The 72,089-nt window shown below is 38.6% G+C and overlaps 4 pseudogenes; 1 reads left to right on the forward strand and 3 right to left on the reverse strand.

The window, feature by feature from the left end:
* Positions 1-8,155: 8,155 nt before the first annotated feature.
* LOC120854114 lies at positions 8,156-9,022 on the reverse strand (annotated as a pseudogene).
* A 4,752-nt stretch (positions 9,023-13,774) lies between these two features.
* LOC120854694 lies at positions 13,775-14,424 on the forward strand (annotated as a pseudogene).
* A 25,651-nt stretch (positions 14,425-40,075) lies between these two features.
* On the reverse strand, positions 40,076-40,754 carry LOC120854695 (annotated as a pseudogene).
* A 4,471-nt stretch (positions 40,755-45,225) lies between these two features.
* Positions 45,226-49,643, reverse strand: LOC120854115 (annotated as a pseudogene).
* Between the last annotated feature and the right edge of the window lie 22,446 nt (positions 49,644-72,089).

Raw genomic sequence — 72,089 nt, forward strand, 5'->3', positions numbered from 1 at the left:
GGTGGAGGTCCTAAATCCATGTGTATTGATGACCCCTGGCAGGGGCCAAGGGAAGCTGTCAGCAAAGAAAAGAACTGGGATGTAGATGTGTATAGATCCGAGAAGACCATGCTTGGCATCCTAAGCATCACCTGCAGAGCACAGACCTCCAGTGATGGAGCAGGATGAGCCAGAGACACACCTGACTTGTCCTCACTCCCAGCAGAGACACAGGAAGACTTTTGACCTCTCTCTCTCTAAGCCTCCAGCAGAGGGACAGGAAGAATAAGCAAAAATGCCAACCATCCTTTCACCCCATTCTATGTATCTGGATCGCAATGCTTAGTTCAACAGAAGGGAAAATTTATCATTTGATATAAGAAGAAAAGTTTAAGGTGTGTTAACTTACAATAACCAAAAGTAACTGAGACCTCCAAGATTTGTACACAATTTCATCAAAGGACAAGAAGAGGGTTTGACAGGACCTGGTTGAAAGCAGGGATTAGAAAAAATAAATAAAATATTTACATGTTGGGCTTCACTGGCTACATGTCACCTAATACACTGGTTACACAGGGTTGAACAAGGCTCATGTCAATTTGAAGGACTTATTTGAGTGTCTTGTCCTGAGTTCCAGACTCAGACAAAGATGGTCTGGGAGTGAGAAGAGCCAGAAACAACCATGAGAGGCGTAGGACACATCTCTCCCACAGGGCGATGATGATGCAAAGGCCCCTAGGCAGCTGAGTTCACAGCTCCGGCCAGAGGCGGGGTAGCTGGCCTCATTTACCTGGGGGTTTTAAAGGCTTGGGCGATAATTTAAGAAGACATGGAAAAGCCACAGAGAGCTGGTGAAGCTGGCACCAAGGGGGTGGCAGGGGCAGGTCCACTTGCTCTGTCCACCTCGTGGTCTGAACAGATAGTGACAGGTACCTCCATAGGTGTATGTCCTTCCAAATGTAGGCCAGCCTTCTCATCTCCGCAGTGACCGTGGAGCCACACAGATCAGCTTCCTCTTACTCTCAATTACTGTAAATGAATTTCTGCAGAATCACTGATATGGGGGAAGATTTACAACAGATTAGCTTTCATTTATTTTAAAGGGATTGTCTAAATGCATAAATCCAAGCCTGCCTCAAGCTCATGAATTTTTATAACTTCTGCTTGGATAATAATCTTTGTCTCCCTTTCTTTGCTTCCTCTAACCCTCTCATCCCCACCTCCTCTGCTCTGCCATTGAATCTGCCAGGGTTTTGCACCTCTGTCAGGTACTTTGAGAGCCAGGAGATGAAAGCTTTGAGAGAGGTGTGTAAAATATATTTACAGTGTGTCTCCGCGAATACTCTTGTTTAGTTAAAAATGAGTATAAATGATGCATGACAAGCAATTTGCTGCATGGAAGCTGACATTAATGACTTGACATATTCATGCCTATTTGTAAATCAGATTCTTTTTTTGCCAGTGACATATTCTGGTCCAAAGTGTCTTATATTAAGAATACCCATTTCTTCACACTAAGAGGAAATCATTTTCTCAGGTTTTTTTATTGTTTCCATGGGTACCAAAGAGCTTATTTCATTAGTTAATGGGAACCTTACTGTGGGAAGTAGTGTCCCAGAGAGGAAGGTTTTCCATTAATTGAATCAATAGAATTTCCTAGCCTGATTGCTTCTGTTAGATGTTGGGGTGTGTGAGAGGACAGAACTGAAATGGCCCCACTGTTCAACCTCACTGTCTACTGGGGTGCCATGGACAGCCAAGTCCAGGGCTGAGTTGGTTTTTGAAACTATTCAGTTTTCTGTCTAGTGCTACCTTCCTGCAAGATTGTTATGGAAAGTTCCCGTTGCATACTTCTGGGATTGTTGGTGAATGTAATGACCAGACACTGGGATGAGGCAGAACCATCTTTTGGGGGAAATTAGGACTATGGTTTTTCCTGTGGTCATGTATGGATGTGAGAGTTGGACTGTGAAGAAGGCTGAGTGCCAAAGAATTGATGCTTTTGAACTATGGTGTTGGAGAAGACTCTTGAAAGTCCCTTGGACTGCAAGGAGATCCAACCAGTCCATTCTGAAGGAGATTAGCCCTGGGATTTCTTTGGAAGGACCGATGGTAAAGCTGAAACTCCAGTACTTTGGCCACCTCATGCAAAGAGTTGACTCATTGGAAAAGACTCTGATGCTGGGAGGGATTGGGGGCAGGAGGAGAAGGGGACAACAGAGGATGAGATGGCTGGATGGCATCACTGACTCAATGGACATGAGTCTGAGTGAACTCTGGGAGTTGGTGATGGACAGGGAGGCCTGGCGTGCTGCGATTCATGGGGTCGCAAAGAGTCGGACATGACTGAGTGACTGAACTGAACTGAACTGAACTGAGGACTTCTATCAATCTGTCTTCCATGGCTACCCTCTTTGAAGCCATTTTACCCAGGAGGGAATTATCCAAAGCAAACCATCCCATAAAGAAACAACAGTTCTCAGGTTTAAAAAACAAAGGTCAAGATAATAAGACATGAGATAGGATTTGAAAGACAACTTATGCCTGTGTCCACCTCCACTGAGACCAAGGAAATTCTGACCTGGGAAGACAGTGGTGAGGAAAGAGAAGGACAGGAGTGAGGTGGGGCCTGCCCTGGCTTGTCTCCACCAGTTAATCTGGTGGGTTGAGGGCATGGAGAGAAGTTGTATTAAACCTGCAAGCTGAGAGGCATTCTTCTCATCAGGACCAGACTTGAGGATAGTGCCAGCTTTGCAGCTCTGTTCTGCACCACACCCGGTGGAGATGAAGGGTAATGAGGGTTAAGATAGGGAAGCAATACAGGTCAGTTTCTCCCAGGACTTTTCCCTTTTCCATCCTCAAGACTGTTTTAAGCATTAGAAGGGGAATCATGCAGCAGTCAGACCCAGCAATGACTGATGATGGAGAGGCCCAGTGAGGAAATATTGGTACAATCCGTTGATGAAGTGCTATGGGCGGGGATGGTGCATGGTGGTGGGGATGATTATGACTCAACAAGGCAGCATAGGTCTGTGTGTGAGAGATGATAAAGGGAAGAAAGTCAGATAATGTGAGGATTGCGCCCAAGTGTCTCATTGAGGTAAACTTCTACCGGGTTCCAAATCATTCCTGATTCCTATCAATCTCAGGGTATATAGTTCCTCTTCCACAATTCATTAGCTTTTGGTCTGAAGCCCAGATGCCATAGAGATGAAAAGTTAGTGAAAATATTTGGACCTGCCTTTTTATAACTCCATGACCTGTATCTTGCAGAACAAAACTCAATTGTTAGCTTTGCCCCTGAGGCCCTGAGGATTTCATAGGAATATGAATGAAAGGAATCCTATGAATTATTTCCTCCTCAGAAGACACTCTTCCCCTCCAAGCTATTTTATAATGCCTTATGAGATGGAAAGGGATTAAAAAACAAAACAAAACAAAACAACAACTTCTCTTAAGGTGGTCAAAATAAAATTAATTCCTATCCTCTGGATGAGGTTGAGAAAGCACAATGGAAAATTTTCTCACTGAGCCCAGAGGCTGCTTGGCCTCTCTGGCAGTTTGTGGGGGCTGTTACCTCTGCACGTATTTATCTGTGCCCTCCTGCAGAAGGGGCTGTGTCTGGCACTGGTGCTCTGATTCTGACAGCTATGAATCTCAGTGGGGAGAGAAATCTTCCCCAGTGCAGCAGGGCACAGGCAGCCCAGGTGCTTGGGGGAAGTTTCTGTATACAGTTGTTTTGAATAATATGGCTCTACCAGGGCAGAAAAGAGGTTATAGGGCTTTTAGGAAGAACACAGGAAAGGGAGGAGGCAGAGCTTCTGCTTTTAGATCTGGTTACATTTGTGACAACTCCACCTCTGACAAAAGAACTAGACACATTCTGTCTACCAACAAGACATTTTGGTGGCTTCAATAGCCCATGGGCTACCATCTTCAGCCTTGGTGATCACAGGGCTATGCTTTCGCCCTGTAAAACTGTCTATGGTACACAGACTATGCTCTCACTTGCCGTCTTTTATGAATGTGGAGTAATGTGAACTTCACAGATTTGGGCTCTTTTCTTTTTCTTTCTGTTTTATTATTATTATTATCTAGTCAAGGCTATGGTTTTTCCTGTGGTCATGTATGGATGAGAGAGTTGGACTGTGAAGAAGGCTGAGCGCCGAAGAATTGATGCTTTTGAACTGTGGTGTTGGAGAAGACTCTTGAGAGTGCCTTGGAATGCAAGGAGATCCAACCAGTCCATTCTGAAGGAGATCAACCCTGGGATTTCTTTGGAAGGAATGATGCTAAAGCTGAAGCTCCAGTACTTTGGCTACCTCCTGTGAAGAGTTGACTCATTGGAAAAGACTCTGATGCTAGGAGGGATTGGGGGCAGGAGGAGAAGGGGACAACAGAGGATGAGATGGCTGGATGGTATCATGGACTCGATGGACGTGAGTCTGAGTGAACTCCGGGAGATGGTGATGGACAGGGAGGCCTGGCGTGCTGCGATTCATGGGGTCGCAAAGAGTCAGACATGACTGAGTGACTGAACTGAACTGAACTGAACTGAACTGATTATTATCCAGACTTATGTGTTTTCTATGTTAAAAAGATATATAATCCTGCCTTGCAATTATTTGTGCTGATGCTTTGTTTGTATCTTAGTTTCTAAAGTACTAGAGGGCAAGGGCCATGGCTACGCATCCTTGCTTCCCCCATAGCATCTGAAAGCATTATGTAGATCATTACACCTGATGGCCTTGGTCAGAATACCAGCACTGAAGCAGACCTGTGTCTGCTCTGATTCCATCATCTTCTTGCAGTGTGACCTTCTGTACCTTACATAACCTTTATTTATTTATTTATTTTTGGCTGTGCTGGGTCTTTGTTGCTGCCCAAGCAGTTTCTCAGATGGCAGTGAACAGGGGCTACTCTCTAGCTGCAGTGCTTCTCACTGCAGTGTTCTCTTGGTTCTGAAGCACAGGCTCTAGAGCACATGAGCTTTGGCAGTTGTGGCACGAGGCTTAGCTGCCCTGCGGAATTTGGGATCTTATTTCTTGGACCAAAAATCAAACCTGTGTCACTTGTGGTGGTTGGGAGATTCCTAGCCACTGGACCACTAGGGAAGTCCCTGATCTAACCCTTTTGAACTTCAATTTCCTTATCCAAAAAGTGAGGATACCAAATTCAGCTACTACAGGGCATTGTTGATAGGATGAAATGGCATAAATGATAAGAAATAGCTAAGTTAATATTTAGAGATTAAAAGTTGATCAAAGTCTTAGGCTTAGGCTATGTTAAACCTAAAACCATAATTTCCAAGTAGTAGATCATTATTTATCACTAGGAATGAGAAGAAATAGTGGTGTAGCCCAGCAGACACTCAAACTGGTGACCTGTTTTGAATCTTTCACTTTTTACTTGGTAATCAAAATCACAGTTTCTATACTAACCTCCTAAAATACGATGTACCCAATAAGGTAACTAAAGAAGGTTCCTGTAAAAGAAGAGATTGCTAGGTAATTGTGCTGGCTGTGGTTCCATCCTCTTTTTCTGATTCCACTTCCATACAATTTGTCTGCAGAGATCTAGCCTAATTTGGAATCCTACTAGTATTACTCAAATATATATGATTATTGTGACACCATATATTGTATCAGGATGTAAGCTCCTGAAGATAAAACTTTTTGCCTGATTGCCTTATTTCTCTGTCCCCCGGAGAAGGGAAAGGCTATCCACTCCAGTATTCTGGCCTGAAGAATTCCATGAACTACAGTTCATGGGGTCGCAAACTGAGTGACTTTCACTTTCACTTTCACTTTCATCACTTACAAAGGTTTCTGACTTATGTTCTCAATGAATGTTGAATGAATGGATGTATTCCAGCTTTCAGCCAGTAAGAGGGATTCTTTTGGATGTGAAGGCAGCTTGGATTCAGCATTGTCAGGGTCTGGTAAAATGAATGAAACCTAACTGTCCAATGTGACTGCTGAGTTAATTCAATACCTGAGGCGTCTCCTGGAGATTATGTCAAAACAGCTACATTCCTAGGCAGACAGGCAAGGCTCATAAATCTGCTCCATGCTTTCTCACTCTCTTTAACAGCAACAAAAATTCACTTTGAGGTAAAATGTCCTGAAGGCGCCTTCAGTAATATGCATCATGAAAACAGAGAGGGTCAAACACATCGCCTCAATCCTGGGAATCATATTTCATTGCTAGTTAGTGTCAAACATTATCTCATTTGTCAACAAAGCACTGTGGGGAATAAATACTACCACTAGGCAGGCACTGGAACAAGCTCTCTTTTTAATCAGGAGAGTATGTGTTTGTAGAAGGAAGACTAAGTTTAGCATGAGTGAGTTTATCACTTTGTATCAATGAAATTCCATAGGACATATGTTCAGACCTTGCCTGAAATACCATGAAGCTAACACTTAATTAGTGTATGCTTTCTAGTGATAAAAATCAGTTACACTTCAATTAATCTTGAAACACCAGAGCAAGCACAGAAAAAGTGGACTTGCAAAGGGGTTATATTTTTGTCTCACATTAAAAAAAAAAAAAACCTGCAAATTATGCTAGGAAATTTGTTGCTCACTTTATTCAAAAAGTTCAATGAAGATCAGAGAGGATCTAGAATTTACTCTTGGGATGAGCATTTATTTGTAAAGAGGAAACTTGGGTACAGGACACAGATTGTACTTTTTGAGAAGAGCTGACTCCTTTGAAAAGACCCTAATGCAGGGAAAGATTGAAGGCAGGAGGAGAAGAGAACAACAGAGGATGAGATGGTTGGATGGCATCACTTACTCAATGGACATGAGATTGAGTAAACTCTAGGAGCTGGTGATGGACAGGGAGGCTTGGTGTGGTGCAGTCCATGGGGTCACAGAGTTGGACATGACTGAGCGACTGAACTGAACTGAGAGCAAGATGATCTATCTTTTTTCATTTAAGGGTTTCATACCTTAAGCATATTCTATTTTGTGAGGATATTACATGTCAACTTCCGTGAACAATCTTGTTGAGTTTTGAATTAGTCTTAATTTATAGATCAATTTGTATGATCTTATTTTTAAAAATTATCTCATATTTATCTAGTATTTTATGATTTTTACAATTTGATTCAGATTCATATAAAAAGATTTTGATACAAAAAGTAAAGTAAGGGATCCATTTACCATTACTTTCCAGAAGGTTATCCATTTGTCTAAACACCAGTTATCAAACAATCCATCTTTTCCTAACTGGTTTGCTGTTCTGGTTTCTTTTCTTTTTTTGCTGTTCAGTCACTCTGTAGGGTGTGACTCTTTGTGACACCATGGACTGCAGCACACCAGCCTTCCATGTCCTTAACTATCTCCAAGAGTTTGCTCAAACTCATGCCCACTGAGTCTATGATGGCATCCAGCCATCTCATCCTTTGTCATTCCCCTCTCTTTCTGCCCTTAGCCTTTCCCAGGATCAGGGTCTTTTCAAATGAGTCAGCTCTTTGCATCAGGTGGCCTTTAAAGTATTGGAGCTTCAGGTTCAGTCGTTCCAATGAATATTCAGAGTTGATTTCCTTTAAGATTGACTGGTTTGGTCTTCTTGCAGTCCAAGGGACTCTCAAGAGTCTTCTCCAACACCACACTTTGAAAGTATCAATTTTTGGGCACTCAGCCTTCTTTATAGTCCAACTGTCACATTTGTACATGAATACTGGAAAAACCATAGCTTTGATTAGATGCCTTTGTTAGCAAAGTGATGTCTCTGCTTTTTAATATACTGTCTAGGTTTGTCATAGTTTTTCTTCCAAGGAAAAAGCGTCTTTTAATTTCATGGGTGCAGTCACCATCTGCAGTGATTTTGGAGCCCAAGAAAACAGTCTGTCACTGTTTCCATTGTTTCCCCATTTATCTGCCATGAATTGATAGGACCGGATGCCATGATCTTCTGTTTTTGAATGTCGAGTTTTAAGGCAACTTTTTCACTCTCCTCTTTCACATTCATCAAGATGCTCCTTTGTTCCTCTTTGCTTTCTGCCATTAGGGTGATGTCATCTACATATCTGAGATTATTGTTATTTCTTCAGGCAATCCTGATTCCAGCCTGTGATTCATCCAGCTGGATATTTCTCATGATGTATTCTGCATATAAGTTAAATAAGCAGGGTGACAATATACAGCCTTGATGTACTCCTTTCCTAATTGATTCTAACTATTGTTCCTTGATCTGCATACAAGTTTCTTGGGAGGCATATAAGGTGGTCTGGTATTTCCATCTCTTTAACGCTTTTCCTCAGTTCCTTGTGATCCACACCGTCAAAGGCTTTAGCATAGTCAATGAAGCAAAGTTGATATTTTTTTCTGGAATTCCCTTCCTTTTTTAAGATCCAAAAGATGTTGGCAATTTGATCTCTGGTTCCTCTGCTTTTTCTTTTTTTTTTTTTTTTAAATTTATTTATTTATTTTTAATTTTTACTTTACAATTCTGTATTGGTTTTGGCATAGATTGTACAGCTGGAAGCTCTTGCTTCATGTACTGTTGAGGTCCAGCTTGAAGGGTTTTTAGGATCACCTTGTGAGCATATGAAATAAATGTGATTGCGAGTTAGTTTGATCATTCTTTGGCCTTGTCCTCCTTTGGGATTGGAGTAAAAATTGACCTTTTCCAGTCCTGTGGCTCCTGCTGAGTTCTCCAATTTGTCGGCATATTGAGTGCAGCACTTTATTATTATTATTTTTTTGAGTGCAGCACTTTAACAGTATTATCTCTTAGGATTTTAAACATGTCAGCTGGAATTCCATCACCTCCACTAGCTTTGTTTGTAGTAATACTTCCTAAGGCCCACTTGACTTCACACTCCAGGATGTCTGGCTTTAGGTAAGTGACTACACTATCATGGTTATCTGGGTCATTAAGACCTTTCTTGTATAGTTCTTCTGTGTTTTCTTGCAACCTATTCTTCTGTTAGGTCCATTATGTTCCTGTCCTTTATTGAGCCCATCTTTGCATGAAATATTCCCTAGGTATCTTTAATTTTCTTGAAGAGATCTCTAGTCTTCCCCATTTTATTGTCTCCCTGATTTCTTTGCTTTGTTCACTTAAGAAGGCTTTCTTACCTCTCCTTGCTTTTCTTTGGAACTCTGCATTAAAATGGGTATATGTTTCCTTGTTTCCTTTGGCTTTTGCTTCTCTTCTCAACTGGTTTGACCTATTATTATCTCATTTATTAAATTTTATCTTATTTTTTAATTCTTTTCCATTTCATTACTATTGGTCTTCTATTTATATGTTAATCTTAAGCTTTTAATTACTATACTTAATACTTATTGTGTTCTTTAGATTATCTGGGATATACTTTTATGTTTACTTTTTCATTTAAGTTGTTGAATTAGCTTGTGTGGTTTTACTAACTCTCCTTCCCTTTTAAAATGTCAAAATTATATTAATGTACATGTACAGATAAAGTGTTACAGCTTTAAAGATTTATGTAGATTTATTTATGAATTTATAGACAGTCTTAATAGCTTTATAATATTGACTTTTTCTTCTCAAAAAAGATTATGTCTTTCCATTCAATAAAAGAGATTTAAAAAAAATTAAAAAATTTCACTAGCATTTACAATCTTTCTTCACAGAGCACTTGCATATTTCTAGTTAATGGTTACATTTTTATTATTTGTTGCTATTATAACTATAGTCTTTTTCTCATATTTCTTCTAAGTGGTTGATCTTTTTACAGTATGTCACTATTGAATTTTATATGTTAACTTTGTAATCAGCCACATTACTGGGTTCTTTTTTAGTCCTTAATTGTGTTGAGCTAACTCTTGGGATTTCTAGATATGCTGTGTTATATTTGGCAAATGAAAACAATTACAAATCTTTTCCAATTTTATGCCTCATATGTCTTTCTTTTCCCTTCTTGTACTTGCTAGGACCTCTAAAATAATTATAAAAATAGTGAGGAGAATGGCCAATATTGTTTTAGTCCTGATTTTAGGAGGGATGCTTTCATTGTTTCACCGTTAAGCATTATGCTGCCTTTGGTTTAATCTACTGACACTTTATTAGGAGCTTTATTTTTACTTCAAAATCAAGAATAGGTTTTGAATTTTGTTGGCTATTGTTTGTCCAGCAGGTACAGAAATATCTATGCCTTTTCAGCTACCAAGATAAATATAAGGCATTTGGTAGCTGTATATTCCTGTATTAATATTCTGTAGGATTGCTTGTTAATACATTGTTTAGGACATGTTTTATATAATTTATTTATAATAGTGCAATTAGTGAATTTTGTCTATGTCTTACATCAATTTGTGTCATTGCGCTATTTTTTGGTCATGTTTTCATATCCAGAGTATGATGGTTTTGTAAATATAATTTAAGATATTTGATCTTTATATTCTTTTTATTCTGCAAAAATTTTGAAAGCTTTTGGGTGTTCTGTTAGCTGAAGCATAGAACATATCTAGAATCTTTGATGTCTGGTATCATTTATCAGATTCCTTTGCATCCTGAACTGTTGTATGTGCCTGTGAGCGTGCCATCATTATAGTCGTATCCAACTCCTCACGACCCTATGGGCTATAGCCTGCCAGGCTCCTCTGTCCACAGGATTCTCCAGGCAAGAATACTGAAGTGGGTTGCCACGCCCTATGCCCGTAGATCTTCCTGGCAAGGGATCAAACCTGTGTCTCATGTCTCCTGGGTCTCTTGCATCTCCTGCATTGGCACGTGGTTTCTTTGCCATTAGTGCCCCTTGAGAAGTCTGTATTTCTGTACGTTTATGCTTAAATATGGAAACTTCCTTAAGTTTATATTTAATTTTGTCTTTACAAGACTACTTCATGAGTTGCAGGGTACTTCCATTACGATGGTCAGATTTTTCTCCCTTTTTATGATATTAGTAGTCATTGATAATCATTGTCTATATCCATTAATTAACTGGAGATTTATTGACATACTTATTTTATCATTCTGTGTTTAGTTCATGGAATATTTTCATAAAGGGAAAGCTTCTGTTATCCATACTTGATTATTGTGAGTTACAGTTCATACAGTGAAGGCAGCAGAATTCCTTTTGCTTATTTGTTTTAGCCAGGTTTAAAAATATTGGATTGTTTCCTTAGCAATGGCAAGTGTTTTATTTGTTTTCTTGTTGTTGCTTTTGTATCTTTATGAACTCCTGGATTTAGACTTGCTTGATTGCTTTAATCCATTGCAGCTATTAACCTAACTAATACATTTCTCACCCCTGAACAATAAAAGTTCGTTAAATTTGGTCTGTGAATCCTTTTCACAGATACTTTCTAGTATTTGGCATTTTCCTTGGTCTTTGATAAGAGAAACTGTTATATAGCTTCATTTTGCACATTCTATTTTGCTTTAGAACTGGAATCTAGAGTAATTTTTTTACAGTCTTTATGATTTTCAATGTATAGAGTAACAAAATTTTTAACATGTTATTTTCTAGTTTCATACTTGTAGCTCTAATTATCTGTCATAATTATCAGTTTTATTTATTCTAAACCATGCACACAACAATTTCATAATGACAATTAACACCACTAGGAAAGATGCTTACCTGCGTGTGGCAATTTGGAGCCTCCAGAAATGTGAGAAAATAAATTTGTTTTTTAAGTCACCAAGACTATGGCAATTGGATACAGCAGCCACAAGAAATTAGTACATTGTTTTTCTACTTTTCAGATGTTATGAATAATGCTCCTGTGAACATTTGTGTACACATTTTTTGTGTTGACAGGTTTTCATTTCTCTCACATACATGTTTGTGTCAACATGTGTTTTTATTCTTCTTTCCACATATTGGGGTGGGGGGATTGCTGAGTAATATAGTATCTCTATACTGAACATTTTGAAGAATTGCCAAACTTTCTTCAATGTAGCTTTACAATTTTACCTTCCAACCAGCAATGTAAGAGAACTCCAATTTCTCCACATTCACATCAATACTTTTTTTTTTCCTAGCCACGCTAGTAGGTGTGAAATAGTATCTAACTGTGGTTTTCATTTGAATTACCCTAATGACTAACGATGTCATGCTTACTTTCACATGCTTGTAGGCTGTTTGTATCATCATCTTGGGGCTCCCTAGGTGGCTCAGTAGTGAAGAATCCACTTGCCAGTGTAAGAGATGCAGGTTCAATCCCTGGGTCAAGAAGATTCCCCTGGGGAAGGAAATGGCAGGTGACTTCAGTATTTTTGACTAGGAAATCCCACGGACAGAGGAGCCTTGTGGACTTGGCAGGCAATAGTCCATAGGGTCATAAATAGGTGGACATGACTGAGAGACTGAGCCCACACGAATTATCATTTTTGGAGACATATCAGTTGAAATGATTTGCCAATATTAAATTGGATTATCTGTAATTTGTTATTAAGTTGTAAGGATTTTTTAAAAGATATAACTCTCTTTGTATACATATATGCGTATGATTTATAAATATCTTTTATTTTGTGTAGCATTTATTTATTGGCTTGGCCACAAAGCTTTTCCCTCATATACTGAAAAAACTTTCTAGCTAATCTAATAATTTCTTGGTGGCTGTCCTTTGAATTACAAAAAATTTTTTAGTTTTGATGAGATAAAATTTATCTATATTTTTCTTTTGATGCTTATACTCTTGGTGTCATATCTAAGAAGTCATTGCCTAAGGGGATTAAAAAGTCTTAGCTCTTATATTTAAGTCTATGATCTATTTTAAATAAATTCTTTCTTTCTTTTTTTACATGTGGTTGTCCAGTTGTCCTCCTACATACGAACTGTTGAAAAGATTACAATTTCCGAATTGAATTGTCTTGTGTGTAAAAAAAATCAATTGACCATAAAGGTGTAATTTTGGACTCTCCATTCCACTACATTGATCTATATGTATTTTTTAAAGCAAGGACCACACATTTGTGGCTATTGTAGCTTTGAAACCAGATAATGAAGTAATCCAAATTTGTTACTCTTTTTGATACTGTTTTAGACATTCTAGTTAACTTAAATAACCATATAAACTTTAGAATTATTTTGTCAGTTTCTGCAAAACAGCTAACTGGGATTTTGATAGGAATTGCCTTGAATTTGTAGATAAATATGGGGAATATAGCCATCCTAACAATATTATTACCTTCTGATCCACAAACATGAGATGTATTTATTTTTATTTAAATCTTTTAAATTTCTTTAAACAATGTTTTCTGATATGTCTTGCATTTATTTAAAAAATTTATTCCTAAGTATTTTATTCGATTGATTGCTATTGCAAGTGTTAGTGTGAGAAAGAGAGAGACTACACATGAACATCATCAGATGAACAACACCAAAATCAGATTGATTATGTTCTTTGTAGCCAAACATGGAGACCCTCTATACAGTCAGCAAAATTAAAAAAAAAAAAGACCTGGAGCTGACTGTGATTCAGATCATGAGTTCCTTTGTGCAAAATTCAAGCTTAACTGAATGAAAATAGGGAGAACCACTGGGTCATTCAAGATGACTTAATCAAATCCCTTATGATTATGCAGTGGAGATGATGAATACATTCGGGGGATCAGAACTGGTAGATAGAGTGCCTGAAGAACTATGGACAGTGGTTCATAATATTGTACAGGAGACAATGACCAAAACCATCTGAAAGAATAAGAAATGCAAGAAGGCAAAGTGGTTGTCTAAGGAGGCTTTACAAACAGCTGAGGAAAAAAGAGAAGTGAAGGCACTGGAAAAAGGGAAAGATTAGCCTAAATGAATGCAGAATTCCAGAGAACAGCAAGGAGAGTCAATAAGTCCTTAAATTATCAACTAAAAGAAATAGAGGAAAACAATAGAATGAGAAAAACTAGAGATCTCTTCAAGAAAATTGGAGATATTAAGGGAATATTTCATGCGATGATGGGTATGATAAAGGTCAGAAACAGTAAGGATGTAAAAGAAGCAGAAGAAATTAAGAAGAGGTGGAAAGAACACAAATACCTATACAAAAAAGGTCTTAATGATCTGGACAACCACAACAGTGTGGTCAATAACCTAGAGCTGGACATGCTGGAGTGTGAAGTCAACAGGGCCTTAGTAAGTGTTACTAAGAGCAAAGCTAGTGGAGGTGATGGCATTCCAGATGAGTTACATCAAATTCTAAAAGATGATGCTATTAAATTGCTGCAATCAATGTACCGGGAAGCTTGGAAAACTCAGTAGGGGCTACAGGACTGGAAAAGGTCAGTTTTCATTCCAATCTCAAAGAAGGACAATGCCAAAGAATGTTAAAACTACCCCACAATCACGTTTATTTCACAGCTAGCAAGGTGATGCTCAAAATCTTTCAAGCTAGACTCCAGAAGTATGTGAAACCAGAACTTCCAGATGTACAATTTAGGTTTTAGAAAGGCAGAGGAACCAGAGATCAAGTTGCCAAACTTCACTGAATCATGGAGAAAGCAAAAGAATTCCAGAAAAAAAAAATCTACTTTGCTTTATTGACTGTGCTAAAGCCTTTGTGTGGATCACAAAAAACTGTGGAAAATTCTTAAAGAGCTGGGAATATCAGAACACCTTACCTGTCTCCTAAGAAATCTGTATGCCAGTCAAGAAGCAACAGTTAGAACCAGATATGGAACAACTGACTGGTTCAAAATTGGGAAAGGAGTACGTCAAGGCTGTATATTGTCACCTTGTTTATTTAACTTCTATGCAGAGTATATTAGGCCAAATGCCCAGTTGTATGAATCACAAGCTTGAATCAAGATTGCCAGGAGAAATATCAACAACCTCAGATATGTAGATGACACCACTGTTATGGCAGAAAGTGAAGAGGAACTAAGATTCTTGATGAGGGTGAAAAAAAAAAAAAGAATGAGAAAGCTGATTTGAAACTCAATATTTAAAAAACTAAGATCATGGCATCTGGTCCTGTAACTTAATGGCAAATAAAAGAGGAAACATTGAAAGCAGTGACAGACTTTATTTTCTTGGGCTCCAGAATCACCTAGGACAGTGACTGCAGACATGAAATTAAAAGATGCTTGCTCCTTGGATGGAAAGTTATGACAAACCTAGTGTATTAAAAAGCAGAGACATCATCACTTTACTGAAAAAAGTCTGTATAGTCAAAGCTACGGTTTTCCCAGTAGTCATGTACAGATGTGAGAGTTAGACCATAAAGAAGGCTGAGTTTGAAGAATTGATGCCTATAAATTGTGGTGCTGGGGAAGATTATTTTGACCTCCTTTGTCTGCAAGAAGATCAAACCAGTCAATCCTAAAGGAGAATATTCTTTGGAAGAATCGCTGGTGAAGGTGAAGCTCCAATACTTTGGAAACTTGAGGTGAAAAACCAACTCACTGGAAAAGATCCTGATCCTGGGAAAGACTGAAGGCAAAAGAAGTGGGCCACAGAGCATGAGATGGTTAGATAGTATCACTCACTCAATGGACATAAATTAGCAAGCTCCAGGAGATAGCGGAGGACAGAGAAACCTGGTGTGGTAGAGTCCATGAGGTTGCAGAGTGTGGGACACAACTTAGGGACCGAATAGCAACAACATCAACAACAGATATATAGAAGTACAGCTTATTTTTATACATTGATCTTAATCCTTCAACCTTGTTGTGTTTATTTATTCATTTTGGTAGTGTTCTTGTGGCTTTGTAAAGGCCTTGTATATATGGGAGCATGGCTTCAGTAAAGACAGATAGTTTTACTTGTTCTTTTCCAGCTTTGATTCTTTAAAAATTTCTTTTTCTTGCCTAATAGGAGGGCAAAAGTGAATATCTTTCTTGTTCCTGACTTTAATGAGAAAGTATTCAGTTTTTTTCTTTTGAGTATGATGTTGTGGACTTTACTAAATCCTCTTTATTGGACTGAGAAAGATTCCTTCTACTCTTGGCTCCTTGCATATTTTCAGTCACTGAAAATGCTAGATTTGGTCAAATGTCCTTTTTCTATCTATTGAGATGATCATCATGTTTTTGTCCTTTATTCTATCATTATTATATCTATCATATTGATTCATTTTTAAAATTAATTTTTTATTGAAGGATAATTGCTTTACAAAATTTTGTTGTTTTCTGTCAAACCTCAACATGAATCAGCCATAGGTATACATATATCCCCTCCCTTTGAACTTCCCTCCCATCACCCTCTCCATCCCACCCCTCTAGGTTGATACAGAGCCCCTGTTTGAGTTTCCTGAGCCATACAACAAATTCCCATTGTCTATCTATTTTACATATGGTAATGTAAGTTTCCATGTTACTCTTTCCACACATCTCACCCTCTCCTCCCCTCTCCCCACGTTCATATGTCTATTCGCTATGTCTGTTTTTCATTGCTGCCCTGTAAAGAAATTCTTCAGTACCATTTTTCTAGATTCTCTCTCTCTATATATATATATACATTAGAATACAATATTTGTCTTTCTCTCTCTGGCTAACTTCACTCTGTATTATAAGTTCTAGGTTCATCCACCTCATCAGAACTGACTCAAAGGCATTCCTTTTTATGGCCAAGTTATATTCCATTGTGTATATGTACCACAACTTTTTTATTCATTCATCTGTCAATGGATATCTAAGTTGCTTCCATTTCTAGCTATTGTAAATAGTGCTGCAAAGAACAATGGGATACATGTGTCTTTTTCAATTTTGGTTTTCTTAGGGTATATGTCTAGGAGTGGGATTGCTGGGTCATATGGTTGTTTTATTCCTAAATTTTTAAAAGAATCTCCATACTGTCTTCCATAGTGGCTGTATCAATTAACATTCTCACCAACAGTGCAAAAGCATTCCCTTTTCCCTTTTCTCCACACCCGCTCCAGGCGCTGAATTCTGTTTGCTAAAATTTTGTTAAGGATTTTTGCATCTATGTATGCTCATCAGTGATATTGGCCTGTAGTTTTCTTTTTTTGTGTTCTCTTTGTCTGGTTTTGGTATCAGGGTTCTGGTGGCCTCATAAAAAGAGCTTGGAAGTGTTCCTTCCTCCACAATTTTTTGAAAGAGTTTCAGAAGGATAAGCATTAGCTCTTTTCTAAATGTTTGATGTAATTCTCCTGTGAAGGCATCTGGTCCTGGACTTTTGTCTTTGGGGAGATTTTTGACCACAGATTCAATTTCAGTGGTTGGAATTAGGTTGTTCATAATTTCTATTCCTTCCTGGTTCAGTCCTGGAAGATTGAACTTTTCTAAGAATCTGTCCATTTCTTCCAGGTTATCCATTTTATTGCCATATAGTTGTCCATAGTAATCTCTAATAATCCTTAGTATTTCTACATTGTCTATTGTAACCTCTCTTTTTTCATTTCTAATTTTGTTGATTTGATTTTTCTCTTTTTTTTCTTGATGAATCTGGCTAAAGGTTTGTCAATTTTGTTTATCTTCTCCAAGAACCAGCTTTTAGTTTTATTAATCTTTACTATTATTTCTTTCATTTCTTTTTCATTTATTTCTGCTTAGACCTTTATGATTTCTTTTCTTCTACTATTTTTTTTCTTTTTTGTTCTTCTTTTTCCAGTTGTTTTAGGTGTAAAGTTAGGTTGTCTTTTCAGGTAGGATTGTATGGCTATCAAATTCCCTATTACAATTGCTTTTGCTGCATCCCATAACTTTTGAGTTGTCATGTTTTAATTGTCATTTGTTTCTAGAATTTTTAAAATTTCCCTTTTATTATTTAGAAGTGTATTGTTTAATCTCCAAGTGTTTGTGTTACTTACAGTTTGTTCCTTGTAATTGATATCTAGTCCCATAGTGTTGTGGTTGAAGAAGATGCTTGATATGATTTCAATTTTCTTAAATGTACTGAGATGTGATTCGTGACCCAAGATGTGGTCTATCCTGGAGAATGTTCCATGTGCACTTGAGAAGAAAGTGTATTCTCCTGCCTTTGGATGGAATGTCCTGAAGATATCAATGAGATCCATCTCATCTAAAGTATCATTTAAGACTTGTGTTTCCTTATTAATTTTCTGTTTTTATAATCTGTCCATTGGTGTGAATGGATTGTTAAAGTTTGCTACTATTATTATGTTATTGTCAATTTCTCCTTTTATGTCTGTTAGTGTTTGTCTTATGTATTGAGGTGCTCCTATGTTGGGTGCATAGATATTTACAATTGTTATGTCTTCCTCTTGGATTGATACCTTGATCCTTATGCAGTGTCCTTCCTTACCTCTTGTAATATTCTTTATTTTAAGGTCTGTTTTATCTGATATGAGGATTGCTACTCCAACTTTCTTTTGCTTCCCATTTGCATGGAATATATTTTTCCATCCTCTCTCAGTTTATATGTGTCTTTAGGTCTGAAGTAGGTTTCTTGTAGACAGCATATATATGGGTCTTGTTTTTGTATCCACTTAGTCTGTGTCTTTTGGTTGGAGCATTTAATCCATTTACATTTTAAGTAATTATTGATAATTCCTATTGCAATTTTCTTAATTGTTTAAGGTTTATTTTGTAGATCTTTTTTCTTTTGTATTTCTTGACTGTATATGTCCCTTTAACATTTGTTATAAAGATGGTGTGGTGGTACTGAATTCCCTCAACTTTTGCTTGTCTGAAAAGCTTTTTATTTCTCCATCAATTTTTAATGAGGTCTTTGCTGTGTACAGTAATCTTGGTTGTAAAATTTTTCCTTTCAGTACTTTAATATATCTTGCCATTCCCTTCTGGCCTGCAGAGTTTTTACTGAGAGATCAGCTTTTAAATGTATGGGTTACCTTGTGTGTCACTTGTTGCTTTTCCCTTGCTGCTTTTAATATTCTTTCTTTGTGTTTAGCCTTTGATAGTTTGATTAGTATATGTCTTGGCATGTTTCTCCTTGGGTTTATCCTGTATGGGACTTTTTGACCTCTTGGACTTGATTAACCATTTCCCTTTCCATGTTGGGGAAATTTTCAATTATAATCTCTTAAAAAATTTTCTCATACTCTTTCTTTTTCTCTTCTTCTTCTGGGAACCCTATAATTCGAATGTTGGTGTGTTTGATATTGTTCCAGAGGTCTCTGAGACTATCCTCAGTTCTTTTCATTCTTTTTACTTTATTCTGCTCTTCAGAAGTTATTTCCACCATTTTATCTTCCAGCTTATTGATTCATTCTTGTGCTTCAGGTATTCTGCTATTGATTCTTTCTAGAGTATTTTTTGTTATTTATTTATTTAAAAATAAATTTATTTATTTTAATTGGAGGTTAATTACTTTACAGTTGTATTGGTTTTGCCATAGAGTATTTTTTAATTTCAATAATTGTGTTGTTTGTCTCTTTAGGTTTATTCTTTAATTTTTCTAGGGCTTTGTTAATTGAGTCTTGCCTTTTCTCCAAATTTTTTCAAGGTTTTTCGTCATCTTTACTATTGTTTTTCTTAATTATTTTTCAGGTAGTTTGCCTATTTCCTCTTCATTTATTTGGAGTTTCTAATTTGTCTTCTGTTTTTCTAATTTGTTCCTTCTTTTGTGTAGTATTTCTCTGTCATTTAATTATTTCTTTAATTTATTGTCTTTGAGGTCTCTTCTTCCCAGGCTTCAAGGTTGAATTCTGTTTTCCTTTTGGTTTCTGCCCTCCTAAGTTTGGTCCAGTGGTTTTTTTAACCTTAGTATAGATTTGATGCTTTTTGTTTGTTTGTTTTTCCTTTGATGGGCAAGGCTGAGTGAGATGGTAATCCTGTCTGCTGATGACTGGGTTTGTAGCTTTGTTTTGTTTGTAGTTTAGATGAGGTGTCCTGCACAGGGTGCTTCCAGTAGTTGTATTCAAGTGGTTTCCTTTGTATGAGTTCTCACTATTTGGTACTCTCTAGGGTTAATTCTTTGGTAGTCTAGGGCCATGGAATCAATGCTCCCACTCCAAAGGCTCAGAGCTTGATCTCTGATCAGGAATGAAGATTCTACAAGTGGTTTGTTATGGCATTAAGTGAGATTAAAACAAATACCCTAAACAAGAAACCAAAGATAAATTCCAGACCAATGACAGTTACAATATAAGGCAAACAATAATGAAAATAATGGAATATACACATATACATATACACCCATGAGGAAAGTCAAAACAGTCCAACCAAAATAAAGTAGAGTAGATTGACCTGGTGATCACAGGAAATAAAAAACTGTATTTAACAGTTAAGAACAAAATTAACTAAAGCACAAACTGGAAAACAAAACTAAATCAAGGTGCAAGTGGGGAATAAAGCAATGAAAACAAAACTAACAAATATGTCGAGAGGAAAGTAAAGAAAGTAAAGAAAGAAGGAAAGTAAAGAAAGAAATAATAGATATGCAGAGTTCAGTTCAGTTGCTCAGTCGTGTCCGACTCTTTGCGACCCCATGAAATAGATGTAAATGAGGAAGATATATGTACATTGATGATTAACTGCAAAGGAAAAGACCAGTAGGAAAGGCAATCAAAGGAATAAATGCAGAAAGAATATAATAGGTTTAAAAATTAATAAAATTATAAGAAAGAAAAGAAAAAAAGAAAAAAAAAAGGAAGAAGAAAGAAAGGAAAAAAAAAAAAAAGAAAACTCCACAGAACTGCAGAAGTCCAATGTAGAGGTATAGGTTTATAACAACAATAAAAAGTGTGACTGAATATACACATACATACATACACCATAAACAAAATCAAAACTGTCCAACAAAAATAAAGTACAACAGATTGACCTGGTGAACAAAGGAAACAAAAAATTATATCTTGTTTTGTTAAGAACAAAACTAACTGGAACAAAAACTGGAAAACAAAACTAAAGGAAAGTGCCAAGTGGGGAATGAAAGTAAATGAAAGCAATGAAAACAAAACTAACAAATATGTTGAGAGGAAAAGAAAGAAAGAAAAGAAGGAAAGAATAGATATGCAAAGTTAAATAGAGGTAGATGAAGATTTATATACGTTAAAGATTAGCTGTGAGGGGAAAAGAACAGTAGAAAAGGCAAACAAAGGAATAAATCTAGAAAAAATAATAATAGATTTAAAATAGTAAAAGTTAAAATTGAAAAAAAGAGAAAAGAGAGAGAGAGAGAAATAAAGGAAAACACCACAGAATTGCAAAAGCCCAATGTAGAGGCAGAGGTTTATAACAACAATAAAAAATATGACTGAGGGACAAAAAAAAAGCTCAACAGCTTAATTAGAATTCATAGTGCCAATAAGAGCTACAACTACAACAGAGTGGGGGGAAAAAAGGAAAAAAGAGATAAAGAAACCCAAAAGAATCTACAGAGCAAGTCAAAACATAAGAATGATAAATATTTTTCTTGAGTCACTGCTGTCAGAGTTCTTTCCCTCGCTGGGAGTTACAGTCCACCTCACCTCCCTAGGATGCCCTCCAACACTGTGCTGATCTCTGGACCTGCTGTCGGGGCAGCTCAGATTCTAATCTGGCCCTATTTCTGTGTGTTCTTGCCTCCAATGTCCACAACTATCAGAACTAGTGCTTTTTTGTTTGTTGGAGCTCTCAATGTCCTTTTATATACTCCATAGACTGAGTCTGCCTAGTTGATCATGTGGATTTAATCAGTAGCCTGTACAGCTGGTGGGAAGGTTTTGGGTCCTGTTCCTTAGCCACACTGCCCCTAGGTTTCAGTCGTGGTTTTATTTCCACCTCTGTGCGTGGGTCGTCCACTGGGGTTTGCTCCTGAGAGTACCTTGGAGGACTTGAGTTTGCCCCTTGTGAGGGCCAGGTGTGGAGGTGGTGCAGCTGCTTTGGTTACAGGGGTTCTGGCAGCACCAGGTACTTAGCAAGGTTGGTGGCTAGGGCAGCAGGAAATATAGTGCTCTAGAAGGGTATGGCAACCAGTATTGGCCAATATGCTTCAGCATTCTTGCCTGGAGAACCCTCCCTGACAGAGAAGCCTGGCAGGCCACAGTCTACCAGGCTGCAGAGAGTTGTACATGACCAAATCAACCCTGCACGCATGGACAAAAGCCTTTTTTTGTCTGTGGTAGCTCTGGCCCAGTAAGAGTTGAACGTGAAGGTGGCACAGCTGCTTGGTTTGCAGGGGCTCTGGTGGAGCCAAGCGTGCAGAGACACGGACTGCCTCACTGCAGGAGTTATGGCACTATCAGAGTCTTTTTTTGAGCCTCTTGTAGCTGGCGATCAGAAGACCTCTTCAGCCAGTCTTTCTCCACAGCTCCGCCTGTTGATGCACATAGAGGGCTCCCCTGGCTGGGGTCCTACTCTGTAGATCAGTGTGTTAGGCTCGTAAAGCGGCACCCTGGGTGGGGTCCTACTCTGTAGTTCAGTTCAGTCCATCAGGCTTTTGATGGGCCAGTCTCTCTCTTGTTCAGCTGCCTATGCTGGCATGTGGGGTGAGAGAGGCTATGGTGATGGGTCAGCAGTATCCCCTTGCTTCCATGGCTGCACTCCACAGGCACTTCCCATCACAATCTCCTCCCTCACATCCCCTTGATCCATCTCTCTGCAGTCAACAGCAGCCCTTGCCCTGGGATTGCTCCACAATCCCTAAACTCCAGCTCCCAGCAGCTGTGCCTTCCAGGGGACCTGCCTTTCTGTCCAGGGTATGTATGGCTGTGGCAAGGACTATGTGATTCTCATTCCATTTAGGCTGCCACAGATGAGCTGTTCACTCTCAGCCTTAAATGTTTCTCCTCTGACTCAGACAATCGCCTGGCTGTGGGGATCAGACCCCTGCCTCAGTTCCCCCACCAGCCCAGGGCAGGTCCAGTGCTACGAACACTCCTGTTTTTCCCCCTTGTTCCTACACCCTACCAAGCTTTACATGGTTCTATATATTCTTTTCCTTTGGTCAGGTGCTCCTGTCAGCTCTGAACTGGTGTTCTGCTTGCACTTCTGTCTGAAGGTGTATTCCACGTGTATCCATGGAGAGAGATGTACCCCACATTCACCTACTCCTCCGCCATCTTGTTCTCCTCATTGATTCATTTTTGGATGTTAATTCAACTGTGAATTCTTGAGATAATTCCCACGTGGCCATTATTTGAAATTCTCCTCTTTCCCCCAAACTTTAAACTTTTTGTTTTGTATTGGGATATAACTGAATAACGATATTCTGGTAGTTTCTGGTGAATGCTCCTGGATTCAGTTCACAAGTGTTTTTTGTTTATTTTTATACATATATTCACAGAGGGTATTAGCTAGTACTTTTCTCTTCTTATGATGTATTTGTCTGGGTTTTGTATTAGAATAATCGTTTCCTCATAGGTTAATTTTGAAAGTGTTCCCCTTCTTTTATTTTACGGAAGAGCTAGTGAAGTATTAAGATGATTTTTTAAATATTGGGTGGAATTCATTAGTTCAGCTATCTAGACCTATGCTTTTCCTGTAGGATTTTTAAGAGTTACTGATTCAGTCTCTTTTCTTGTAATAGGTGTATTCAGGTTTTTAATTTATTTTTGTGTCCGTTTCATTAGCTTGTTTCTTCTAGGAATGTGTCTATGTTATTTAACTAATTTGTTGGCATATACTTGTTATAGCATTCTCTTAGAATTCTTTTTATTTCTGTAGAGTTGGTAGTGATGTCCACTCTTTCATTCGTTATTTTGTGTCTTCACTTTTTTTTTTTTTGGTCTATATAAGCCTAAAATTTGTCAGTTTGTTCACCTTCCCAAAGAAGCATCTTTTGGTTTTATGGAAATTCTTGTGCTTTTCTATTCTGTGTTTCCTTTATTTTCACTCTAATCCTTATTGTTTTATTATTTCTGCTTATTAATCATTAGTTTGTGAGTTTTAAAAATATTTAAAAAATATATACTGTATATTATAACTATGTTTTCCTCTGAGTATTGCATTATTTGCAATTCATAAGTTTTAGTAGATTGTTTATTTTGTTCATTTGAAAGTATTTTCTAATTAATTTTTACTTTGAACCTCAAATTGTTCATATGTTGTTTAATTTCCATGTATTTGTGAATCTCTGAAATTTTGTACTGTTGTGGATTTCCAGTCTGACTTGAATTTGGACAGATAATATCTATTCTTTGACTATAAATGTTTGCATTCATTGAGGCTTGTGTTATAGTTTAGCATTTGGTCCCTCTCAGAAAATGTTCCTTGTGTGTTTGAGAAGTATGTGATCTGCTGTCATTGAGAGGAATATCATGTAAACCTGTCACCTCTAGTTGGTTTATAGTGTTTCACAAATCTTCTATTTATTTGTTGGTCTCATGCTTAGGTGTCTGATACACTGTTGAAACAGGATTATCCAACTACTATTTGAATTGTTTAATTCTCCCTTCAGTTCTGTCAGGTTTTGCTTCATCTATTTTAAGACTCTGTTATTAGACTCGTAAATGTTTATTATATCTCTCTAATGAAAAATGTCTTTCTTTGGCTCTGGTAACAATTTTTCCCATAAAATATGTTTAGTTTATATAAATATATCCACTGCTGCTGCTGCTGCTAAGTTGCTTCAGTCATGTCCGACTCTGTGCGACTCCATAGATGGCAGCCCACAAGGCTCCTCCATCCCTGGGATTCTCCAGGCAAAAACACTGGAGTGGGTTGCCATTTTAGAGCCCTCCTTTGTTTGCTACTTGAATGTACATATTTTTCCATCTTTTTACTTTCAAACTTATTTGTGTATTTGAATCTGAAGTGTGTGTCTTTTAAACAGAATAGAGGTGAATCCTAAAAAAAAATCCATTCTGACTGTTGCTGTTTTATGGTAGGAATGTTTAATCTATTCATATTTGTTGTAATTACTGATTAAGTAGGATCTTTCAAATTTGACATTTTATTTTATATATGTCAATTTGTTTTGTTTTTTCTGGTTCTCAATTTCTGTCTTTTACATTAGAGTTTTTTTCTTTTGTAGTATAACATTTTAATTCCCTTGCTCTTTCTTTTGCTAATTTTTGAATTATTTTCTTACTGATATTCCTAGAAATTATAATTAACATATTAAAACAATACTAAAACAATAGTATACACAAACTTTTCTATACTATATTTTCTTTTTAACCTCTCTCCTATACATAGTTATTGTCATACAAATGACTTTTAACATTTTAAGCAACATTTAAGGAACACTTTTATACTTATTGCATTTTGTTGTTGTCTTTTGAATCATCTATAAGAAGAAAAGTTACAGACAAAAACACATTTATACTATCTTTCAAAATATTTATCTAGCTATTTTTAGCAGTGCTCTTTCTTTATTTATTTCTTTGTGTATTTAATTTACCATCTACTGTCTTTTCATTTCAGCCTAATAAGCTTTTCATATTAATGTAGGACAGATTTTCTAGTGACACATTCTCTCAGTTTTTGTTTATCTGGGGATATCTTAATTTTATCTTTATTTTTGAAGGTTAGTTTTGCTGGACAGAGAATTCTTAGTGAGCAGTCTTACTTTCAACATGATAAGGATAGACATTTCAGCATCTTTTAATCCCCAAAGTTTCCAACAAGAAGTAAGCTGTTCGTAAAGATATATTCAAATAAGGATTATTTGTATATAATGCCATTTTTCTTTTTGCTTTCAATTTTTTCCTTTTGTTGGTTTAACTATTATTTTTGTAGATGTGGATTTCTTTTTCATTTTATTCTGCTTAGAGTTTGTTGAGATTCTTCAATGTCTTTAATTCAAATTTGGGAAGTTTTCGTTCACTGTTTCTTCAAATATTTTTTCTCTACTCCTTTTTCTTGTCTTCTTCTCTGGCACTACTACTATGTGTGTGTTTGTATGCTGAACAAGTCTCTGAGGTTCTGTTTATTTTTGCTTCTTCATCTTTCTCCTCAAAATGGGTAATCTCTCTTGACATACATTCATATTCACTTGTTTTTTTCTTTATTCAAACTCATTATTGATCTCCTACTTTTTGTACTTTTCAACTCCAGAATTTCTGTTTCATGCTCTTTTACAATTTCCATATTATTGTCAATATTGGTATGTTCTTTTCAATATCATTATTGATATTTTCTATTTGACAAGGCATAGTTCTCATACTTTCCATTAATTCTTCTTTTATCATTGCTTTTAGTTTGTGAATATATTTATAATAACTGTTTTGAGGTCTTTTTCTACTAAGTCTCAACTAGGCTCCTCCCAGGAACATTTTCTGTTGGATACTTTCTTTCCCTATGTATGTGATGTGCTTTCCTATTTCTTTGCATTTCTCATTTTTTTTTGTTATTATTGAAAACTAAATATTTCAGATAATATCTTGTAGTAACTTTGGTTAGGTCCCTTCCCCATCCAGTTTTTGGTGCTCTTACTGATGTTTTTTTCCTGTTATTTATTTTCCTATTGTTGCTTTTCTATTTAAGGCACTACCAGGGCCAATTCTGTAGATTCTGTATTCTCTGCAGTTGAAAACACTGAGTTGTCTGCTATTTTTTTTAAAGCTTTTATTTTTATTTTTATGCTTAGCTTCCTAGGATTTATCCCTAAAGCAGTATAATGTAGTAGTTAGGCATTTTGAAGTTAGCAGATTTACTTAAATGCCTTGCATATTTGTCTTCCTTTATTTGTCAAGGGGAGCTATGTAAGAGGGTGAATCTTCAAACTTCAAATAGTCTACAGGATAGACCTAGCTCTCACATCCAACATGTGCAGGTCTTCCAGTTTATCCAGAGGAAATTTCTCTTATTTTTAATTAATAATTTTTTTTTTCTGGGCCATAGGTACAGTCACGCATGACGAACTTTGAGATCTGCAGGAATCTCAGAGCTTTTCAAGTTCCTTATGGTCATATTGTTCTCCATCATTCCTTTTTATATTCCTGACTAGACTGTTGTTTGGGCTTCCCAGGTGGCACAATGGTAAAATATCTGCCTGCCAAGGCAGGAGACTCAAGAGACATGGGTTCAACCCCTGAGTCGGGGAGATCCCCTGAAGTAAGAAATAGCAACCTGCTTCAGTATTCTTGCCTGGAAAATTCCATGGACAGAGGAGTCTGGCGAGCTACAGTCCACGGGGACCTCAAAGAGTGGGACATGACTGAGCACTGAGCACAGACTGTTGTTTGCTACAAACAAATCAAATCATAGCCTTAGGCAGCTACAATGTTGTCAAGAGATTGACATTGCCTTGGCAATCCCCTATCAGTACGGCTTTTTCCTTAAGGAGCTGAGCATTGAGTTGAATAGCCACAGTACCTGAGCTTAGATATTTTTCTCGTAGTTGGAAGCTCAGATAATGTATTTACCGTGCTCTGAAGATGGTGCTTTTAATGCAATTTCAGAAGAATTCAGTTATTTTGTTTGGCTGACTTTCCATAGCGACTACGCTATTGAACAGAGGATGACAGGATATGGAATAGCCACAAGTGAAAAGGAGATTGTTTCATGAAGCTTCTTTTCAGTAGCTTCTCTTAATTTTGTTAAAAACAAAACTATTAACTATTTCATAACTGTGGAAATTAAGCAAAGTGACAGCAAACTGAAAAACATTTGTCTAAGAGAAGAGAAGCTACTGAACTTTCATAACAACCTCCTTTTAACTTGGGGCTATTTCATATCCTGTTATCCTCTGCTTAGTACTGTGGTCACCATGGAAAGCCAGTACTCTTGTAGCCAAACAGGATGACTGAATTCTGAAATTCCATTAAAAAGCACCATCTGTAGAGCACAGTAAATAAGTTATCTGTTATCTGAACTTCCAACATGGCTTCCCTGATGGTTCAGATGGTAAAGAATCCACCTGTAAGGCAGGAGATCCTGATTCAATCCTTGGGTCAGGAAGATCCCCTGGAGAAGGGAACGCCTACCCACTCTAGTATTCTTGCCTGAAGAATTCCATGGATAGAGGAGCCTGGCTGACTATAGTCCACTGGGGTCACGAAGAGTCGAACATGACTGATTAACATTTTCTCTTTGTTAGCATAGGCAGATAGCTAGATATGAGAAGCAAAAGGAGAACACAGGTCAGGTGGCAGGAAACCACACATCTTGTAAATGTTAGGAGTCTTTGGACAGACAGAAAATCAGGAACCTCCAGATATTGGGGGGATAAATGTCCTACATGTGTGAGTACTCAGTCTCCTCAGCAGTGTCTGACTCTTTGTGACCCTGTGGACTGTTGCCCATCAGTTTTCACAGGTATGTGGCATTCTATTTTTTTAAGGAGTTCTCTTGAATTGTTTTTGTTTCACTCATTGCTTTTATTTTTTTCTTTAAAAATTGCAAATCTAAGTATATTAGATTTCATTTGCTCTTTTCTATAACTTTTACATTCTCCTGAATCTTTTTTGGTGCCACTTAATTTTTTTTTAAAGATTTTAAATAATTTCCTCTTTCAGTTACAGATTGTGATTTCTTATGCTTGTTTATCTTATATTCTTTTTGTTAATTATTTATTTCTGAGATAATTTTTTCCTTTTAAAAAACTTTCCTGCATTCTATCATCTCTTTTTTTCAAGTCATCTTTTAATCACCAAACTTTTGAGTATTTTCTAATAGTAATTTTTCTTCCAATTTTAGTGAGATATAATTGACATTATATTATAACATTGTATAAGTTTAAGGTGTACAGAATAATGATCTAACTTAAATATATCATGAAATAATTGTCACTAGAAATTTAGTGAACATCATCTCATAGACATACAAAACTAAGGAAATAGAAACAAAAATTTTCCTTGTGATGAGAACTCAGAATTTACTTTGTAAACTTTCATCTATAACATACTTATCACATTGTACATTATATATCTAGTATTTATTTATCTCAATAAATGGAAATTTGTACCTTTTTGATGGCTTTCATTCAATTCCTCCTCCCCCCAACCTTTTGTAACCACAAATCTCTTTTTTCTATGAGTTTGTTTGTTTTCTTGTTTGGTTTTGAAGTATAAATGAACTATAACACAATATTAGTTTCTATTTTGCAATATAATGATTTGATATTTCTTACATTTCAAAATGATCATCACAATAAGTCTAGTTACCATCTGCTATAACACAAGGATATTGCATCATTTTTGACTATATTCCCCACACAGTGCTTTTCATACCTGTGACTCATTTATTCTGCAACTAAAAGTTTGTATATTAATCTCCCTTACCTGTTTCTCTCCTCCCCCACTCCCACCTCTTTCCCTTCTGGCAACCATCTAATTTGTCTCTCTATCTATGACTCTGTTTCCGTGTTGTTATGCAGGCTTATTGCTTAGTTTTTTAGATTTGACATAGAAATGAGACTATACAGCATTTGCCTTTATCTTTAGCATTTTACTTAGCATAATACTCTCTACGTCCATCTATGTAGGTTATTGCAAATGGCAATGTTTCATTCTTTTGATGATTGAATAGTATTCCTTATCTATATGCCACATATTTTTTATCCATTCATCTGTTGGTGGGCACTTAGGTTGTTTCCATATATGCACTGTTTTAAATAGTGCTGCTATGAACATTGGAGAGCATTGTTGTTGTTTTTCAGTTGCTTAGTCGTGTCCAACTTCCTGTGACCCCATGGACTGTAAACCTGCCAGGCCCCTCTGTCCAAAGGATTCTCTAGGCTCCAGGCTCATGCTGGAGTGAGTTGCCATTTCCTTCTCCCGTTGGAGTGCATATATCTTTTCTAATTACTTTTATTTTTTGTCTTTGGGTAAACACAGGCGTGGATTTGCTGGATCTTACGTAGTTCTATTTTTAATGTCTAATTGTAATTTATGTTGCCTTTCTTTACTTAGTGTCTATCTTAATTTTATTATTATTATTGGCCATGTTCTATATCATGCAAGATCTTAGTCCTTCGACCAGAGGTAGGCCACATACACCCTGCATTGGGAGCCTGCAGTCTTAACTACTGGACTGCTAGGGAAGTCCCCTCTTAATTTTTCATGATTCTTTCTGTGGGCACATATTTATGGGATATTTTCACTGGATGAATTATTTTTTATACCTTTGAAGAGAGAAGTGAAGCAGGAAAACTTTCACAGCTTTATCTGGAAATTCCATTCCTCTTGTTTCACAAATAGATAAAAAACATGGCCTCATGCTTTCCAAGATATGCCTTCTGCTTCTATTTGGATTTCTTTTTCATTTGGTTCTATTGTTTAATTTGACTTCTATCCCCAGCATTCTCCTTACAGGAGGGAATTATCCTAGAATGGAGATTTGCTTTGTAAATTTGGTGATTTCATAAAACATATTATTCCAGCATCAAGGTTTTCTGTTAGTAATCTGAATTGGGCATGTCAAGGTTCCTTTCAAGTTTTGATTGCTCTTCTGAGTTGATTTCTCACACTTTGCAGTGAATATTTGTTGTCAGTCTTGGAGGTTGTCTGTTCTCAGAGTCATGATAAGCCCTGTCTTTATCTTGATGTGGATTTTGTAGGTGTTTCTAGTCTTTCTTTTTTTTTCCTATTTTGGGATCTGTAAGATACCTGAGCTCTAAATTTTGGCATACATATTGTCTGCATGTTTTTCTTTACCTTATTCTGATTGCTCTCTGTGTGTGTATGTATGTTCATTTTAGAGGAATCAGGGAAACTAAAAAAAAAATATATTGTCATATTTTCACAACGTAGTGCGTTTCATTTTGTTCTATAAATTTTTATCAAAGATCTTGTATCTTTTCTTTGAATTCTTGCTTTATAAAGATCACATGTTATTTTTTTAATTTCAGAGAAATATTAATTACAATTTCATCATGTAGATTGTGTAGTATGTCTGATGTATATTAATCAATTGCTTAGGTGGTTTTTTCCCTTTCCTCCTCTTAAAATTTCAATATTTATATTTGATATGTGAATATTTCCTTTCCAATTTTCACCTATATCTTAAAGAAGATAGAGGAAAGAGTTGGTGGAAATTAACTCTTAATAGGCTTTTTTGAAAAAATACAGTATTAAGAATATGCTAGGTGTATTTACTGCATAAATTCAGCTATTTGAGGTATTCATTGCTCAAAAGAAGTTCCTTTAGTATGGCTTTCCTAGGAAATAATTATAATTATAGAGCGCTGAGTAAAGTGACTGTGTGTATGTATATTACCTGTATTTCTCTGGGCTTGGCAAAGATCAAATAACTGCATAGATTTTTATCATCCACAATTTTTCCTCCATCATTCCACGTCAACAGGGCTTCCCCCCCCCCCCAAATATCTGGTAACTTTTTGTCTAGCAGCACATTAATTGCCACTCCATGAATGTCAAGGCTCAAGACACTTTGTAGATTGTCAGACAACTTAATTTTCTTGTTTCAATTAAAAGAGGAATGATTGGGTCTTTTCCCCTTAAGGTATAAAACATATTTTGGACTTTTACTTCTTTCATAGACCTGAAGAGACCAGTATTTTCACTAGACATGTTGTATCATCCTGAACCAATTTTTACCATATTGGCATTGCTTTCTTCATAAGTTGTATTTTGTGATTTTAGGCATTTCCTAGTTTGTTATTATTGTAATTATTGTTTTTCTTTATTCCAAGGTTATTCATAAAATTTTTATTCTGCTATCTTTAACCAGGGTTATCAGAATATATGCCATAGAATATATTATTGTACTATTAACACTAAGGTTAGAATATTGAACATAGGAGAACTTTATGAACTTTGTATGAAAATTTTCTTTTCTATTCTTTTAAATAAATTTGATACTTTTTTTTTTTTTTTTTTGCTGCACAGCATGGCATGCAACATTTTATTTCCTAGACCAGGGATTGAACCCATGGCCCTTGCAGTAGAAGTGCAGAGCCCTAATCACTGGAGCCAGGGAATTCCACATCTTTTCATTCTTAATGTTGGGGGTAAATTAGTTGTATAGCCTTCGTTCATCCTTTATTTTATTAATAATTAATGCTTATTGTTGGGGTTACCCTGGTGGCTCAGATGGTAAAGCGTCTGCCTGTAATGCGGGAGACTTGGGTTCGATCTTTGGGATGCGAAGATCCCCTGGAGAAGGAAATGGCAACCCACTCCAGTACTCTTGCCTGGAAAATTCCATGGACGGAGGAGCCTGTTAGGCTACAGTCCACGGGGTCACAAAGAGTCAGACACGACTGAGTGACTTCACTTCACTTCAGTGCTTATTGTATCAGTATGCACAAAACACTAGTCTAAATAGTGGATAAGAAAGCCCTTATTTTCAGGGACTTTCGTTTTAGTATTTCCGGACTTCCCTGGTGGCTCAGACGGTAAAGCGTCTGTCTACAAGGCGGGAGACCTGGGTTCGAGCCCTGGTTTGGGAAGACCCCCTGGAGAAGGAAATGGCAATTCACTCCAGTACTATTGCCTGGAAAATCCCATGGACAGAGGAGCCTGGCAGGCTGCAGTCTATGGGGTCGCAAAGAGTCGGACACGACTGAGAGACTTCACTTCTTCACTTCCTTTTAGTGAAGGATGAATACTAAACAAATCAGCCTGCATGACTTCCACAAGTCTCCAAGATAAATGTTTCTTAAACTGCTCACTATAACTATTTTCAAATTCTATTATTTTCTTAGCAGGGTTTTATTTACTAAGATACTACTTTTCATAATTAATTATAAACACTGTTAAGCATTTTATAATGTAGCTTTCAGAAACAGATTGAATTTATCAGGATTCCAAGGTGATATAATTTAATGTTGTATCAGAATACAGATACAAGTGTGTGTACCAAATATAACACTTTTAAAAAGAGAAACAATGAAACAAAATGAAGTAAGTTGTGTAATATAGTGGCCTATATTTACAATCTGGTTAAACATAAATTCTATACCTACAGAAATACTGACTGCTTCTCATATCAACCATTCATCACTATGTCCAGAGGTTTCCAGCAGAGTTTGCAATGAATTTAACTTTCCTTCTGTTCAAATTGCTAGCACAGAATCAGTGGAAACCAATTGCTATTTGTCAGAAGTATAGATAATGAAATAACTGAAAGGTATAGCTATCTTCAGTGAGCCAGTTAATTATTAGAGTTTCAGTTACTTTTTAATTTTAAATTTCTCTGGAGTGAAATCTTGCTCTGTGTTTTTCTCCAGTGAGATCCTCTACCTTAGTGATTTCCAGAAGGTAAGAGTAAATCAAGCCAATTATAATTAGTGCTCTTTTGAGCCCAGAAATCATTAGAGATAGCAAAATGGAAACTTTCACCAGTCTATTCTGAACTCTTATCTGCTCAGTCCGAAAATTCCTGCATGCCTGTTTTTATAATAGGCTCATTATCAAATCTAGTAAATAGACATTTAGCTTGAATTAATCCCTGTTGTTCACTCAACTGTGTTTATCTAGTAAACTAAAGAGCTGAGCTGATTAAAAATTTGCTTAGGTAAGTATGTCATAATTTCCTTACTAACATTTTTTTTCCCTACTTTGATCCAATTGCCCTTAAGCAGGATGGCCACATCTAGGCAGTTGAATGTCATCTGCTTAGAGTTGAAGATAACATTACAGGAAGAGATATCAAGCTCGTGTGGGGACCAGGCAGTACAGTGGTCACAGACGGCAACAAACATTAGGTCACTGCCTTAGAGTAGGTTCCCTGAAAATAGAATCTGAGATGTGAGTGAGCTTTTATGTGGTGTAATCACAGATGATAGACCTCTGGGAACTGAGAAGTCAGAATTAGGAAGAGGGAAATGTTGACCTGCAATGTGTTCTCAACTATGGCTCCAGCCAAGCCAAGGAAGTTCTTGAGCTAGGAAAAATCTTCCCTTGGACCAGGCCTTTGGTTTCCTTTATCAGCTTCCTCGGTGATGGCATAACCTTGGGCATGCAGTTTCTTATAGTTAAGAGTAATGACCAGGAGTAGACACAGTTGTGAACTTTCAGCATCCAGTAGTCCCTGCAACTCATTTGTATGTATTTGGATTATAGAAAGGATCTGGTTAGAGCTTCAGCGAATCCATCACAGTCAGTAAATTAATCAGGTTTAGGGTTCAGGAATGTGCAGTTGTGTTTTTTTTTTTTTTTTTATGACACTAGAATTTAAATAATTGAGCAGTAGTCCTGCTAAGCTCTTATGACCATGAGGAAAGATTTAATGATATAGTGACATCCATGTTTCTTCAGAATGAGTGCTTTTCAGTCCAGAACCCAAATGGGCAATGGATCTTCCCATAAGAAAGTATGAATTATCATCATTTGTATCATTGCAAACTGAAGACAATGGAAGTCAGAACAATAATCACTTGGGTAAATGGTCAGGGAATTCAACTACTATCAGAATATTGATCATAAAAGTTGGATCTATGAGTTATCTTTGGATTTTTCTTTTCCAGTAAGAACAGAGTGCTGGTTATATGGCAATGCTTCTACTAAGGACAACTATAAAATGTAGACAAAACACAAAACAAATATCTTTGAAGGTACTAGAGGAAAGATAAGCCAGTCAGAACTTAAGAGACCAGAATCTGAGAGAGAAGGAAAGCACAATGAGATGGGTCCAACAGTCCAGAGGGATTTTCTCATTGAGGAATTTGACAGAGCTTAAGTGGTATGGGGTCCAGAGGCTCAGAAGACAAGGAGAAAGCTGTGATGTATGGTTATGAAACCGATTTGAGTTTTAGATAGTTTTGTAAGGCTGTGAGATTAAACACGGACTCTGGACTCAAAGTCAGCCATTTGAGGATAGTTCAAGATACCAGAGAAAAGTGAATTACATTGAAATGTACAAAATCATCTACCCACTTTTCCTCTTAAGATATGTATTCTTCTTCAGGCTGAAGGGTTAAGAAAGCAAGTTCAGTTCAGTTCAGTCGGCTCAGTCGTGTCCAACTCTTTGCAACCCCATGAACCACAGCAGCCCGGCCTCCCTGTCCATCACCAACTCCCGGAGTTCACCCAAACCCATGTCCATTGAGTCGGTGATGCCATCCAACCATCTTATCCTCTGTCGTCCCCTTCTCCTTCTGCCCTCAATCTTTCCCAGCATCAGGGTCTTTTCCAGTGAGTCAGTTCTTCGCATCAGGTGGCCAAAGTGTTGGAGTTTTAGCTTCAACATCAGTCCTTCCAATGAACACCCAGGACTGATTTCCTTTAGGATGGACTGGTTGGATCTCCTTGCAGTCCAAGGGACTCTCAAGAGTCTTCTGCAACACCACAGTTCAAAAGCATCAATTCTGCGTTCAGCTTTCTTTATAGTTCAACTCTCTCATCCATACATGACCACTGGAAAAACCATAGCCTTGACTATACGGACTTTGTTGGCAAAATAATGTCCCTGCTTTTTAAGAGGAAGCAACAAATAAATAAACAGGGAGATTAGTCTCTTAGGGTAGGAGATAAACAGAAATTCTGAACCCACTAAAGAAATGAAATCCTGGTAAACATCCCACTTCCAGGAGTAGGAGTAAGGAGGAATTCCAGTCGTGGGTGTAAAGATATAAGACAACTCTCAGCAAACTCTGAAATCCACCATCAAACAAGCCCAAACCAGATGGGACCAAAGTTATTTCCTGATATTGACCCTTTGTGGGGGGAAGAGAGTATCAAACAGATCTTTAAGTTACCTGTGTAAATTTTAATACACAATGGGTGGCATTCAATTAAAGCTACTAGGAATACCTTGAGTCTGGACTAAATTGTCTAAGAAGTGGGGTGGGGAAAGGTTCCATAAACAGACCTACATGATACCTCAGTTATCAAAATGATCAGAAACAGGTTTTAAAAAAAAAATTGTAACTAATACATTCAACAAAATAATCGACAATTATGAGAATTTCTACAGAGAATTAGAATTCACAATATACAAAACAAATATAAATTAGAGAGACATATATATGAAATTAAGAACCTATTGTATGAATCACTGGCAGGTTAAAAAAAGAAAAAAATAAGGAGAAGATTGAGAAAACTACAAAATAGCCAGTAGAAAATATTTGAATTAAATCACAGAGAGAAAAAATAATAAAAATACAGAAAAGAACATAGATGAAACATGGGAAACAGCAAAACTGATTAATATATATGTGACTGAAGTCCCAGAGAAGAGGAGAGTGAAAACAGAGCAGAAGCAATATTTAAGGAGGTACTAGCAAAGATGCTTACTCCTTGGAAGGAAAGTTATGACCAATCTAGATAACATATTGAAAAGCAGAGACATTACTTTGCCAACAAAGGTTCACTAGTCAAGGCTATGGCTTTTCCAGTGGTCATGTATGGATGTGAGAGTTGGACTGTGAAGAAAGCTGAGCACCGAAGAATTGATGCTTTTGAACTGTGGTGTTGGAGAAGACTCTTGAGAGTCCCTTGGACTGCAAGGAGATCTAACCAGTCCATTCTAAAGGAGATCAGCTCTGGGTGTTCTTTGGAAGGACTGATGCTAAAGCTGAAACTCCAGTACTTTGGCCACCTCATGCGAAGAGTTGATTCATTGGAAAAGACTCTGATGCTGGGAGGGATTAGGGGCAGGAGGAAAAGGGGAACCCAGAGGATGAAATGGCTGGATGGCATCACCGACTCAATGGACATGAGTTTGGGTGAACTCCAGGAGTGGTGATGCACAGGGAGGCCTGGCATGCTGCAATTCATGGGGTTGCAAAGAGTCAGACACGACTGAGTGACTGAACTGAACTGAACTGAGCAAACAATTTGCCAAAACCATTTAAAGACATCAAACCACATATTTAAGAATATTTATAAACACCAAGAAGAATAAATTCAAAGGAACATATAACTAGGAATGGCAAAAGTTGTTGTTCAGTCCCTAATTCGGGTCTGATTCTTTGCAACCCCATGGACTGCAGCACACCCGGCTTCCCTGTCTTTCACTGTCTCCTGGAGTTGGTTCAGATCCCTGTCCACTGAGTTGGTGATGCTATCTAATCATTACATCCTCTGCTACTCTCTTCTCCTTTTGCCTTCAATCTTTCCCAGGATCAGGGTCTTTTCCAAGGAGTTGGCTCTTCCAATGAAATGTCTGAAGTATTGGAGATTCAGCTTTAGCATCAGTCTTTCCAATGAATATTCAGGGTTGATTTCCTTTAACATTGACTGGTTTGATCTTCTTGCAGTCCAAGAGCCTCTTAAATGTCTTATTCAGCACCATAGCTCAAAGGCATCAATTCTTCAATTTTCAGCCTTCTTTGTGGTCCAATTCTAACATCCACAGTTTACTACAGGAAAAGCCATAGCTTTGACTATACGGACCATTGTCAGCAAAGTAATGTCTTTGCTTTTTAATACACCGTCTATGTTTGTCATAGCTTTCTTTCTAAGAAGCAAGTGTCCTAGTATTACGGTTGCAGTCAACATCTGCAGTGATTTTCAGTTCAGTTCAGTTCAGTTCAGTCGCTCAGTCATGTCCGACTCTTTGCGACCCCATGAATCACAGCACGCCAGGCCTCCCTGTCCATCACCAACTCCAATCTGTCACTGCTTCCACTTTTCCCTTATCTGTTTGCATGAAGTGATGGGACTGGATGCCATGATCATTGTTTCATGAATGTTGAGTTTTATGCCAGCTTTTTCACTCTCCTTTTTCACCATCTTCAAGAGGTTCTTTAGTTCCTTTTCACATTCTGCCATGAGTGGTATCATCTGCATATCTGAGAGTCATCCAGCCCAGCATTTGGCATGATGCACTCTGCATAGACGTTTAAATAAATAGGGTGACAAAATATATCCATCTTGTACTCCTTTCCCAATTTTGAACCAGTCCATTGTTCCATATCTGGTTCTAATTGTTTCTTCTTGATCTGCATACAGGTTTCTTGGGAGACAGGTATGCCGGAGACCAGCTCCAGCAGCCAGGGAATCAGCCAGAAGGGGTGAGTGGTGTCGGTGGACAATGATGTGACCTCTGACTTGAGGTACGAGACTACATGTTTATTTCAAGCTTCAGGTTTTCTTTTATAATTTGACAAAAGCATTAGGTCAGAGGTTTGACATTTTTAGTTTCTCCCGCCAGATTTATTGTCTCCAGAAATCATTGTTGCCCTACAAACAGAGTTCCTGCTTCATCGAATCTCTCAGAATCAGCCTTACTATCTATTATCTACTTCCTCTTATGTGTCCTATTATTAACTTGTGATTACATTGTAACTAAAGCTACATTCATCAGTTTATTTCTTATCGTTCTAAATCCTGTTTGCCCCTAGCATCTTAAGATCACTAACTCCTAAAAAGGCTTCTAGCTATTCTTAATTATTCCTAAACCCTAAGCTCAGCAAACTTCTTTTGCCATAAACATTTGTCACAAACAGGTCTCAGATAACAATCCTTCCCATGGCCTCAAGTTGTGGCCTATGTTCTCATCCTGGAACATTCTTCGTAAAGATCCTTGAACAAATGTCAATGGTTACTTTATATTATTTTCTGGGCACAACTGCAGAAAGCTTTGTGCTTTCTCATGCTTCTCTCAAGAACAATAATCACCTTAACATTCTTTCCAGCCAACTCACCAAAGAAAGGAAAGAACAAGTCAGAATCACAAGACCTAACTCCTTCATCCCTGGACTGTGCCTGCGAGATGAAGAGAGGGGGTTGGGGCCGTGCCTCCATTTTGTCAGTAATGCTTAACATGGCTCCCGACACAGGTAAGGTGGTCTGATATCCCCATTTCCTTAAGAATTTTCCATAGTTTCCTGTGATCCACACAGTCAAAGGCTTTATTATATTTGATAAAGAAATAGATGATTTTCTGAAATTCTTTTGCTTTTTCTGTGATCCAGCGAATGTTGACAATTTGATCTCTGGTTCCTCTGCTTTTTCTAAACCCAGCCTGTATATCTGGAAGTTCTCATTTCACTTACAACTGAAGCCTAGTTTGAAGACTATTGAGCATAACCTTAGTAGCATAAGATGGTAGGTGTTGTGAGAGGCCATCAGAGGGCAGACACACTGAAAGCATAACTACAGAAAACTAGTCAATCTAAGCACACAGATCACAGCCTTGTCTAACTCAATGAAACTAAGCCATTCCATGTGGGGCTAACCAAGACTGATGGGTTATGTTGGAGAGGTCTGACAGAATGTGGTCCACTGGAGAAGGGAATGGCAAACGACTTCAGTATTCTCGCCTTGAGAACCCCATGAAGAGTATGAAAAAGCAAAATGATAGGATACTGAACGAGGAACTCCCGAGGTCAGTAAGAACCCAATATGTTACTGGAGATCAGTAGAGAAATAACTCCAGAAAGAGTGAAGGGATGGGGCCAAAGCAAAAAAAATACCCAGTTGTGGATGTGACAGGTGATAGAAGCAAGATACAATGGTGTAAAGAGCAATATTGCATCAGTTCAGTTCAGTCGCTCAGTCGTGTCCGACTCTGTGACCCCATGAATAGCAGCACACCAGGCCTCCCTGTCCATCACCAACTCCCAGAGTTCACTCAGACTTGCATCCATCGAGTCAGTGATGCCATCCAGCCATCTCATCCACTGTCATCCCCTTCTCTTCCTACCCGCAATCCCTCCCAGCATCAGAGTCTTTTCCAATGAGTCAACTCTTCGCATGAGGTGGCCAAAGTACTGGAGTTGCAGCTTTAGCATCATTCCTTCCAAAGAAATCCCAGGGCTGATCTCCTTCAGAATGGACTGGTTGGATCTCCTTGCAGTCCAAGGGACTCTCAAGAGTCTTCTCCAACACCACAGTTCAAAAGCATCAATTCTTTGGTGCTCAGCCTTCTTCACAGTCCAACTCTCACATCCATACATGACCACAGGAAAAACCATAGCCTTGACTAGACGGACCTTAGTCGGCAAAGTAATGTCTCTGCTTTTGAATATACTATCTAGGATGGTCATAACTTTTCTTCCAAGGAGTAAGTGTCTTTTAATTTCATGGCTGCAGTCACCAACTGCAGTGATTTTGGAGCCCAAGAAAATAAAGTTTGACACTGTTTCCACTGTTACCCCATCTATTTCCCATGAAGTGATGGGACCGGATGCCATGATTTTCGTTTTCTGAATGTTGAGCTTTAAGCCAACTTTTTCACTCTCCTCTTTCACTTTCATCAAGAGGCTTTTTAGTTCCTCTTCACTTTCTGCCCTAAGGGTAGTGTCATCTGCATAACTGAGGTTATTGATATTTCTCCCGGCAATCTTGATTCCAGCTTGTGTTTCTTCCAGACCAGCGGTTCTCATGATGTACTCTGCATAGAAGTTAAATAAGCAGGGTGACAATATACAGCCTTGATGTACTCCTTTTCCTATTTGGAACCAGTCTGTTGTTCCCTGTCCAGTTCTAACCGCTGTTTCCTGACCTGCATACAGATTACTCAAGAGGCAGGTTAGGTGATCTGGTATTCCCATCTCTTTCAGAATTTTCCACAGTTTATTGTGATCCATACAATCAAAGGCTTTGGCATAGTCAATAAAGCAGAAGTAGATGTTTTTCTGGATCTCTCTTGCTTTTTCCATGATCCAGCGGATGTTGGCAATTTGATCTCTGGTTCCTCTGCTTTTTCGAAATCCAGCTTGAACATCTGGAAGTTCACGGTTCACGTATTGCTGAAGCCTGGCTTGGAGAATTTTGAGGATTACTTTACTAGCATGTGAGATGAGTGCAATTGTGCAGAAGTTTGAGCATTCGTTGGTATTGCCTTTCTTTGGGATTGGAATGAAAACGGACCTTTTCAAGTCCTGTGGCCACTGCTGAGTTTTCCAAATTTGCTGGCATATTGAGTGCAGCACTTTGACAGCATCATCTTTCAGGATTTGAAATAGCTCTACTAGAATTCCATCACTTCCGCAAGCTTTGTTCATAGTGATGCTTTCTAAGGCTCACTGGACTTCACATTCCTGGATGTTTGGCTCTAGATTAGTGATCACACCATCGTGATGATCAGGGCCGTGAAGATATTTTTTGTACAGTTCTTCCATGTATTCTTGCACCTCTTCTTAATATCTTCTGCTTCTGTTAGGCCTGTACCATTTCTGTCCTTTATACAGCCCATCTTGCATGAAATGTTCCCTTGGTATCTCTAATTTTCTTGAAGAGATCTCTAGTCTTTCCCATTCTGTTGTTTTCCTCTATTTCTTTGCATTGATCACTGAGGAAGGCTATCTTATCTCTTCTTGCTATTCTTTGGAACTCTGCATTCAGATGCTTATATCTTTCCTTTTCTCCTTTGCTTTTCACTTCTCTTCTTTTCACAGCTATTTGTAAGGCCTCCCCCGACAGCCATTTTGCTTTTTTGCATTTCTTTTCCATGGGGATGGTCTTGATCCCTGTCTCCTGTACAATGTCACAAACCTCCATCCATAGTTCATCAGGCACTCTATCTATCAGATCTGGGCCCTTAAATCTATTTCTCACTTCCACTGTATAATCATAAGGGATTTGATTTAGGTCATACCTGAATAGTCTAGCAGTTTTCCCTACTTTCTTCAATTTAAGTCTGAATTTGATAATAAGGAGCTCATGATCCAATCCACAGTTAGCTCTCAGTCTTGTTTTTGTTGACTGTATAAAGCTTCTCCATCTTTGGCTGCAAAGAATATAATCAATCTGATTTCGGTGTTGACCATCTGGTGAGGTCCATGTGTAGAGTCTTCTCTTGTGTTGTTGGAAGAGGGTGTTTGCTATGATCAGTGCATTTTTTTTCCGCAAAATTCATAGTCTTTGCCCTGCTTCATTTTGCATTCCAAGGCCAAATTTGCCTGTTACTCCAGGTGTTTCTTGACTTCCTACTTTTGCATTCCAGTCCCCTATAATGAAAAGGACATCTTTTTTGGGTGTTAGTTCTAAAAGGTCTTGTAGGTCTTCATAAAGTTGTTCAACTTCAGCTTCTTCAGCATTACTGGTTGGGGCATAGACTTGGATTACCGTGATATTGAATAGTGTGCCTTGGAAACGAATAGAGATCATTCTGTCGTTTCTGAGACTGCATCCAAGAACTGCATTTCAGACTCTTTTGTTGACCATGATGGCTACTCCTTTTCTTCTGAGGGATTCCTGCCCACAGCAGTAGATATAATGGTCATCTGAGTTTAATTCACCCATTCCAATCCATTTTAGTTCACTGATTCCTAGAATGTCGACGTTCACTCTTGCCATCTCTTGTTTGACCACTTCCAATTTGCTTTGATTCATGGACCTGACTTCCAGGTTCCCATGCAATATTGCTCTTTACAGCATCAGACCTTGCTTCTATTACCAGTCACATCCACAGCTGGGTATTGTTTTTGCTTTGGCTCCATCCCTTCATTCTTTTTCGAGTTATTTCTCCACTGATCTCCAGTAGCATATTGGGTGAGTTCCTCTTTCAGTATCCTGTATCCTATCATTTTACCTTTTCATACTGTTCATGGGGTTCTCAAGACAAGAGTACTGAAGTAGTTTGCCATTCCCTTCTCCAGTGGACCATATTCTGACAGACCTCTCCTGGAATGTTAGATCCATGAATCAAGGCAAATTGGAAGTGGTCAAAAAAGAAATGGCAAGAGTGAACGTCGACATTCTAGGAATCAGTGAACTAAAATGGATTGGAATGGGTGAATTTAACTCATGACCATTATATCTACCACTGCAGGCAGGAATCCCTTAGAAGAAATGCAGTAGCCATCATGGTCAACAAAAGAGTCTGAAATGCAGTTCTTGGATGCAATCTCAAAAATGACAGAATGATCTCTGTTCATTTCCAAGGCAAACCATTCAATATCACAGTAATCCAAGTCTATTCCCCAACCAGTAATGCTGAAGAAGCTGAAGTTGAATGGTTCTATGAAGACCTAGAAGACCTTTTAGAACTAACACCCCCAAAAGATTTCCTTTTCATTATAGGGGACTGGAATGCAAAAGTAGGAAGTCAAGAAACACCTGGAGTAACAGGCAAATTTGGCCTTGGAATGCAGAATGAAGCAGGGCAAAGGCTAATAGAGTTATGCCAGGAGAACACACTGGTCATAGCAAACACCCTCTTCCAACAAAACAAGAGAAGACTACACTTGGGCCTCACCAGATGGTCAACACCGAAATCAGATTGATTATATTCTTTGCAGCCAAAGATGGAGAAGCTCTATACAGTCAACAAAAACAAGACCAAGAGCTAACTGTGTATTGGATCATGAGCTCCTTATTACCAAATTCAGACTTAAATTGAAGGAAGTAGGGAAAACCACTAGATCATCCAGGTATGACCTCAATCAAATCCTTTATGATTATATAGTGGAAGTGAGAAATAGATTTAAGGACCTAGATCTGATAGAATAGAGTGCCTGATGAACTATGGATGGAGGTTTGTGACATTGTACAGGAGACAGGGATCAAGACCATCCCCATGGAAAATAAATGCAATAAAGCAAAATGACGGTCTGGGGAGGCTTTACAAATAGCTGTGAAAGAAGAGAAGTGAAAAGCAAAGGAGAAAAGGAAAGATATAAGCATCTGAATACAGAGTTCCAAAGAATAGCAAGAAGAGATAAGATAGCCTTCCTCAGTGATCAATGCAGAGAAAAAGAGGAAAACAACAGAATGGGAAAGACTAGAGATCTCTTCAAGAAAATTAGAGATACCAAGGGAACATTTCATGCAAAGATTGTGTCGATAAAGTACAGAAATGGTATGTACCTAACAGAAGCAGAAGAAATTAAGAAGAGGTGGCAAGAATACACAGAAGAACTGTACAAAAGCCATCTTCTTTAACAAGATAATCACGATGGTGTGATCACTCACCTAGAGCCAGACATCCTGAAATGTGAAGTCAAGTCGGCCTTGAAAGCATCACTATGAACAAAGCTAGTGGAGGTGATGGAATTCCAGTGGAGCTATTTCAAATCCTGAAAGATGATGCTGTGAAAATGCTGCACTCAATATACCAGCACAGCTGGAAAACTCAGCAGTGGCCACAGGAATGGAAAAAGGTCAGTTTTCATTCCAATCCCAAAGAAAGGTAATGCCAAAGAATGCTCAAACTACCGCACAATTGCACTCATCTCGCATGCTAGTAAAGTAATGCTCAAAATTCTCCAAGCCGGGCTTCAGCAATATGTGAACTGTGAACTTCCTGATGTTGAAGCTGGATTTAGAAAAGGCAGAGGAACAGAGATCAAATTGCAAACATCTGCTGGATCATGGGAAATGCAAGAGAGTTCCAGAAAAACATCTATTTCTGCTTTATTGACTATGCCAAAGCCTTTGACAGTGTGGATCACAATAAACTGTGGAAAATTCTGAAAGAGATGGGAATACCAGACCACCTGACCTGCCTCTTGAGAAAACTATATGCAGGTCAGGAAGCAACAGTTAGAACTGGACATAGAACAATAGACTTGTTCCCAATAGGAAAAGGAGTACATCAAGGTTTTATATTGTACGTCAAGGCTGGAATGTGAAGTCACATTCCAGGGTGACAAATCACCCTGCTTATTTAACTTATATGCAGAGTACATCATGAGAAACGCTGGGCTGGAAGAAGCACAAGCTGGAATCAAGATTGCCAGGAGAAATATCAATAACCTCAGATATGTAGATGACACCACCCTTATGGCAGAAAATGAAGAGGAACTAAAGAGCTTCTTGATGAATGTGAAAGAGGAGAATGAAAACGTTGGTTTAAAGTTCAACATTCAGAAAATGAAGCTCATGGCATCCGGTCCCATCACTTCATGGTAAATAGATGGGGAAACAGTGGAAGCAGTGTCAGACTTTATTTTTCTGGGCTCCAAAATAACTGCAGATGGGGATTTCAGCCATGAAACTTAAAGATGCTTACTCCTTGGAAGGAAAGTTATGACCAACTTAGACAGCATATTCAAAAGCAGAGACATTACTTTGCTGACTAACGTCCATCTAGTCAAGGCTATGTGTTTTCCATTGGTCGTGTATGGATGTGAGAGTTGAACTGTGAAGAAAGCTGAGCACTGAAGAATTGATGCTTTTGAACTGTTGTCTTGGAGAAGACTCTTGAGAGTCCCTTGGAGTGCAAGGAGATCCAATCAGTCCATTCTGAAGAAGATCAACCCTGGGATTTCTTTGAAAGGACTGATGCTAAAGCTGAAACGCCAATACTTTGGCCACCTCATGGGAAGAGTTGACTCATTGGAAAAGACTCTGATGCTGGGAGGTATTGGGGGCAGGAAGAGAAGGGGACGACAGAGGATGAGATGGCTGGATGGCATCACTGACTATATGGACATGAGTTTGGGTGAAGTTCAGGAGTTGGTAATGGACAGGGAGGCCTGGCGTGCTGAGGTTCATGGTGTTACAAAGAGTCGGACGTGACTGAGCGACTGAACTGAACTTGGTAGCATTTGAAATGAGCACAAGTGTATGGTAGTTTGTACATTCTTTGGCACTGTGCTTCTTTGGGATTGGAATAAAAAGTCACCTTTTCCAGAGGTAAAAATCAAAGTCAATGAAGAAATTTTAAATTAAATAGAGGAAATACAACATATTTAATTCAAAAAGCAAACAAATGTTTTCTCAGTAGAAATTACTGAAGCTAGAGACATGAATCACCAGATAAATGTGCTAATGTAAAATAAATTCAACATATTTTATATCCAACAAAAATATCCTACAAACAAGTAAAATAAATCAATTTTCAGGTAAACAAAACAAAAGGTTCATAACAAGATCTTCATGAAAAGAAGTTCTAAAAATAGCTATTTATGTGGAAGAAAAATAATCCTAGAGGAAACTAAGTAAATACACAAATGAACAAATAGTACTGAGAATATTACATAAGGAGAATATGTTTACATCTAAACATAGTTATTATGGAAAACAATGTCTTACATAGTAATTTAATGTCGAGGCATAATTAAAATATATAAAATAATAATGCCAAATTTGTGTGGAGGGAGTTAAAATTGTTTTAAGATATTGATGATGTCTAAGATGTCTACAATGGACTCATATTATGCTATAGTAAATGAAATATCATAGTCACTGAAGAAGAGCAAAATAATTTATCTATGCAGTATATTTATATGTGAAATATTTCCTGCTTCTATTTATAAAATGAGAGATAGTATTACATTTGTTTACTCCTTTATCCTTATTAGTTCTGTCTTTGGGTTCAACATTCTGTACTTACTAACATTTTCTCTAGGTACTTTAATGATATCTTTTAATTATCTTTGGGGATTTTGGGTTGTTTATGAGAAGACTTTTGTTTATAATTTTGTCATCTTTTTAAAAAATCTATTTTTAATTGGAGTATAGTTGCTTTACAATATTGTATTAGTTTCTGCTGTACAACAAAGTGAATCAGCTATAAGTCTACATACATCCCCTCCCTCTTGAGCGTCCCTCCACTCTTCCACACCCTGTCCTACTTTTCTAGGTTATCGCAGGACACTAAGGTCAGCTTTTTGTGTTATATAGCAGCTTCCCACTATCTATTTTACACATGAGAGCATATATATGTCAGTTTGTCCCACCTTCTTCCCCTGCTCTGTCCACAAGTCCACTCTGTGTCTGCATTTGTATTAGTGAAGTTGCATGGAGTGTAGCCTACCAGGCTCCTCCATCCATGGGATTTTCTAGGCAAGAGTACTGGACTGGGTTGCCATTTCCTTCTCTAGGGGATCTTCCTGACCCAGGGATTGAACCCAGGTCTCCTGCATTGCAGGCAGACACTTTACCATAGGTTCATCAGTATCATTTTTCTAGACTCCATTTAAATGCATTAATTACACATATTTGCTTTTCTCTTCCTTAACATCACCTTGTATGACAGACTCTAGGTTCATTCACATCACAACAAATTACCAGTTTCATTTCTTTTTATGGCTGAGTAATACTCCATTAGAACAACAACCATTGTATATATGTGGCACATCTTTATCCATTGAAATGTCTATCAGTGGACATTTCGGTTACTTCCATGTCCTGGCTGTCGTAAATAGTGCTGCAGTGAACACTGGGGTACATGTGTCTTTTTGAATTATGGTTTTCTCAGGACATACACCCGGTAGTGGGATTATTGGATCAAAAATCTATTTTTCATGTCTGGTTATTTTAAAGATCATCTTTTCCCCTTTCTCTTCTGCTATTATCTATGCTATGCACTGATGTAGGTTTCCTCTTATAGATATTGTTCAAGATTTGGTGTTTTTCCTGAGTCTGATTTTTCTGGTAGCTAATTGTCTTTCTGAACATTGCACATCCCCTACTCTCTATATTGTCTTCTTCTGGAGCTCTATCTAGAATTATGTTACATGTTCTCTTTCTATGTTATCTATTTCTGACACTCATATTTTTTATCTCCTTGCCTCTTTGTGCTGCACTCTAGAGAAAATCTTCAGATCTGTTTTTATGTTTTCTAATTTATTCCTTATTGTATCTCATCTGCTGTTTTGAAGTAGTTCTAGTTGTATTTTAAATCTTCCTGGTAGCCTCTTAATTGAAATACAACATCAAATTTCACAATTAAACCCATCCCAAATTTAAAACAGCACCAAATTTAAAAGTAGTAACAAAGCGTATCCCAGGTAACTCCTGCAGTCCCTTTTAGGCATTACCTGCCCTCTTTTCATGAAGAGAAGAAAGTTCTAACATAATTTAGTACTTTTGTCTGTTTCTCAATTTCAAATGAATGGAGTCAATGCAGTGTTCATTCCTTTGAGTCTGTATTCAGTCACTCATTACCTTTATGAGATTTACCGTGTTAATTCATTATTTTTCACTGTTGTCAAGAATTCTCACATATTAATTACTCCACAATGTATTTATCCCTTCTGCTGGTAAAGTTTGTTCCATCAGTTCAGTTCAGTTCAGTCACTCAGTCATTTCCAACTCTTTGCAACCCCATGGACTGCAGCACGCTATGCTTCCCTGTCCATCACCAACTCCTGGAGCTTACTCAGACTCATGTCCATCGAGTCAGTGATGCCATCCAACCGTCTCATCCTCTGTCATTCCCTTCTCTGCCTGTCTTCAATCTTTTCCAGCATCAGGGTCTTTTCCAACGAGTCAGTTCTTTACATCATGTGGTCAAAGAATTGGAGTTTCAGCTTCAGCATCAGTCCTTCCAATGAATACTCAGGACTGATTTCCTTTAGGATTGCCTGGTTGGATCTCCTTGCAATCCAAGGGACTCTCAAGAGTCTTTTCCAACACCACATTTCAAAAGTATCTATTCTTTAACTCTCAGCTTTCTTTATAGTCTAACTCTCACATCCATACCTGACGACTGGAAAAACCGTAACTTTGACCAGATGGACCTTTGTTGACAAAGCAATGTCTATGCTTTTTATTTATTTATTTATTTATATTTATTTATTTTTTATTTTACTTTACAATTCTGTATTGGTTTTGCCATACATTGACATGAATCCACCACGGGTGTACATGTGTTCCCAAACATGAACCCCCCTCCCACCCCCCTCCCCACAACATCTCTCTGGGTCATCCCCGTGTACCAGCCCCAAGCATGCCGTATCCTGCATCAGACATAGACTGGCGATTCGATTCTTACATGATATTATACATGTTTCAATGCCATTCTCCCAAATCATCTCACCCTCTCCCTCTCCCTCTGAGTCTAAAAGTCCGCTATACACATCTGTGTCTTTTTTGCTGTCCTGCATACAGGGTCATCATTGCCATCTTTCTAAATTCCATATATATGTGTTAGTATACTGTATTGGTGTTTTTCTTTCTGGCTTACTTCACTCTGTATAATCGGCTCCAGTTTCATCCATCTCATCAGAACTGATTCAAATGTATTCTTTTTAATGGCTGAGTAATACTCCATTGTGTATATGTACCACAGCTTTCTTATCCATTCATTGTCTATGCTTTTTATTATGCTGTCTAGATTTTTCATAGCTTTTCTTCCCAGAAGGAAGCGCCTTTTAATTTCATGGCTGCAGTCACCATCTACAGTGATTTTGGAGCCCCCCAAAACAAAGTCTCTCACTGTTTCCATTGTTTCCCCATCTATTTAACATGAAGTGATGGGACCAGATGCCATGATCTTAGTTTTCTGAATGTTGAGTTTTAAGCCAACTTTTTCACTCTCCTCTTTCACTTTCATCAAGAAGCTCTTTAGTTCTTCTTTGCTTTCTGCCATAAGAGTGGTGTCATCTGCATATCTGAGGTTATTGATATCTCTCCTGGCAATCTTAATTCCAGCTCGTGCTTCATCCAGCCCAGCATTTCACATGATGTGCTCTCCATGTCTGGTTCTAAGTATTGCTTCTTGACTTGCATACAGATTTCTCAGGAGGTAGGTCACGTGGTATGGTATTCCCATCTTTTTAAGAACTTTCCACAGTTCCTGTGATCTACAAAGTCAATGGTTGTGGTATAGTTGATAAAGCAGAACTAGATATTTTTCTGGAACTCTCTTGTTTTTTCGATGATCCAGTGGGTGTCGGCAATTTGATCTCCAATTCCTCTGCCTTCTCTAAATCCAGCTTGAACATCTGGAATTTCATGGTTCAAGTACTGCTGAAGCCTGGCTTGGAGAATTTTGAGCGTTATGTTGCTAGCGTGTGAGATGAGTGCAATTGTGTGATAGTTCAAGCATTCTTTGGCATTGCCTTTCTTTGGGATTGGAATGAAAACTGAGCCTTTTCAGTCCTGCGGCTACTGCTGAGTTTTCCAAATTTGCTGGCATATTAATTGCTGCACTTTCACAGTATCATCTTTTAGAATTTGAAATAGTTCAACCAGAATTCCATCGCCTCAACTAGCTTTGTTTGTAGAGATACTTCCTAAGGTCAACTTGACTTTGCATTCCAGGATGTCTGATTCTAGGTGAGTGATCACACCATCGTGGTTATGTGGGTCATGAAGATCTTGTATAGTTCTGTATATTGTTTGCCACCTCTTCTTAATATTTTCTGCTTCTGTTAAGTTCATACCATTTCTGTCCTTTATTGTGTGCATCTTTGCATGAAATGTTCCCTTGGTATCTCTAATTTTCTTGAAGAAATCTCTAGTCTTTCCCATTCTATTGTTTTCCTCTATTTCTTTGCATTGATCCCCGAGGAAAGCTTTCTTATCTCTCCTTGCTATTCTTTGGAACTCTGCATTCAGATGGGTATATTTTTCCTTTTCTCCTTTGCTTTTAGCTTCTCTTCTTTTCACAGCTATTTTTAAGTCTCCTGCAGACAACAATTTTTCATTTTTTTTCCCTTGGGGATGCTCTTGATCACTGCCTCCTGTACAATATCATGAACCTCAGTCCATAGTTCTTCAGGTACTCTGTCTATCAGACCTAGTCCCTTGAATCTGTCACTCTACTGTATAATTGTAAGGGATTTAATTTAGGTCATACCTGAATGGTCTAGTGGTTTTCCCTACTTTCTTTAATTTCCATCTAATTTGGCAATAAGGTGTTCATGAATTGAGCCACAGTCAGCTCCTGGTCTTGTTTTTGCTGACTGTATAGAGCTTCTCAATCCCTGGCTGCAAAGAATATAATCAGTATCATTTCAGTATTGACCATCTGGTGATGTCCACATGTAGAGTCTTCTCTTGTGTTGTTGGAAGAGGGTGTTTGTTATGGCCAGTGTGTTCTCTTGGCAAAACTGTGTTAGCCTTTGACCTGCTTCATTTTCCAAAGGGACAGGATGGCAGAGTATAAAGACATATGCTCATCTTCTCCTGGGAGAACTCCAAAATTACAACTCACTGCTAAACAACTGTTGACAGCAGAATGTTGGATCCCACCAAAAAAAGATAGCCCACGTCTAAGGGCAAAGGAGAAGCCCCAACAAGATGGTAGGAGGGGCAAAATCACATTTAGAATCAAACCACATACCCACCAGAAACACTCGGAGGGCTCAAACAAAACCTTGTGCACAGTATGAGAACCCACAGAGACTGAGCCAGACCTGACTTTGAGTGTTTGCGTGTCTCCTGCAGAAGTATGGATTAGCAGTTGCCTGCTTCTTTGTTTCATATTTGGACTATTTTGATTAATGATGCTGTTAAAATTCTAGTCCTTGATATCTGGGGAATATTGTGCACACATCTATCTATAGGCTATTTACCTAGGAGCAAGATAAAATCATACTTGGTCATAGTGAAGTGAAGTGAAATGAAAGTTGCTCAATTGTGCCCAACTCTTTGCAACCCCATGGATTATACAGTCCAGGTAATTCTCCAGGCTAGAATGCTGGAGTGGGTAGCATTTCCCTTCTCCAGGGGATATTCCCAACCCAGGGATCAAACCCAAGTCTCCCACATTGCAAGTGGATTCTTTACCAGCTGAGCCACAAGGGAAGCCCAAGAATGCTGGAGTGAGTAGCCTATCCCTTCTCCAGCTGATCTTCCTGACTCAGGAATTGAACTGTGCATTGAACTTGGTCATAGAATTGGTATCTATTTAGCTCTAGTAAATATTCCAAAGTGATTGCCTTGATTGATGTTTCCCCAGGACTGTATAAGAGTTTTAGTTATGCCACATTTTCACTAAACTTGATTTTGGCATCCTTTTATAATATAACCATTCTAGTTGGTGGGCAGTCATGTTTGCCTGACATTTGGGGGCCTCTTTTTTTTTTTTTTCTCACTTTTGGTTTTAAAAAAAATATTTTTCAGTTATTTTAAACATGCTAGTTTTGTGTTCTATATTTGACATTCTGTTATTTGAAACTGTGGTCAGTTGTCTGTGCTGATGTATAACCACAATAATTAGCATATACATGTCATACACACACATACACAGATTTCAGAGTACAAGCATGTTTGTTGTAAATTCAGTGAAGGCTGGCTGCCCCCCAGGGGTTAATTGTTTTGCTTCTGCCAGTTGCCCCAGATTGCTGCTAATCAAGGAATACTTGAAGTTCTTTTCATTTATGATGACATTGAATCAGTCACATAGGAATGTGAAATTCGGAGAAGGCAATGGCAACCCACTCCAGTACTCTTGCCTGGAAAATCCCATGGATGGAGGAGCCTGGTGGGCTGCCGTCTACAGGGTCGCACAGAGTTGGACACGACTGAAGCGACTTAGCAGCATCAGCAGCAGCGGAGACATTTCCCTCTCATCTAGAGTACAATTTAACATAAACTAGTGGCACCCCACTCCAGTACTCTTGCCTGGAAAGTCCATGGATGGAGGAGCCTGGTGGGCTGCAGTCCATGGGGTCGCTGAGAGTCGGACACGACTGAGCGACTTCACTTTCACTTTTTACTTTCATGCATTGGAGAAGGAAATGGCAACCCACTCCAGTGTTCTTGCCTGGAGAATACCGGGGACGGGGGAGCCTGGTGGGCTGCCGTATATGGGGTTGCACAGAGTTGGACACGAGTGATGCGACTTGGCAGCAGGCAGCAGCAGTCATTAAAATTTGTTTTAGTTTGTTTCCAGTTTCAAGGCATGGAATTTCTGTAGTCCACAATTCACTACACTTAAGGCCATTTTATTTAAAGGCAGTACAAGCCTTGGTCCCCAAACTCCATCTTATACTCCCAAGTTCTTCCTCTGTGTCACCTTTCAAACTCAACATCCATAGAGAATGCATGAGCTGAGGGCAGCCACAGCTTCAGAGGCTTTATGGCTTGCTCTTGGTTTGGCAAAAGTGTTTCTTTTTATTTTTGCAATCTTATGCAGGTATTCTGAAAATGAACTTGTTAGTCACTCAATTGTGTCCTACTCTTTGCAACCCCATGGATTGTAGCTCACCAGGTTCCTTGGTCTATGAAATTCTCCAGGCAAGAATACTGGAGTGGTAGCTATTCCCTTCTCCAGGAGATTTTCCCAACCCAGGGATTGAACCTGTCTCCTTCATTGCAGGCAGATTCTTTACCTTCTGAGTCACCAGTGAAGCCTAATTACCCAAGACCTTTGCATATTTTATATAACAGGAAAACTTTTCTAGTTTTCTGCTTGTTATCTGATATGGAGTTTTCTGTTGTTATTTCTTTCATTAGTTGTTTATAATTTATTTCTTTTCAATCTTCTTTTAGGGGAACATTGAAACCTCTGGTTTATTTTCATCTGTGTTATGCTTCTATGCATACTTTCATATTTCCACCATTTATGTTATGTTTAAGTAGTATTCTCAGGCATCCAGTTTTTGCTTTCAGCTCTGTTTAGTCTATTCCTCAGCTTGGTTATTATTTTTTTTAGTAAACAAAAATTAGATTTTCATTATTTATAGTAGACATGCTTATTTTTCCTATTGTTCTGGGGATATATCATATTCAACTTTATTTAGTTTGTTGACTTGAATTAAATTATTTTGTTTGTTGGATTTGTTTTTGTTTATCCAAACTTCTGACTTTCTGCAAAAAGTAGATGATTCTTGCTTTTGGGGCTCATTTCTGGTTTCTATACCCATTGACAATCTCCTGTATCTGCATAGTTTGCAAAGAGGCAAATGATAGGATATATTTCTGGAATTCATATACAGGCTTGATAGTAAAAGTTAATGAGATTCAAGATATATTATTGAGAGATGAATTGTCTTTAATCTCTCAGAAACTCAAGTTCCCCTGGTTGCCTCTGACTTCTGAGAACTCTGCCCCATCTCTGACCCAAGCTCTGGAATTCATAGATCTTACCTGGCCATGAAAGCCTCATCACTGATACCTGGTCTTTGGAGTTGCTACTCTTGATATTATGATATACATTGTACACTCATTAAGCTATAATATTTATTAGCTTTTTTATTTTTTAAATATAAATTTATTTATTTTAATTGGAAGTTAATTACTTTAAAATATTGTACTGGTTTTGCCATACATCAACATGAATCCACCACAGGCATACACGTGTTCCCCATCCTGAACCCCCCTCCCTCCTCCCTCCCTGTACCATCCCTCTGGGTCATCCCAGTGCACCAGCCCCAAGCATCTAGTATCATGCATCAAACCTGGACAGGCGATTCATTTCATATATGATATTATACAGGTTTCAATGCCATTCTCTCAAATCATCCCACCCTCTCCCTCTCCCACAGAGTCCATAAGACTGTTCTATACATTTGTGTCACTTTTGCTGTCTTACATACAGGGTTATCATTACCATCTTTCTAAATTCCATATATATGTGTTAGTATACTGTATTGGTGTTTTTCTTTTTGGCTTACTTCACTCTTTATAATCGGCTCCAGTTTCATACTCCTCATTAGAACTGATTCAAATGTATTCTTTTTAATGGCTGAGTAATACTCCATTGTGTATATGTACTACAGCTTTCTTATCCATTTTTTTTTTTTTTTTTGCTGATGGACATCTAGGTTGTTTCCATCTTCTGGCTATTAGAAACAGTGCTGCAATGAACATTGGGGTATACGTGTCTCTCAGTTCTAGTTTCCTCAGTGTGTATGCCCAGAAGTGGGATTGCTGGGTCATAAGGCAGATCGATTTCCAGTTTTTAAAGGAATCTCCACACTGTTCTCCATAGTGGCTGTACTAGTTTGCATTCCCACCAACAGTGTAAGAGAGTTCCCTTTTCTCCACACTCTCTCCAGCATTTATTGCTTGTAGACTTTTGGATCACAGCCATTCTGACTGGAGTGAAATGGTACCTCATGGTGGTTTTGATTTGCATTTCTCTGATAATGAGTGATGCTGAGCATCTTTTCATGTGTTTGTTAGCCATCTGTATGTCTTCTTTGGAGAAATGTCTATTTAGTTTTTTAGCCCATTTTTTGATTTTGTCTTTTATTTTTCTGGAGTTGAGCTGCAGGAGTTGCTTGTATATTTTTTAGATTAGTTGTTTGTCAGTTGCTTCATTTGCTATTATTTTCTCCCATTCTGAAGGCTGCTTTTCACCTTGCTTATATTTTCCTTTGTTGTGCAGAAGCTTTTAAGTTTAATTAGGTCCCATTTTGCTTTAATTTCCAATATTGTGGGAGGTGGGTCATAGAGGATCCTGCTGTGATTTATGTTGGAGAGTGTTTTACCTATGTTCTCCTCTAGGAGTTTTATAGTTTATTAGCTTTTTTAAACCACTGTCTTGATAATGTAGCAATCATAGAACACTTGAAATCCAAACTTTTTCACCTTTTGTGCCACTATTTTAGTGTATTTTAATATTCTATTTTCATCATTAGTATTGTTTTACTGCTATTATTTATTGAAATTTATCTACCTATTTATCACTTATATTCCTTTCCTGTGTATCTAAATTTCAAATAGACTTAATTTTTATTTGCCCTCAAGAATTTCTTTTTGTATTTCCTTTTCCACATCTATTCATAATAGATTATTTTATTAAATATTTGGTAAATATGTCTTTTTTGTCTTTTTTCTCAAGGACGTTTTGCTTAATGTAGAATTCCCATTTGGCAGTTCTTTTTCTATCATTGTAAATTTAAACATATATTTCTATGTTCTACTGTCTTTTGACTTTTATATATTCTATAAAGAAACCAGTTCTCAGTTTTATTGTCACTCTTTGAAGGTTGTATATCTTTTGCTTGTAGCCTTTGGTTTTCAGTAGTATTTTTATGATAATAGATTTGGGCTGTTTTTATTGTCTTCGTCTATTTGTGTTGCCATGACAGAATATCACAGACTGGGTAGTTTAAATAACAGATATTTATTTCTCACAGTTCTGGAAGCTGGGAAGTCCAAGTTCAAGATGCTGGCAGATTCTGTTCTTGGTGAGAGACACTTCCTAGCTTGCAGATGGTTGTCTTCTCGTTCTGTTCACACATGGTATATAGAGAAAGCTCTGATGGCTTTCTTCCTCTTGTAAGGGTTCTGGTCACATCATGGGGGCATATATTCATATTCCAAGCAAACCTTAATTACCTCTAAAGGCTCCATCTTCCAATACCATCACTCTACTGGTTGGGGTTTCAACATGTGAGGGGGAGCAATGCAAATATTCAGTCCAAAATACATATTGATCAACCTGAAGTTTGATGTATTTTGCAAGTTTCCTCTTATTCTCTTCCAACTATCTTTTCAAATAACCCTCCCATATGGTAGATTTCTTGTGTCCTTGCTTCTACTGTCTATTTGTTTTTAAATCAAGTCTGTATTTTATACATATACTAATTTTTTAAGGCTAGGCCATGTATTTGAAAATGTTTAGAAATCATTGAGTTTCTTCATAATGTTATCTTTGTTCATTGAAGATTTATATATGCCTTGGCTAGTACCTAGACTAAAGACAAAATGCTTTATAACTAAGAGCTTATATTATTAAAATTTGGGAATCATTTTTTGTGAAGTCCTGTCTATTTCCAGTTCTTTCTTATTCTAAGAGAGTAACTGTTACAACACCTAACCAGAAGCCTGTTCTGTTTACCAGATACTCAGTCTTGGCAGTTTAGATGCCCTCAGGAGGAGCCTGGTAAGCTGTAGTCCCTGGGGTCACTAAGGGTCAGACATGACTTCAATTTCACTTTTCACTTTCATGCATTGGAGAAGGAAATGGCAACCCACTCCAGTGTTCTTGCCTGGAGAATCCCAGGGATGGGGGAGCCTGGTGGGCCGCTGTCTATGGGGTCGCACAGAATTGGACATGACTGAAGTGACTTAGCAGCAGCAGCAGCAGCAGCAGCAGCAGCAGCAGCCTCATGATACTGATGAAACCCTTATAACGCTTCAGTCTCTATGCAAATATTTTGAAATTGGGAATCACAAAAAGAGAAAATAGTGCGAATACAGAGCTTGCATTTCCTGATGTCTCTCTTCCAAATCTTTGGGGGCAAACATCCTCTAACTCTGTAGCTCCCTGGGTTTCCCAGGTGGTGCAGTGGTAAAGAATCTGCCTGCCAGTGCAGGAGACACAGGAGATGTGAGTTTGATCTCTGGTTCTGAAAGATCTCCTGGAGAAGGATATGGCAACCTACTCCAGTTAGAAATCCCATGGATAGAGGAGTCTGGTGGGCTACAGTCCATGGGGTTGCAAAGAGTTGGTCCTGACTGAGAAGGCACACAATGTATTCAATTATGTGTGTATGTGTGAGTAAAAAATACAGTCACAACCTGAAAGTAGGGAGTTATTTTATTTGGTGGGAATATTTAGGACTCTGAGCCTGGGAGATAGCATCTCAGCTCTGAGAAAACTGCTATAAGGAGGCAGGAGGTGAAACCAAGTTTGCAACAAACAGAGGAGCAGTCTGAACATCAAAGATCAAGTATCAAGTTAAGGAATACTGGATCGAAGTTTGGGAGCCCTCATTCACATTCAGAGGCCAGGAATCACTGATGGCTGTGACATTTCTTATTTATTAATATGTCAGGAGATATTTTAATTTCACACACACACACACACACACACACACACACACACACACACACGGCTTCCCTAGCAGCCCAGATGGTAAAGAATCTGCCTGTAATGCAAAAGATCTGGTTTTGATCCTTGGGTTGGGGAGTTTCGCTGGAGAAGGGAATGGCTACTCAGTCCAGTATTCTTGCTTGGAGAATTCCATGGACAGAGGAATCTGACGGGCTATAATGGGGTCACAAAGAGTCAGATATAACTGAGCAACTCACAGCTTCCCTGGTGGCTCAGACGGTAAAGCGTCTGCCTGCAGTGCAGCAGACCCAGTTTCGATCCCTGGGTTGGGAAGATCCGCTGGAGAAGGAAATGGCAACCCACTCCAGTACTCTTGCCTGGAAAATTCCATGGACTGAGGAGCCTGGTGGGTTACAGTTCATGGGGTCGCAAACAGTCGGACACGACTGAGCGACTTCACTTTCATATTATTTCTTACTTGTCTCTGTTTTCTTTGCACAGGTTGGTTCCTCCAAATCTAGTTTGTCATTGTGACAGGACACCCCAAGAGGCCTATACTTCCATCTCAAGACTATCACTGAATTATGAGATATTTGAACTTTCTGAGTTTTATTTTCCTCATTTTTTTTTTCAATGGGAACCATTACCTGCCATGTTCACCTCATGGGGTATTGAAAAGATCATTTAATGTAATAAGTATGGAAAGTGAAGTGAAGTTGCTCATTCGTGTCTGACTCTTTGCGACGCCATGGACTGTAGCCTACCAGGCTCCTCAGTCCATAGAATTTTCCAGGCAAGAGTACTGGAGTGGGTTGCCATTTCCTTCTCCAGGGGATCTTCCCAAGCCAGGGATTGAACCCGGGTCTCCCACATTGCAGGCAGATGCTTTTCCATCTGAGCCGTATGGAAAGATGTTCAAAAACGCAATCACGTTTAGTACATAGGCATCTGCTCCTCCAAAGAACAACAAATCGCTCCAGCCTTTATTAAAACTTTACCACGTGCCATGCAGTGTTCTATATATTTTATGAGTGTTAAAGTGTTAGTCCTCACAGTGGTTCTATGAAGTACATGGTGTTACTAAACCAGTTTATAAAAGAAAAAACTGAAGCACAGATCATTTAATTTAATTGTTGACAATCACAGAGCTAGTAACAGAGATGCCAAAATGCAACCTAAGTGGTATGATACTGGAGCTTTTGTTCTTCAAATGGAGTTCAATCTAAAAATAGGAAATACAAATGGCCACCCAGCTTATAGAAGCCATATTGTTCAATCAGACTTGAAACACTGAAAAATTGTACACCATATTAATGGGTTTAGTGGATATTTCATTCACTGGAGGCTATTCATGTTGGTATAGTCTTTCTTGAGAGAAATTTTGCTTTATTCTGCAAAAGACTTAAGATATTTACATCATTTTATCCAGTTATGCAGGTTTTAGGAATATATCCTATGGAAATTATTAGATATACCCACAAAGATATGTTAAATAATATTTCATAATGCTTTAAAGGACATTATTGATATGATACTGTTCAAGTAAATATCTGTTGTAAGATGAATACCCAATAAGTATTTTGTACCAGGATGTTCATTAAACACCACTTATTGTACCAAACAAATAGAAATAAGAACAATTATCCACAATAACTAGTAGTTACATAAGTTTCATTCATGTGTAGAAGAAATAGAATCAATCCTTAAGAGTTCTAAGAATGTTGAGTGGCATAAAAAGATACATAAATGGAAAAAGCAAAATATAAAATTATAGATACAAACTGATTTCTAAATTATAAACTAATATGTACATATATACATATATATTATATATCTATATTTTCAACACTTTACATTATATTTTTCTATTGAGCTATATATTTATCAAGCTCTGTTATTACACAATGGGGGCTTCCTTTGTGGCTCAGTGTTAAAGAATCCACCTGCCAATGCAGGAGCTGCTGTTCAATCCTTGGGTTGGAAAGATCTCCTGGAGAAGGAAATGGCAACCCAGTCCAGTATGCTTGCCTAGGAAATCCCACAGACAGAGGAACCTGTTGGGCTATAGTCCAAGGGGTCGCAAAAGAGTCAGACACGACTGAGCAACTAAACAACAGCAAATGGTTGTATGATAAATAGCTACAAATTATCTGTTTTCATATTACCTAACTTTATAGAGACCAAAGCCTTCCTAAAATATACCAAAATGCTACTAAGAGATAGCCTGGATCAGTGGCATGAAAGGGAATTTTAAGTTTTAATAATTTTATTGTTTGGTATTTAAAAGCTTTCTATAAGCAGCAGGCTCTGATTATAGTATTATATATATATGTATATATATGTGTGTGTGTGTGTGTTTATACATCTGTGTGAATGTGTGTGTGTAAGTAGTAGTGAGTACAAAAAACTCATATTTGCCTCATATGACCTACTAAATAACTTGAAGCACACTTAACCTCTGGAATGTCAAATGTTGTTCTTAAAGTTTCAACCTATTTTCAGCACACATTCATTGAAATGTAAGTCACAGCTCTCCACTTTCTTGGACTCCCATATGCCTGGCATCAGGTGGGGGATGGCTTATGGGCAGGGCAATATTTTTCCATTTGTTCTCATCTAAATACACAGTCTCTTTCCCCGCTCTGCCCCCTTCTACACACTTCCTGTTGGCTTTACTATAGTTTAACAGCTTTGCCACCACTCACTTACCTTCTTCACACATTTAGTGTCAGCCAAAGAGAATGTCTGAATAAAAGTTTCCTATGAATTTTATAAGTAATCTGTTTTATATTCCTTCAAGCCCTCTGTTACATATCTTAGTGAACATGATGTTTGGATTCTCCTCATAATATCTCAAGTTGAGAATATGTGTATGCATGTAAGAGAGTCTGTTTGAGTGTGTGGTGTTGCCTCAGCTATGACTAAGGACTCATTTTTAGGAGCATCCCATCTTAGTTCATTTCTGATGGAATACTAGTCTGCCACCAATGAGAGAACCATGTTTTTGCTTAAGAGACTAAGAAAGGAAGTTAAGAAGAAAAATAATATTTTGCTTAGTTGAATTAACAGCTTTGTTTTTACTGCTTTTTTGGATTGCTAAGCATTTCTGGCACCTATTGAAAAAGAAGACTAACTCTTTTTGTATTCACATTGAATAGTTAGCTTTCAAATATTGTTAATTATTTATTAGAAAATTTTTTCCTCAGATGTGTATATATCTAGAAGTTGTTTTATGCATAAATGTGGTCTCCAGAACAAAAATTTTCCCAGAAGAATGTATCTCTGAGTTTGAGTTTAGAATTTGCAGTCAGAGAATTCAGGGGGGAAGCAGTTTCATATTTAGATGATTTTCATATATATTCATCTCCTGTATATATTGAGGTATTAGAATTTGCTCTTATCCACAATATAGCATGAAATCCCACTGAATGAGGGGTGCAGTTCTCAAAACAAGGATGGTATTAATACTAGTGGGCATTAGATGGCCCTGTAATTCCATCCAGCCTGTATCTTGGCAAGGTATTTGACTGGTGGTCACAGAGAATAACTCTTAAAGGAATCTGGAATTAAGGTGCCCTCAATGAAAGGTTAGTTGTTCCCAGGAGTTTTCTTTCCAGCATCCTAGAAAAGCGCTTTGTGACCTCATTGTCTGTGTCCCAGTGCCCTTTTACCTCATCCCTTTGGAACTGTCAGCTCATACAGAAGACCTGCGACACACATGACATCAGGGACTGTCTCTTAAGTGCAAACCTGGATTAGAGTTGAGAGGGTGCTTTCCCTGCCCTGCCTCCAGTGGAGACCAGGAAGGACTTTCTGTGTACAGTACCGTGAAGGAAGAGGCAAAAGTAAAGTGTGGCGGATGGGTCAGTCAGGAGGTTTGTTCATAAAACAGGTGAATACTTACTCCACAAATACTTACTAAGCTTATCTGGGTCATTGCTAATTAGGGGTGGGGGTGAGGATAGAAGGCAGGTTCCTGTCTGTTCATAGCTCAGAAGCCGGTGCCTATAAGGAAAGGCAGACTCGGAAAGCACCTGCTCAAGGTTCCAACTTGGTCAGTGGAAAAGCTGGGGCTCGCATCCAGGGTCCTGTTTCTTGTTTCTCGTTGGTTTTCCAAACAATTGTAGGCTATTGGTCACTGAACAGCACTGACGTGTAATATCTGATGCCCGACTCCTCTGTGGTTTGTTCCTCTAGCATCCACACCACCTAATCCCTCACTCCAGTCAGCCCGCATTTATTTATTCATTGTCTCATTCAAATGAATCTTTATCAGCCATCTATGTGTGACACACATCATGCTCAGTCCTTTAAAATTTATTTATTTAAATTTATTTAATTGGAGGCTAATTACAATATTGTATTGGTTTTGCCATACATCAATATGAATCCACCATGGCTGTACATGTGTTCCCCATTTATGATTTTATAGTGTATATTCTTATACAGCGTGTGCTTAGTTGCTTGGTTATGTCCGAATCTTTGTGAACTGTAGCCCGCCAGGGTCCTCTGTCTATGGATTTTCCAGGCAAGAATACTGGAGTGGGTTGCTATTTCCTACTCCAGGGGATCTTCCCGACCCAGGGATCAAACCCACGTCTCTTGCATCTCCTGCATTGGCAGGCAGATTCTTTACCACTGCGCTACCTGGGAAGCTCTGTGTCCTTATAAACCATCTCCAAATTTTGACAGTGAGATATACAGAAGAAAATTAGCTAAAACAGCTAAATAAAATATTTACTGATATTTCTCTCCATTGCTTCACCTCCTAGTTAAAATAATTCTGTGAATTCATGGCTTTATTTACTTTCTGGGAGGACTGAAACAACTAGCTTATCTGAGTCCCCAGAATTTTTTGGAAAATACCTTTAAACTCCTCATATCTCTGTGAAACTGAGACTTTCTCCTCAGTGGCCTCCTGCAAATGACCAATTGGGCATTTTTATTCTTTGCAAATGCTATGGCATCTTATTTTCTGGATCTTGTATTTGAGGAGTGCATTCTCACTGCCTCTCTCGTTGCTCAATTAAAAGCGTCTCACTGACACTTCAAACTACTGCTTATCTCCTGCCCTCTCACATCTGCTGGGAAGATTGTATAATGGAAAGAGGTTGGTGAGAGGAGCACTTTCTGGTGCATCAGAGGAACCCTAAGAAGTAATTTCCTAAAAATAGGATGGTGTTAATACCAGCAGTAAAGTGTGGCTTAGAAAAATATCCACTGTCAAAAGACAAAGAAAGGTGAAAATGCAAATAGCAAGCTTTGCGTACACATATCTTATCATAGCGTAGACAGAGTGTTTTCCTAAAGAAATTGCTCACAGTGAGTACTATCTGCAAATAGTAGAAACTGGTAATAGCATCACTGCTGAAGCTAAAAGAAAGTAAATGTATAAAAGGCAATGAGGAGATGATAGGGATAATTCTGTGAATTCAGGTGGCAAGCTGGGGTAGCAAGATGAACTGGACATCTGAGTCTGAGGCATCTGGGCTGGGGTGTCTGCTGCAGTCATCAGTCATGTGATCACAAACAAGTCACAGTTTCTCTGAGCCTTGGGATCACCTGCGTGATGGAAGAAAAAATATTTCAAATTGAGAGAGGTTTACATAAGATGGCATTCAGAAGAGAGCCAAGTAGACTGACAGGGAGGGCTTCCCAGTGGGGCTGCTGCTGCTAAGTCACTTCAGTCGTATCCGACTCTGTGAGACCCCATAGATGGCAGCCCACCAGGCTCCTCCGTCCCAGGGACTCTCCAGGCAAGAACACTGGAGTGGGTTGCCATTTCCTTCTCCAATGCATGAAAGTGAAAAGTGAAAGTGAAGTCCCTCAGCCGTGTCCGACTCTTAGCGACCCCATGGACTGCAGCCCACCAGGCTCCTCCCCCATGGGATTTTCCAGGCAAGAGTACTGGAGTGGGTGCCATTGCCTTCTCCGCAGGTGGTCCTAGTGGTAAAGAACCCACCTGCCAATGTAGGAGACATAAGAGATACGAATTTGGTCCCTGGGTTGAGAAGATCCCCTGGAGAAGGGCATGGCAACCCACTCTAAATTCTTGCCTAGAGAATCCCCAAGGACAGAGGATCCTCGAGGGCTATAGTCCATAGGGTCACAAAGAGTTGGTCCTGACTGAGGAGATTTAGCATGCATGCACAGACTGCCAGGGAAACCTTTTTTCCAAATTTCAGTTCCCTAGGATCCCTCTTGATTGTTGGAATATTTAGAACTGAAAATACTGTATACTGAATATACCCATATAACTGACATGGTTATATGGGCAAGAAATAAGGCAACCTGGGCCCTGATAAAAGGTCAACAAGGGGTCTCTTTACAGACAAACTTCTAATAATTAGAAGATTATACCTTGGGCAGAGAAAGTTTAGCAGTTTTTATTTTATATAGAACTGCTAGGTATTCAAAGAGGGCTCAGATTGGAACTATGGCATGAGGGATTTAGAAAGCAAGATTATACCAGGTGTGGCTGTGAGCCAACCTGTGATATTACCAGCATTTGCATTGTCCCTGTTCCTGTGACCACAAAATTGCTTATAAGAAATGTCATTTTACACCCCATGAACATAAGTGTAAGTCACAGACATCTTTCTATAAAGGCAAGTAGGAAGGGTATTTTAGGAATTCAGAAACAGGTAGGGAAAATAATTCCTTTTAAATATGTTTTTTTTTTTTTTTATTCCTCGGGAGAGCTCTGAATTCAAATGAATAGAAGTTGTCTTCAATGGATTGGAAGGTATTGTGAGAGCAGGGCAGTGGAGTTGTGACAATAGTGATTTCCACAGTGCAGGCTGACTCTTGAAGGAGCAGAAGTTTACTCAGAAGTTGAGAGAGGCAGGGTTATTCCAAGTAGAAAGAGTAAGAGAACAGTGTGTACAGAGGCTCAAAAGCAATGTAGATTGGTGCTGAGGTGGGGGTGTGTCTGAGAAGATGCAGGCGGCTCAGACGAGCAAGTACATGCATAGGAAGGGCAGTGGCGGATGGAACACAAGAAAGAAGCAGAAATCATCACAAAATCGTGCTATCGGGTTTGAACTTCTCCACGATAATAAAATATTGAATCTCAGAGTGAAATGATAGCATTTGCCTTTTAGGAAAATTTGGGGGGGGGTGTAGTTTGGAGTTCAACTAGGACAATTGAGACTGGAGGCAGAGAAACCAGTTGAGAGGCTCCTGCAAGGTGCTGAGATCCCGATGTGGGGCTCGGCAGCATAATTGGCGAAGAGAGGAAGTGAATAGGTGGAATTAAATTTTTGACATGTGACGTAAAAGGGCTTCCCTGACAGCTCAAGTGGTAAAGAATCTGCCTGCAATGCAGGAGAGAAAGGAGATGCAGGTTTGATCCCTGGGTAAGGAAGATCCTCTGGAGCAGAAATGGTAACCCACTTCAGTAATCTTACCGGGAATATCCCATGAACAGAGATACTTGCTGGGCTACAGTCCATGGGATCACAAAGAACTGGATATGACTGAGCACACACGTGCACATGTGGGCGTACTTATGAGTAACTTAGGAGGTAAGGTTGCCATGACTCACTGACCTATGCTATGCATGGTGAATGAAAAAGGAAGAGCCCCAGGTAGTTTTCAGGTTCTGAATTCTTAGATAGCGGTACCATTAACTCAGCTCTAAAGAGCTCGCTGGGGGTAGAAGGTGGGGATTTGAAAGAGACAACGTATTCAGATTTGAGATCTCTATGAGATAGTGGTGAAGACAATGTTCAGGTCTGGGAACATCAACTTGAGAGTAGTTCTCCTGAAGACCACAGTTCAGTTCAGTTCAGTTCAGTCGCTCAGTCGTGTCCGACTCTTTGCGACCCCATGAATCACAGCACGCCAGGCCTCCCTGTCCATCACCAACTCTCAGAGTTCACTCAGACTCACGTCCATAGAGTCAGTGATGCCATCCAGCCATCTCATCCTCTGTTGTCCCCTTCTTCTCCTGCCCCCAATCCCTCCCAGCATCAGAGTCTTTTCCAATGAGTCAACTCTTCGCACGAGGTGGCCAAAGTACTGGAGTTTCAGCTTTAGCATCATTCCTTCCAAAGAAATCCCAGGGTTGATCTCCTTCAGAATGGACTGATTGGATCTCCTTGCAGTCCAAGGGACTCTCAAGAGTCTTCTCCAACACCACAGTTCAAAAGCATCAATTCTTCGGTGCTCAGCCTTCTTCACAGTCCAACTCTCACATCCATACATGACCACAGGAAAAACCATAGCCTTGACTAGACGGACCTTAGTCGGCAAAGTAATGTCTCTGCTTTTGAATATGCTATCTAGGTTGGTCATAACTTTCCTTCCAAGGAGTAAGCGTCTTTTAATTTCATGGCTGCAGTCACCATCTGCGGTGATTTTGGAGTCCAAAAAAAATAAAGTCTGACACTGTTTCCAATGTTTCCCCATCTATTTCCCATGAAGTGATGGGACCGGATGCCATGATCTTCGTTTTCTGAATGTTGAGCTTTAAGCCAACTTTTTGACTTTCCTCTTTCACTTTCATCAAGAGGCTTTTTAGTTCCTCTTCACTTTCTGCCATAAGGGTGGTGTCATCTGCATATCTGAGGTTATTGATATTTCTCCTGGCAATCTTGATTCCAGCTTGTGTTTCTTCCAGACCAGCGTTTCTCATGATGTACTCTGCATAGAAGTTAAATAAGCAGGGTGACAATATACAGCCTTGACATACTCCTTTTCCTATTTGGAACCAGTCTGTTGTTCCATGTTCAGTTCTAACTGTTGTTTCCTGACCTGCATACAGATTTCTCAAGAACCAGGTCAGGTGGTCCGGTACTCCCATCTCTCTCAGAATTTTCCACAGTTTATTTGTGATCCACACAGTCAAAGGCTTTGGCATAGTCAATAAAGCAGAAATAGATGTTTTTCTGGAACTCTCTTGCTTTTCCATGATCCAGCAGATGTTTGCAATTTGATCTTTGGTTCCTCTGCCTTTTCTGAAACCAGCTTGAATATCAGGAAGTTCATGGTTCATGTATTGCTGAAGCCTGGCTTGGAGAATTTTGAGCATTATTTTACTAGCATGTGACATGAGTGCAATTGTGTGGTATGGACCTAACAGAAGCAGATGATATATATATTTTTTTAATTTTTATTTTTACTTTATTTTACTTAACAATACTGTATTGGTTTTGCCATTGACATGAATCCACCACAGGTGTACATGAGTTCTCAAACATGAACTTCCCTCCCACCTCCCACCCCATATCATCTCTCTGGATCATCCCCGTGCACCAGCCCCCAAGCATCCTGTATCCTGCGTCAAACATAGATTGGCAATTCATTTCTTACATGATAGTATACATGTTTCAATACCATTCTCCCAAATCATCCCACCCTCTCCCTCTCCCTCAGAGTCCAAAAGTCCACTCTACACATCTGTGTCTCTTTTGTTGTCTTGCATACAGGGTTATCATTACCATCTTTCTAAATTCCATATATATGTGTTAGTATACTGTATTGGTGTTTTTCTTTCTGGCTTACTTCACTCTGTATAATAGGCTCCAGTTTCATCCATCTCATTAGAACTGATTCAAATGTATTCTTTTTAATGGCTGAGTAATACTCCATTGTGTATACATACCACAGCTTTCTTATCCATTCATCTACTGATGGACATCTAGGTTGTTTCCATGTCCTGGCTATTATAAACAGTGCTATGATGAACATTGGGGTACATGTGTCTCTTTCAATCCGAAGCAGAAGATATTAAGAAGAGGTGGCAAGAATATATAGAAGAACTGTACAAAAAAGATCTTCATGACCCAGATAATCACGATGGTGTGATTACTCATCTAGAGCCAGACATCCTGGAATGCGAAGTCAAGTGGGCCTTAGAAAGCATCACTATGAATAAAACTAGTGGAGGTGATGGAATTCCAGTTGAGCTATTTCAAATCCTGAAAGATGATGCTGTGAAAGTGCTGCACTCAATATGCCAGCAAATTTGGAAAACTCAGCAGTGGCCAGAGGACTGGAAAAGGTCAGTTTTCATTCCAATCCCAAAGAAAGGCAATGCCAAAGAATGCTCAAACTGTGGGTCTAATTGGCTCACCAACTAGTTTCATAGCCTTTATGACTCCAGCTAGACAGGTTCAACTCTTCTAGTGTTTATGAGTTCTAAGCTGGATTCTTTCCTGACTACCCCATTCAGCTCATCCATTGCTGGTGTTCAGAACTCTAAGATAAAGGTAATGGGTGTGTTCACTTGTGAAACTTGCATTTTGACTCTTCTGGCTTCAAATTTTACAGCAAAAAAGACACAGATACACTTTTAATTTTTCTTAAACCGACACATAGTACTTATGATGTGTCAGGGACAATTCTACCATTTAGTAAACATTAACTCATTTAATCCTTATATCACTCTTACAAAGAGGACATTGTTATATTATCACTATTTGGAAATATTGTTATTCCTGTGAGATAATCAAAGCATGGCAAGATTAGAGGCATACAGCAAATAAATGGTAAAATTAAGAGCTGTCAGATTTTGTCATACAATTTTTCCCTTCCAGTTTAACTGAGATGTAATTGTGAGAATTTGCTCTCTTGACAACTTTCATATATAACATACAGCAGTGTTAATTATATTTATCATGCTATATATTACATTCCTACTATTTATCCTATAACTCAAAGTTTGTACATTTTTACCATCTTCACTCAATTCCCCCTCTCCCTGATAACCACAAATCTGGCTTCTTTCTCTATGAGTTTGTTTGTCTTGAAGTATAAATGACCAACAACACTATGTTAGTTCCAATGCCTGAGATAGTGATTCAATATTTCCATATATTACAAAATGATCACCAAGATGTCTAGTTGCCATCTGTCACCATACAAATATATTATTGTTGACTATATTCCCCATGCTGTGCATTTCATACCCATGACTCATTTACTTTGAAGATTGAAGTTTGTAATTCTTAATCTCCCACATTACTTTTGTAACAACATACAACTTTTAGTATAGTCCATGTTTATAAACAATGAGTAAAGTATATTAATTCTTGGCCACAGGACTGGAAAAGGTCAGTTTTCATTCCAATCCCAAAGAAAGGCAATACCAAAGAACGCTCAAACTACCGCACAATTGCACTCATCTCACATGCTAGTAAAGTAATGCTCAAAATTCTCCAAGCCAGGCTTCAGCTATATGTGAACTGTGAACTTCCAGATGTTCAAGCTGGTTTCAGAAAAGGCAGAGGAACCAGAGATCAAACTGCCAACATCCGCTGGATCATGGAAAAAGCAAGAGAGTTCCAGAAAAACATCTATTTCTGCTTTATTGACTATGCGAAAGGCTTTGACTGTGTGGATCACAATAAACTGTGGAAAATTCTGAAAGAGATGGGAATACCAGACCACCTGACCTGCCTCTTGAGAAACCTGTATGCAGGTCAGGAAACAACAGTTAGAACTGAACATGGAACAACAGACTGGTTCCAAATAGGAAAAGGAGTATGTCAAGGCTGTATACTGTCACCCTGCTTATTTAACTTCTATGCAGAGTACATCATGAGAAACGCTGGGCTGGAAGAAGAACAAGCTGGAATCCAGATTGCTGGGAGAAATCTCAATAACCTCAGATATGCAGATGACACCACCCTTATGGCAGAAAGTGAAGAGGAACTAAAAAGCCTCTTGATGAAAGTGAAAGAGGAGAGTGAAAAGGTTGGCTTAAAGCTCAACATTCAGAAAATGAAGCTCATGGCATCTGGTCCCATCACTTCATGGGAAATAGATGGGGAAACATTGGAAACAGTGTCAGACTTTATTTTTGGGAGCTCCAAAATCACTGCAGATGGGGATTGCAGCCATGAAATTAAAAGACGCTTACTCCTTGAAAGGAAAGTTATAACTAACCTAAATAGCATATTGAAAAGTAGAGATATTACTTTGCCAACAAAGGTCCATCTAGTCAAGGCTATTGTTTTTCCTGTGGTCATGTATGGATGTGAGAGTTGGACTGTGAAGAAAGTTGAGCGCCGAAGAATTGATGCTTTTGAACTGTGGTATTGGAGAAGACTCTTGAGAGTCCCTTGGACTGCAAGGAGATCCAACCAGTCCATCCTAAAGGAGACCAGTCCTGAGTGTTCATTGGAAGGACTGATGCTAAAGCTGAAACTCCAATACTTTGGCCACCTCATGCAAAGAGTTGACTCATTCAAAAAGACTCTGATGCTGGAAGGGATTGGGGACAGGAGGAGAAGGGGACAACAGAGGATGAGATGGCTGGATGGCATCACCGACTAGATGGACATGAGTCTGAGTGAACTCCGGGAGTTGGTGATGGACAGGGAGGCCTGACATGCTGTGATTCGTGGAGTTGCAAAGAGTAGGACACGACTGAGCAACTGAACTGAACTGAAAGTATATTCACTCTTAATCTGATATTTACATTTATTTGGCATATTGCATTCTACCTAGAAATCCTTAGCAAAGCAGGAATGAACTCAGGTAGTCTGGTTGCCAAGCCACCCCTCTCATAACCCCATCTGAACTGTGGAGTGCTTGTGGCATTTACAAAAATTCCCATTCATGGAACTGTTGAAGTGCTTTGTCCTGGCCCAAACCAATTTCACTTCTGGTGCTGCTGCACCATACCTTATTCTCATTTGCTCATCACCTCCTTTGTGGTTCGGTGTATGCAGTGGGCTCATTAATACAGGAGGTATCCTATGATATGTCATGAATGAATATTTATAACGAAAACAGGCAATACCCCTTTTTCTGATTTGTGGCTCCCTTTCCAGAGGGGCAGAAGGATTCACACATAAGAAAATAGGTAAAAAATTGCTCTCATCTGAGTTGGTTCTTTCAAGCTCTTAGAACAGAAAGGTAAGCATTTCTTCACTGAAGAAGGGTGAGTTAGTGACATTTCCTCATTTTGCTGCATGGGATATTCACACTGATTCCAATTATGTGCAGTGCGGCTTCCAGGAGTTCAGCTTGAAAGGGCCACAGGTTTTCTGCTCAATTGGATGGAAGCATTTTAAATCATTCCCACCTTGTGGCAGCCAAAGTCATTGTTTTCTTTATAGCTAACTTTCCTCTGTTTTTTTTTTTTTTCCCTCTAAGCACAGCACAAAAGGTGGGAGGTTACTTTAAAGGAAGTCATTTATTTTCAACAATAAACCAAGATCAGTGAAGAAAGAGTTAGACAGAGAGTTTCTACAAAATGAAAAAAAGACATTATAGTAAAAAAAGCTTCTGCAGGAGAATGAAGAGCTGTTAGTTTTAAAATATAAAATATACAAAATAAAACAAAATATTTGTATTTCTAAGGTCATCTGACATTTCTAGGCTTTTAGCATTGGATTTAGTGTTAAGAAGATGCATAGCTCAGCAAGAAGCATAACCTGTTATTTGAAGAATGTAAGTTTCTTTCTCTCCTGCCTTACAGCATTATGTGAAATTCTTCTTTTCTGAATGTCCTGGTGGTGTGTTACAGCAGGTTATGGACATTTTGTGACAACTTCAAGGATAACCCACACATATTGTGGTGGTTGGGAACTAACCTTTTGAGTGAAGCTTTTCATAAAGTTAATTGCCTGGGAAGAAACTGAGGAAAAGTGTCTAAGGATTTAAAAGTGTGTGTGTGTGTGTGTGTGTGTGTGTGTGTGTGTTTGAGAGGAGGGGAGGAAAGATTTTCTGGGATAGAGTGTTTCTTTCTTGTGTAAGAAGACACTGCACATTAGCCCTGGAAGTGAGGTAGCTAGATTATCCACTCAACTATTCCTTTTTCTTTTTTTTCTTCCATTTAACCTGCACTTGCTTAGTGACTGAGCTGAGGATGTCCACTGCCACATGTCCCAAGGTAAGTCAGAGTTCCTTTCATGAGGTCTATAGAGGGAAGCTTTAGTGGCTGATGAGTCTTCAGTATATTTCTGCTAATTAATGCAGCCTTTTCTTGTTTCCTGCTTTTCTTGGCTCTGAGATGACCTTCTGGTCCATAGTGAATGAGGGATATTTCAAGAAAAGTCACAGCGCCACTTCCTAATCCAGGAAGACATATTAAAGCATTCAGAATAGTGTTTCTCAAGACGTGGTTGTCCAACTACCTTCACCAGGGGAGCTTGTTAACTTTGCAGATGCCTGAAGACCTACTTGATTAGAATCTCTGTGGCTGGAGTCCAGTAGTGCGTGTTCTGACAATCTTCCCTAGAGATTTCTAGGCACCTCAGCATTTCCAACCACTGATCTAGCTGTATCAGTGTTCTGGATAGAAGCGATGATCCAGTGCTTGGAGCACTGTCAGATTCAGGCTGTTCCCCTTACTCACCTCACCAGAACCAGAAAGCCCTGAACAGCATCCCTGGGTGCTTGGTGATGCTTCAAATTGATTGTGAGCTTCTAAGTGTTTATGTATCTTGACGTCTCCTGCCAGCCAGGAGCAGAGTGGTTATAGGCAGCAGTGAGCTCTGTGGATGATTCAGTTCAGTTCAGTTCAGTTCAGTTCAGTCGTTTAGTTGTGATTACTAGAGTGATAATTCAGGGATGAGTGATTCAGGGAGGCTCAGTTTTGTCCATCCCTCTGACTTGGGTCTTTGAAGGGGTTTCTTTAAGTGTTTATTTAGAAAGCATATATTTCTAAAGCACCAACGGTTTACACACAGTGTGCCAGCAGTAAGAAGCAAAGGCAACAATGGCCATGCTGGACTCCTGCTTCCCAAACCTACCCTCTTGGTGGGCACAGAGGCACGAGGACAGTGGGGGCCCATGCTAAGTTTGGAAACACTCCATCTTCTACTGTTGATTTTGGAGTCCTACTTTGGAATTGTGTTGAGCAGTGTGGGTGACATAAAAAAGGTGGGATTTGGAGTCACAGCAAATTTGGTTCAGATCTAGGGATTCTCTGTGCCCTTGGTCCAATGCCTATAGATAAATGATAACTTCCTAGAGCCTCAGTTCTCATCCTTCATGGAGAATGATAGTGTCAACCTTACATAGTTCTTGTAAGACCTGAAACTTAGGTCCATTATGTGAAAAACATTCTATGATGATCACAATTTCTGGCATAGGGGATACTCTGGGTTAATTAGCTATACCGTTTTGTTTCGCTTGTCTGGAAATACATAAATTGGTCACTTTATCGATGGGGAGCTATGGTAAGAAAAATAGCGCCCCCCAACCCTGCGCCCTACCAAAGCTGTCTGTGTCCTTATCTCATAAATCTTTGATAATGTTACCTTACATAGTAAAACAGACTTTGA

The sequence above is a fragment of the Oryx dammah genome, unplaced genomic scaffold, assembly GCF_014754425.2.
Source record: "Oryx dammah isolate SB20612 unplaced genomic scaffold, SCBI_Odam_1.1 HiC_scaffold_27, whole genome shotgun sequence".
NCBI classification, from domain to species: domain Eukaryota; kingdom Metazoa; phylum Chordata; class Mammalia; order Artiodactyla; family Bovidae; genus Oryx; species Oryx dammah.